Source organism: Schistocerca americana, chromosome 8 (genome assembly GCF_021461395.2).
Source record: "Schistocerca americana isolate TAMUIC-IGC-003095 chromosome 8, iqSchAmer2.1, whole genome shotgun sequence".
In the NCBI taxonomy this organism is placed as follows: domain Eukaryota; kingdom Metazoa; phylum Arthropoda; class Insecta; order Orthoptera; family Acrididae; genus Schistocerca; species Schistocerca americana.
The window spans coordinates 253,794,378-253,846,091 of NC_060126.1; the positions used below are offsets into that span (position 1 = coordinate 253,794,378).

The following is a 51,714-nucleotide window of genomic DNA, read 5'->3' on the forward strand; positions in this document are numbered from 1 at the left end:
TTTCAGTGCAAATGTTCTCTTCACGGTTGAGGCTTCATTCCAACGTGATCAAATTGTAAATTTTCACAATCAACATGTGTGGGCGGACGAGAATCCGCACGCAATTGTGCAATCACGTTATCAACACAGATTTTCTGTGAACGTTTGGGCAGGCATTGTTGGTGATGTCTTGATTGGGCCCCATGTTCTTCCACCTACGCTCAATGGAGCACGTTATCATGATTTCATACGGGATACTCTACCTGTGCTGCTAGAATATGTGCCTTTACAAGTACGACACAACATGTGGTTCATGCACGATGGAGCTCCTGCACATTTCAGTCGAAGTGTTCGTACGCTTCTCAACAACAGATTCGGTGACCGATGGATTGGTAGAGGCGGACCAATTCCATGGCCTCCACGCTCTCCTGACCTGAACCCTCTTGACTTTCATTTATGGGGGCATTTGAAAGCTCTTGTCTACGCAACCCCGGTACCAAATGTAGAGACTCTTTGTGCTCGTATTGTGGACGGCTGTGATACAATACGCTATTCTCCAGGGCTGCATCAGCGCATCAGGGATTCCATGCGACGGAGGGTGGATGCATGTATCCTCGCTAACGGAGGACATTTTGAACATTTCCTGTAACAAAGTGTTTGAAGTCACGCTGGTACGTTCTGTTGCTGTGTGTTTCCATTCCATGATTAATGTGATTTGAAGAGAAGTAATAAAATGAGCTCTAACATGGAAAGGAAGCATTTACGGTCACATGTCCACATAACATATTTTCTTTCTTTGCGTGTGAGGAATGTTTCCTGAAAGTTTGGCCGTACCTTTTTGTAGCACCCCGTATATTTCATCCTCCAAATGAATGATGCCAAGAATATCCTTCACTTCCTTGACTCACGCCGTTCGAACGCTCCCTGCGGCATGGATGAGTGTGATGTCCTTAGGTTAATTAGGTGTAAATAGTTCTAAGTTGTAGGGGACTGATGACCTCAGATGTTAAGTCCCATAGTGCTTAGAGCCATTTGAACCATTTGAACCTTGACTCACTACGTTTTGATATTTTATGCAGACGCTCGTTGAATCTCTACATCAGGAGGAAATGTATATCACTAAAGCTGTTATTCCCGACGAGGAGAAGTTCAACTTGTGACTAGGAAGGGGTTTTCCCATATGAGTATCTGAATAGTATGGCAAAACGCAACAAAACTAGGGTACCTTACATACCTGCGTTGTCCAGCAACCTCACAGGCGTTACCGTATTGGGTGCGGAGTGTGGTGGTGGTGGTAAGTTCCTATGGGATCAAACTGCTGAGATCATCAGTTCTGAGCAGAGTGTGAGGACTCTGTTAATGTCTGGCGGGAATTCAACATCTTCACTTTAGTAGAGTAGGCACAGTTTTATGTGGACACAAAATTGCACTTGCTTGTGGATGTTTTCGAGAAATTCCTGAGTCTATGCATGACCACATATTCTCTAGATCCCACCTTTTATTACATAGTACCTGGGTTGTCCTGTGACGCGGTGCTCAAGAAAACGAAGCACAGCATCGAACTATTGACTGATCCCGACATACTTCTTTTCTTTGAGCGAGGGATCCGTGAGGGACTTTGCCAATGTGTCCATAGGCATGCCAAGGCAAATAACCCACGGTTGGGTGACAGGGTCATTGCATCCCTTGATTCGAGTTACATCGTGTACGTGGTTTAGAGAGATTCCATAGGTGCCTAGGTAGAAAAATCGAAGGGTGGATGGCAGCTGATTCTGATGTATGGTATGTGATGGAGTCAGAGCTCGCTTACCCTACTGGTCTGCTTGATGCGCACACTAATTTGCCGCTGTGTCCATAGCAACGAGTTCCATGAGGAGGCTCCACCCCAAAATTTAAGTTTAATAGTTTTCAGCGGTGTTTCGTGCTGTTTGTGGCTAAATAACAATTTAATAAACTTTTGAAAACGTTCGCTGTGTTTTTTAGAGTTTTCTGTGCATTGAAGTCGTTTAGTAAATCTCGTGCGTTAGTTTTCAGCTGATGTTTCTTATTGCTTCTAGTGAAATATTTCAGTGAAATTTTCATTCAGTGTTTTAACGTCGTTGAGTGTACCAGTGACCGCTTGAATTTTTGGTTTTAGCTAATAATTTTGTGGAGTTTTGTTGGTATTGATATTAGCTGTGGTGTAGTAGTATCAATACAAGCAGTTGCTTTTTTAGTAGACGGAGAATTTCGAGACCGCTATTGTCAGTTCTATAAATAGTTCTACTGGTGTAACTGAACTTAGGTAACGTAGACGTATAGCTTTTTCCAGTAACTGTAAAATTGCACCATGAGTGAGAAGTGTGGGCTCTGTCACAGGTTTGTGAGTAGTGGATTAGAGTGTGGGATTTGTTCAAAGTATTTTCATTGGGTGGAATGCAGTGGAAAAGCCAGTGGCATTCCAGTGAGATCCTCTCTTGGGAATGCTCAATCTGTAGCAGAAATAAGTTGATAAAGGAGCAGAAGTGTAAGATCTGTGCCCTTCAGGTGCAGTTACAATGCGCAAAGGAGGAACTAGATAGCTTTAGGAATGTTAAGGGTGGTGGGGAATGGGAACTGGCAATTGGCAAGAAGGCAGCTAGGAGGAGGAGGTATTCAGACAGTTATAATTTTTATGCAATAGATCTGGCCAACTTTCAGCGTTGAGTGGAGAGGAGCCTCTTGTAGCTGTAGATGTAGGGAACATGCAACAGTCCTCAGTATTTAGGAGCCTAGGTTAGTTGCAAAGTCAAACAGAAAGAAGAAGGTTCTGCTGCTAGGTAGTTCGCACATTAGAGATGTGGGCCAGCAGTTGCAGAAAGTGTTGGGGATTGAGTACCAGGTCACCAGCATTGTGAAGCCTAGTGCAGGGTCGGCTCAGGGGAGTTATGTAAAAATTTCACAAAGGAGGATTAGGTAGTGATAGTGGATGGAGCAGGGAACAGTCTTGATAGGGATGGGGAATATGATGGAGGTGGTGACCTAGTGAAGACAGCTACTATAACTGGTGGCACTAATGTGCATTTCATACAGTTGTTTCAGCGTCATGATCGACTTCATCTTGATGTGGCTGTTAGGCGCGTTAACATGAGGCTGGAGAGGGCGCTGATGCCAGAGGGCATGGATCACATTTCAGTGGTACCAATTGGGTCTATCAGCAGATCAGGTTTCACTAGGCATGGCCTGCACATCAATAGGTACAGGAAGGGCAAGCTGGCAAAGCTGACAGTGTAGTGGGTGGTTGTGGGGTCCCTCATGGAAAAATTCCTGTAGTAATTGGTGTTACAGGTGCACTTCTTTTAGATTGAAGTCAGCTGATAGGTATACCTGCTTAAAGGAAGTCCCTCTAACTAAGGGCTCACCTTCAGAGGATGTCATGTTTCCAACTAGAGGAGGAATTAGCATATTTCATGAATATATAAGAGATATTAGAGATAAAGTTAGTGAACTGCTTAAGATGTTGACTCTGAAGTTGTTGGTATGTTGGAGCACTACTCAAATAATTTGAATATTCAGAGGCTTTCTTTACCAGGATACAGGTTAACTGGCTGTTTTTCAAGGAGTTCCTTGCGAGGTGGGGGAGTGTCCATGTATGTAAAAAACTATTCCTTTTGAGTCCATAGACCTATCACAGCACTGCACTGAACAGACATTTGAATGTTGTGGAGGGGCAGTTTAATTTAATGAAACTAAACTTCTAATTGCTGTTGTTTATAGTTCCCCTAACTCTGACTTCAGAGCATTTTTGCTCAAGCTAGAGAGGGCTCTTGATTCACTTTGTAGGAAGTACAAGAAATTAGTTATATGTGGTGAATTCAATATAAATTTTGTGTATGATGGTGCAAGAAAAAGGGTGTTGGTAGATCTCCTAAATCCACATGATCTGATGCAGACTGTGTTTTTTCAGCTAGGGTGCAAGGGAACTGTAGCACAGCCATAGACAATATTTTTATCCATTCTTCATTACTGGATGGGCATTCTGTTAATAAAAGTGTGAATAGCCTTTCAGACCAAGGTGCACAAATTTTAACACTAAAAGCCTACCGTACTCAAATAAATGTCACATGTAATTACAAACTATGTAGGAATGTTAATCCAACTGCAATAGAGTTTTTTAAACCTTGTCAAGGAGCAAGAGTGGAAGGATGTTTATAGTGCCCATAACATAGATGATAAATATAATGCTTTCCTTAATACATTTCTCATGCTCTTTGAGAGTTGCTAAATGGAGTACCAGCAGTAGTAGTCAGCCCAGGTGGCTGAGTAGTGGGATAAGGATATCATGTAGAACAAAGTGGGAATTATATCAAAATGTTAGAAGTACTCAGAATCAAGCTGCAGTATCCCACAACAAACAATACTGTAAGGTGCTTAAAAATGCTATTAGGAAGCCAAAGAGTATGTGGTATAGAGAATAGCTATTTCACAGGATAAAATTAAAACCATATGGTCATTTGTGAAGAAATTATCTGGTCAGCAGCACAAGGTCGATGATATAAAGTCAGTTTATAGTAAGAATATTTCTGTTATTGATAAATCACATATATGTACAGTATTTAACAATCATTTTCTGAGCATTGCAATTAAATCAAAATTTAGTTTCTACAGGGAATCATATACTTCTTGGAAAATGCCTTTCCGAGACTGATGTCGGAAATACTCCTCTGTGATACTGACAAGGGGGAGGTTGAGTCATTAATTAAATCACTGAAGACTAACGACTCTCATGGTTATGATGAAGTGCCTAGCAGAATATTAAAGTACTGTGCTGCACATGTTGCCCTGTATTTAGCCATATTTGTATATTTTCTTTTAGGAATGGTCAGTTTCCTGAACGATTAAAGTACTCAATAGTACATCCGCTTTATAAAAACGGAGAATGGGATAATGTAGACAATTTTAGACCTATTTCTATGCCATCAGCGTTTGTTAAAGTTACTGAAATGGCTGTGTATGTAAGGATAATTGATCGTTTTATATCAGATGATTTGCTATCAGATGTACAGTTCACCTTTAGAAGTCGTTTAACGACTGAAAATGCTATATTCTCTTTTCTCTGTGAGGTACTGGATGGGTTTAACAAAAGGTTTCGAACGCTAGGCATGTTTTTTGATTTATCTAAGGTGTTTGATTGTGTTGATACAAAATATTTCTCCAGAAGTTGGACCATTACGGAATACGGGGAGTAGCTCACAATTGGTTCACCTTTCACTGTAGTAAAAGACAGCAAAAGGTCATTATTCACAATGTTGAGAAAGGCTGTGATGTGTTGTATGAGTCAGGTACGCTCAAGCGGGAGGTGCCCCAAGGATGAGTGTTGGGGCCACTCCTGTTCCTTATTTATATAAATGATATGCCCTCTAGTATTATGAGTAACTCTAAAATATTGTTTGCTGATGACACTAGCTTGTTAGTAAAGGATGTTGCGTGCAACATTGGCTCGATTTCAAATAGTGCACTTCATGACCTCACTTCATGGTTTGTAGAAAATAAGCTAACTGTAAATCACATGAAGACTCAGTGTTTACGGTTTCTAACACACAATTCAACAAAATCCGACGTTTTAATTTCACAGAATTGGCATATGACTAGTGAAACTGAAAAGTTCAAATTTCTAGGTGTTCATGTAGATAGTAAACTGTCATGGGAAGCCCACTTTCAGGGTCTTGTTCAAAGACTTAATGCTGCCATTATTATTATTCGAACAGTATCTGAAGTGAGTGATAGTTCGACACGAAAATTAGTCTACTCTACTTATTTTCATTCGCTGATGTCATATGATATTATATTCTGTGGTAACTCTTCCCATTATAAAAGGATATTTTTGGCTCAGAAATGGGCGGTTCAGCCAATGAATGGTGTTAAGTCCACGAACCTCTTGTCGACCCCTGCTCATGAGTCTGGGTATTTTGACATTGGCCTCTCAATATAGATATTCCTTACTGTCATTTCTTGTTAACAATATTAGCTTATTCCCAAGAATAATGAGCTTTCACTCAATTAATATTGGGCAGAAGTCAAACGTGCATTAGGCTTGGACTTCGTTAACTCTTGTGCAGAAAAGTGTGCAGTATACTGCTGCATCCATTTTCAATAAGCTACCACTCGAATTCAAAAATCTTAGCAGTAATCCACGCACCTTCAAATCGAAACTGAAGAGTTTCCTTTTGGGTCACTCCTTCTCTTCTATTGAGGAGTTCCTTGAAAAAGTAAGCTGATTCTTGTTGTATTGTCGACTGCATTTACTTAAACTTATGGATTGACTTTTCTCAGGTTAATAAACATTTTATTTTTATCTGTTATTACTTTTATGTTGTAACTTCATGTACTGACACGTCCATGACGTTGGAGATTAGCTCCTCAATTTGGTCCTACAGAACTTGACGTGTAAGTAAAATAAATAAAAACAGATGACAACGCTGGGGAATAAGTGGAGATACATTATTCATTACTATAATCTCCAGCAGTGTCTCAGCTTGAGGATGGAGCTGGTTAGAATCACCCAGGCTATCTCCTTCAACCAATACCACTGGTTGAAGGCGTATATTGATGTGAATACAACACTGAGAGCTTCCGTGACATGTAACTTTGAGAATGATTTTTTTAACTTAATGAATCATTTAATTTTCAATAAAACAATGGAGAATTTGAGTAAACGACGTGAAATTTTGATTAGAAAATTAGGTGAGATGGGTGTTGTAACGTAATAAAATGCAGTTGCAGACGAAATTTTAAAAAGGTCACCATATTCAATATGAACTTTGTTGTTGTGGAGATGGCGAAAACTGCAGAGAGTTTACAAAACCTATTTGTGTCAGTATGTTCATACTATACCTATCTAAACTCCACATATACCGATTCCACTGAGAGTTTACAAAAACTTATTTCTCAGATCCTTATTTACTTTATATGGATACTGGTAGCTTCATCTATTTGGTGAAGAGCTGTGATCCATATGAAGTAATGAGTTATCGAGGTAATGAATTCGATGCTTTCTCATACGTGACCATAATTCTCATGGTACTGTTCCACAGAACTTTACTGGCATTATGAAACATGAGGTGAATGGACTGTTGCTTGTGGAGCTTGTAGGTCTGTGATCAAAAATGTATGTATATCACACATTGGAAGATGCCGCACAGAGGCGGCTAAGGGTGTGAATCATACAAGATTGAGAGCCCTACCAATCGAACATTATTTGGAGTGCCTGTACAGTGGTGTGCAGGTTCTGCACTGCAGCTGCCATATGTGGTATGGCAAACCAGTATTCGATCAAGAGGTCATGAGGTATATAATGTGCTGCAGCCTAAAATCGGCCTGTCGCCTCATGACAATAAAAGGGTCATTCGTGGTAATGAGACTGAAAAATCTCCTGTACTCACATTATTCACTTGTAGCCAGAGAAGGGATGAGGGACTCTGATACAGTAAGAGGTACAGAATGAGAGAGAGTGAGAGTGAGAGAGAGAGAGAGAGAGAGAGCGTCTGCAGAACAGTACGACCCTTTTATCACAGTGAAGGTAATTGCGTGTTGGTATGTGTAGTGTAAATTTTTACTTATTTATTAACACAATATTTGTGTGCACGGAAAAAAGTTTAAAAATGTAAAAAGAAATATGTGACTATCTCTACTGCTAGTCATTTAAATATTTACTTATTTATAAACATTGCATGTACCATTTACACATCCAAATATATCTGTGCACCATGGGTGTCATGTAATTATAAATACTTTTTAAGTTTCTCTTACCGCTAACCATCCAGTCAGATTAGTTTTGAAGTGTAGATGTATATAGATCCACCCATTTCATTGTAAATTATTTCATGTGTTTGGGTAGAATTTCTTTACTATTAGTATTAGAGAAAGAAGTGCCTTTGTGTTAGTTATAGTCCTTTGTACCTGTGATTTGATCCAAAATAGTTCAAACACTACCACTTTGAATCTGTGATGTGAGTCAAAGTATTTCAATCAGTGATACTTTGAATCTAAATGAATTCTGTCTGTAAACTATTTCAAACATGTGAACCAAAAGGATTCTGTAAAAAATTTCACATTATATATATATATATATATCTGAATAAAAATGAATTCCATTCCATATGTTCTTTGTTGTTATTTATCAGATCCCTACCCTCACAAATATATATGAAGGCTATGCAAGATGCAGCAGGTGTTGGTTTGAAACAAGAGGGATGTGACGTTTAAGGTGGAAAAGAACAAAATACATGACATGGTGACGTGAGACTTTGCCTATCGAGCTGCCAGTATTGGGTTATGGGAGCAGATGGCATGTGGCCTTGTAATTTTCCAAAGACGTATAGCAAACATGTCTAAAATCAAATTGCCAGTGCTTGAGGAAACTCACAGTTGCACTATCTGGACTATACTACATGGATCAGGGTGATATCATTAAAAAAAGTACATACATATTATGCGGTTAAAATCCGTTTATTTTTCATCCAACTAAAAAGTAATTTTATATTTTTATAAACTGACAAGACACTATTTTCACACATCTTCTTCTTTGTCTTGAGCCAGTGGAGAGCAGGACACATGTAGAAGTGCAGGTCTGGAATAGCAGCAAGCTTGAAGATTCGAAACATCCATGCAGTCTTCTCCTTCCCCTTCATATAGATTAAAATGCGTACGTTTCATATGTATTCATTACCAGCGATGGCGATGCATGACAGAATCTCTGACCAGAGAGTTATTTATCGTTGCTAGTCTGCGCTTGACCGCTCGAGAGTTCAGTTGCGAGTTGCACTCTGTCAGCAGCAGTAGTAGCGAGTGGACGGTTGTACTGAGCGGGCGTCGGCATGCGTCGGCGGCGTGCTCCCCTTCCATCTCTGGTCACGATTCAGGACGAGGTATATTGTTTTAGAAGGTAATGAAGCAGCATTGCGCTCAGCTAATAACATATGTTAATTGTAATTAATTTGTTCAACAATTGCCCCAATAATATTTGTTTATAAAGTAACTGTTTTTTAAGAAAAAGATTCATTTTAAGTTGGGTAATATTTCCCATGCATTCCCTCCAAGAATCAAAATTAAATATGGGCCAGCATTGCACGGAGCTGTGCCATAAAATAAGAGCAGATATGATGCAGTTTACTGAGGTAAGAATTTTGGTTTTTGTGTTCAGGTTTAATTATTTCACAGGGCCGAAGGTCAGCGCCGCTGCCCTTATAAAATTTATCGGGATTAATTATTACTGTTGAGATGTTACATTCAGTTCATAGATCATTATTTAATTAATATTATTGTGGGTTTAACGGTCAGTTATTATTCTTTAACTTTTATGTGGAGTTTACATTTGAGCCATTGTTATTCTTTAATTTTGCAAGCAGGTTACGCGTGGCTCATTTTTCACTTAACATTGACTTTCATATTCTTGCTGGGAGGTTACAATTTCACTATTATTAATGACTTTTAAAATTTTGCGGGGAGGTTGCACTTGGCGACATCCGGTCCAGGATCGTATTTCTTTGAGAATCTTCTGAGAAGTTGTTAGATATCTGCTCATATTTACTAAAATATAATTAGCATTTGGCGCAATGCTTTTACTAATTTTGTGACTTACTTCCACAGATCATCGGCAATTCGTTGCTCTTTGTTGTATTTATATTTGTTGGATTTTGCAGTCTTTGTCTCATTTGAGAATAATTGTGACTAGTGTAAAAATGCTGCGAAAGACTGTTAATAGTGCATCGCAAGGTATAATGAGTGAAATGGTCGACTTAGACAACTTGACCGATAGTAATTGTGACACGCAATGTAATGATGACAATCCTCCATTTAGTGACAATCAGTGTGTACTGACCACCAATGTTGATTTTGATCTTATTGATGAACAGATAAATTCAATTGCGTTGTTTATTAATTTAACGACAATTGATGACGCGGGGCGTTCTGTTGTAATGAGCGCTGCCCAGCTCAACACAACCGGTTTGCAAAACTTAAGTAATGAACAGACAAATTTGTCTAATGAAAACGAACAGTGTAATCGGAATGCGTCGTATGTATTCAATTCCGATTTAGTGACCAACAGTATACATCCAATTAGCAAACATTTTCAAGAATCACAGATTGACCAAATGGTCACACAAAACGTGACAATTGCAGGTACACCACCAAACAGCACAGAGAATAGAAATGCTAATTTTGACTTGGAACAAATTATGGCAAGATTGCTACAACAACAAAGTGAAAGTCTCAAACTTCAAATTAATGAAATTAATGAAAAACAAGATAATAATTTCAAACAACTTAATGAAAATAACGAAAATCTCAAACAACAGCTTAATGAAAAACTAGACAACACTTCCAAACAGTTGAATGGAGATGACCAATGATTAATTATGAACATTATTCTGTAATACTATGTTATTGACTACCTCCTGTTTTATGCTTTGTAACTGGGAAATGAATGCTACTGATTACTGTATTGAGATGACCAATGATTAATTATGAACATTATTCTGTAATACTATGTTATTGACTACCTCCTGTTTTATGCTTTGTAACTGGGAAATGAATGCTACTGATTACTGTATTGAGATGACAAATGATTAATTATGAACATTATTCTGTAATACTATGTTATTGACTACCTCCTGTTATATGTAATGACTTCTGATGATTTGTAATTAGGGAATGAGTGCCAATGTTCTCTGTAAAACACCATATGAATACTATTAAGTAATGACTTCTGATGATTTGTAATTAGGAAATAAGTGCTAATGTTCTCTGTAAAACACCACATGATTATAATTATGTAATGACTTCTGATGATTTATAATTAGGCAATGAGTGCCAATGTTCTCTGTAAAGCAATTTATGAACATTATATTGTAATACTACATACACGGTACAGAAATGTTCAATAACTGGGCAATGAATGCCGCAAACTACTAATGTAATTCTCAGTTAAGACTAGTATGTGACTTAATGTCCTTCACCTTCTGGCCTAACTACCCTGAATTACTGCAATATCCGTTTGTCCTGTATATCCTCTTGATCATGGAGCACTATATTTGGTTTTTGCACTAATTCTACGTTGGTGTACCTTACAAGGACGTGGTGTTGACACGACATGCTGTCCACCACCTTGAGCGATGGAGATGTTATTATGGTCCCACTGTTTGGTGTACCTAATGCACTGCCAAAATGATAACATGGAATATTACTACGACATTTCAGTGTCTTGGCTACGCTGATAAATACATCTGGGAAAAGAACTTCAGATTTTTTCACTTGGTGTTGTGCTTCTCTAGAAAGATATGGACCTTCAGTGCAGCTGTGTGCAACCTAAATTGCTACAACCATGATGCAATCCTTCCCTTTCCTATCCTAATTCTTGTAACATAGTGAAAATCAATTTTTTTGCTAATATGATTTGCATTCATGACCAATACATTTTTTTTTGATTTGCTGATATGTTCTGAGCTACAGACTGTGTGCACTTCTGCCATTTGTTAATATGTTTTGTACTGAACTTCAGTGCCTGTGCACTTTTGTCATTTCTCAATATGATTTGTACTCGTTGCCTATACATTTGTGATTTCCTGATATGTTCACTACTTCAGTGTGTGTGCACTTTTGTCATTTCTCAATTTGATTTGTACTCGTTGCCTATACATTTGTGATTTCCTGATATGTTCACTACTTCAGTGCCTGTGCACTTTTGTCATTTCTCAATATGATTTGTACTCGTTGCCTATACATTTGTGATTTCCTGATATGTTCACTACTTCAGTGAGTGTGCACTTTTGTCATTTATCAATATGATTTGTATATACATTTTTTGTGATTTGCTGATATGTTCTGTACTCATTGTATATGTATTTTTTGTCATTGTGTGATATGTTGTGTACTCGGTACATGTGCACTACATTTACTTCATGTTCTACACCTATATACTTATATTTTGTGATTGTAAAGTAATTAGTTAAGAAAAAATTTGTTGCTCTTGGCAAGTCCAAATGACTCACTATCGCTGCCAAATTTTTGCCCCCCCCCCCCCAGTGGAGGGTTATGAAACGCGTACGTTTCATATGTATTCATTACCAGCGATGGCGATGCATGACAGAATCTCTGACCAGAGAGTTATTTATCATTGCTAGTCTGCGCTTGACCGCGCAAGAGTTCAGTTGCGAGTTGCACTCTGTCGGCAGTAGTTGTAGTGAGTGGACAGTTGTACTGAGCGAGCGTCAGCATGCGTCGGCGGCGTGCTCTTCTTCCATCTCTGGTCACGATTCAGGACGAGGTATATTGTTTTAGAAGGTAATGAAGCAGCATTGCGCTCAGCTAATAACATATGTTAATTGTAATTAATTTGTTCAACAATTGCCCCAATAATATTTTTTTTATAATGTAACTGTTTTTAAGAAAAAGATTCATTTCAAGTTGGGTAATATTTCCCATGCATTCCCTCCAAGAATCAAAATTAAATATGGGCCAGCATTGCACGGAGCTGTGCCATAAAATAAGAGCAGATATGATGCAGTTTACTGAGGTAAGAATTTTGGTTTTTGTGTTCAGGTTTAATTATTTCACAGGGCCGAAGGTCAGTGCCGCTGCCCTTATAAAATTTATCGGGTTTAATTATTGCTGTTGAGATGTTACATTCAGTTCATAGATCATTATTTAATTAATATTATTGTGGGTTTAACGGTCAATTATTATTCTTTAACTTTTGTGTGGAGTTTACATTTGAGCCATTGTTATTCTTTAATTTTGCAAGCAGGTTACGCTTGGCTCATTTTTCACTCAACATTGACTTTCATATTCTTGCTGGGAGGTTACAATTTCACTATTATTAATGACTTTTAAAATTTTGCTGGGAGGTTACAAGATGATGGTATCCGTGCGGTGGTATAATGGAAGCGAGTCTCTGTTGTACCTGCATCTTCTGTGCTTGCTACGAATGCAACATCTTTAAATATGAACTGTCTACGCTCATCATCATAGAAACCCTGATCGCCTGCAGTGACGGTCATACGTTGAGATGCTACTGTGGATTGCTGAGGGTATGGCGCAGCACCTGTTCATTTATATAGCGCATTGCAAAACACTGGTGAGTGGACAGTAGTTAATCACACAGTCATGTAGAACTGCAGCATATGAGGCAGTGTTTTCTAGGAAATTTGCTGAAGATTCACATTCAATTTGTATAGGTCAGGATTTAATTATCTCAATCTGTTTTGAGAAGTCTATTACTGTTATTGGCGCCATCTCTTGGGCTTCCATTGACTGAGTAGACATCCTTCCTCTGCACAGTATGAAGCATGGAGCTGCATATATTTTTCGTATATTAGACTGTATACATTTTCGTCTCACTGCAGGTGTAAATTGTCATATGGGTAGAATTCGGAGTTCAGGTAGACTATGGCATTAGTTAACTTGCAGTTATCAAATTTGGTGGAATCATTTGCTGTATTTCCTCTCAGCATCCTAGGATGCTGAACCTGATCATCTCCAGTTGTGTGGAGGTTTCAACAGACCACGTCTGTTTGCTTGCTGTCAGTAGTAATGGGTACTCGAAAACCTCCCATGAACAGAGGAATAACGGTAGAAATAAACCCGCATTCAGAATTTTTAAAGCTTCAAATGCTGCTCATCTGATGCTGTTATGTGTGGCATTTTCCATACTATTTTATTGATGGTGATCTCATCCTTGTCTTGAGCTCCTTGAATGTATGAGTTGTTATCAATTGCACTCCATACCAGAATAAGATTGTATTTGGCATTCAGAACAATTCATAACATGTACTCAAAGTTTTAAAGGTACACATGCAGTAAACTTCTTGTACTCTTCCATTGTTCTAACCACTGTTCGTCAATGAGCAATCCAGAATTTTCTAAAGCGTTCAAATCCGAGGGAGAAGCAGAGACATTTATGTTAAGAGCTGATGTTGTGCCAACGTTGTGTGCACGATCAATCTCGACTCCATGAATTTCATGTCTTATCTCATGAAAGAGGAAAACTAAAGCATTATGTGTGTGATTCGACAGCACTGTAGTAGTACCATCCCTTTTCGTAAATGATCCATCAAGATATATGAAAGTCTTGCATTCTAGGGTTAAAGTGTCTTGGTGTTGGATGACAACCCTAATTTCATCGTTCTTGTTAAATGTGGTTGGTGCATAAGGTTTACGCATAAGTATTTCTGGCATATAATAGTCTTGTCATACTGGTTATACTGAACGACGTCATTGCGCGGCTTCAGACATACTGATTTGAGAACTCATAGATTGCACCTGTTATCACCTCGCTGTTCTGGTGTGAAGTGTCATGCTCAGTTTTGTGCACTTTGGTTTTTACCTTACACCCACCTTGTCAATACAGGGAAGCTGTGATCCTGGCTGGTTGAAGTTTGCCGCTGATGCTTCCGGTCTGGCAAGTTAAAGGTCGTCGCTTCTGCTTCCACGCATTTAAGGTCATTGCTGGTTATGCTTTAGATGTAGCCGTACAATGATTTCCTCACCACAAAAGTATACAAGTTGATTATCCTGGTCCATAATAGGCAGCTCCAAATAGTCCACTGCCTGAACTGTTACTGGGAGGTAATTTGCGTTAGTAGGGGTCTCAGCGATCTTATACCTTGTTCCCACTTACGGGAAGAATCCATAAATTGTATGAATCAATCTGTTGTTGAGATAAGTGTTTGTTGCAATGTTGCACTCGACACGGATTGAACCGACAGGAAGCATATCGACTCACTGGTAGGATCTACAGAATTTATTAGGATTCTTCTGCAAAACCTATCCTTTTGTGAAACCCAGTAGCCGTCCTATTGATCCTTTCTCGTTAAAGTCAATCGTTGGACTTGTTGTTTTTATTTCAGATTGCGCACAATTTCTTTTCCACCAGTAATCTCCAGATGAAGTTTGTTGTTAACCTCTGAGATATTCGGAATGCTGTTATAAGTCTATAGTCCAATCAGTGCAATACCCCATGTCCCGTTGCTTAACTCAGTTCTTGGGGAGGGGGGGGGGAGGAGGTAAATTCGCACATACTGAACCTCAACTGAGAAGTGGGAACTTGGTGCATCTCCTTATATATATGCTGCTTTATAAACATTAGGAGGAACACGATGCAAAGGTGGCCGCATAATTAGGTATCAAAGTCTTGGCTGTGATGAAATTAGCCGGCCGAAGTGGCCGTGCGGTTAAAGGCGCTGCAGTCTGGAACCGCAAGACCGCTACGGTCGCAGGTTCGAATCCTGCCTCGGACATGGATGTTTGTGATGTCCTTAGGTTAGTTAGGTTTAACTAGTTCTAAGTTCTAGGGGACTAATGACCTCAGCAGTTGAGTCCCATAGTGCTCAGAGCCATTTTTTGTGATGAAATTGTAGAACACAAGCCTTCAAGTCTTCTGTCGGTGAAGTATCGTTGTAACTCTTTCGGCGGCTGTAAGCCGCTCCCCTCCCCCACCTCCCCCCCCCCCCCCCCCCCCCCCGCAAATTCACAATTTCTGATTCTCCAGATTTCCACATAGTCTAATTCAATGTATTCCCTGTAACCTCCCCACAGAAATTAAAGAAAATTATTATATTTTAAATGTTAATCTGAATACAGCCAAGTGTAACCTCCCCACAAAAATGGTGGAAAATAATTAAATTTGAATGGACATCGTGCTGTAAAACGTAACCTCCCAGCAGAAATAAAGAAAATTCTATGATAATGAAAACGAGCCAAATGTTTGCTCCCCACAAAAATTATAGAGTAATAATGACCCAAATGTTGTTGACCTCCCACAAAACATCGTTAAATTGAAATAAAAGTGACTGTAACTTCGCTACAAAAATATTGAAAAATAATCGCCCAATGTAAACTCGACACAAAAATTGCGAAATGAACATTGATCATTAAACCCACAATAATAGGGCAGCATCGCTGACCTTAGGCCCTGTGCAATAATTAATCTGATAAATTGATTCTGGGAGGAAAAGCATAGGAAATATTGTTTCATTTGGAATGATTTTTTTTTTAAAAAAAAAAAAAACGATTGCTTTGAAAACAGAATTATTATTGGGGCATTTCTTGAACAAATTAATTACAATTAACATACATTACATTATCAGATTGCACAATGCTGCTTCATTACCTCATTTTACAATATACCTCGTCCCGAACCGTGACCAGAGACCCATGTCGACGACCGCCGACTCCTCACACACAACTCCGACTGAGTACAACTCGCAACTACAACTCGCGACTCCCTACACGCAACTGAACATTCGCGCGGTCAAGCGCAGACTACCAATGATAAACAACTCTCTGGTCAGAGATTCTGTCATGCCTCGCCATCGCTGGTACTGAGTACGTACGCGTTTCATCCCCACAAACACACCACAGAATCTTGGAATGCTGATTTTTTTCCTGAAAAACTTGAGCAGATTTGTGTTTGTAAGTGGTGTATCTGGCAGGATAGCAAATGGGCTTTTTTTATTTATGAAGAGACCTAGGATTCAGGTATACGTCTTTACCAATGGCAGCTGCTTCCATCAAGTTGTTTTTGTCTCCTTGCTTCCTCTGGCTGCTCCAGAGAGTTCTGTGCATTCTTCATTGTTCTGGCAGTAGCCAGTAAACCCATCGCTGAGAGATCTGCAAGGGCAGGAATGAGGAAGGGGATAATTCAACCTGATGTCTTGGATATTGGCAGAACCCTGGGTGCTTTAAACGGATGTTTATGCCTCAGGGCACTTTTAGCTGGATACATCGCTGTCAGTATGCAGTTTCTGAAACATCCCTCCTTCTTCTTCAAAGTTTTCTTCTTCTTCTTCTTCAGTGCACAACATGCTGCATTTATAACTTGCTAGAAATTCACACCCAAATCCAACTTAATTTCACCATACATGGTTTTTAGCAGGTTACCTTCCATTGGGAAGTAGTCTTCAAAGAACTGTGACAGAAGCCCGAACAAAAGAGGACGGACATATTAAAACATGCATTGATACGATGAAATGGTGCGTTGATAATAACTAGGCACTAGCGGAAATCTAGATTTGCCGAAAAAAATCTGCAAGAAAAGGGCGATTGAATGCTGTGCTCTATCATTTGATACATGGTTTTATCAGCAACAAACGCTGCAACACGCTCTTCTACACCAGTATCCTTTCACGCATGTAATGCCTTGGCTTTATCAACTAAATTTCGATTTGCAGTGTGATGTCCTTGGAGGTCTTTATGGTTTGTGCATGCAATGTCGTGTTCCAAACATGCCTCGTCAAGCAGATTAATTACATTATCATCACAAGCCAAACGTTTTTGAAATTTTGTTCCACGTCCTTAGTAATTAAACCCCAGAATGTGCAATTCGAGAGGAAGTTTGTTGAGAATACCACCACCTCCTATAATGCTTATCCTTTCATGTATGTTATGCTATTGTGCTGGTTGTGCTCTGTGCGCATAATTATGTAGCAAATAGTCAGCGTCAATCGTGCTGTTTTGTGTTGCAGGAAAATCAAGCCATTTTGACTAGCGCTCTAGCTCCTCGATGTCCATGAGAAACACTTGTTGTTCTGAGCTCTTCTGCATTTTTTCAGCGTAGAAGCATCCAGAAATTTCAGTTCCACTACTATCCTTTTAGATGTAAGTTCTGGGATTTGTCCTCTGCACTTTGGAAACTGTGAATATCACACTTGAACAGTTTGGGAGGTATGATTTCTCAAATTCTGTCTTGTGTTTTGAGATTTGTATCAAACCACCCACATTAAATTTCTGCTTATGTGGATAGAGCATTTTAATATGATAATACATCGTAGCCTTGAGTCCATCATCACAAACATCTATTGGTCTCATTTTTATGGTGCTGTGTTTGTTTCGACCACACTGTGCGATTGTTTCTGGGAGGATATCTATCCAGTTGTATGAGCCGCGAAGGTAAAAGGACTCCACATTTGATCTTTTATTGTCCTGTTGAGAGGTTCCACGATATCCACCTTCAGGTTGGTGAATGTTGAGTACTGATGTATTCTACACCACTGAGTCACGGTGTTGAAATACCTATTGTATAACTCTCCAACGTAATGGTTTGAAGGTTACAGGGAATTGATTCATCCCTGTCTGCAAAAAACGCTCAAACACCTCCGTGGCATTTCCCCCAATTTTTGGTTTAACAGGTAATGCCCAGTAAATTTGGAGTATGCATCAATAACCATTAAAGTATATTTGAAGCTATTATTCTCATGTGAACATCATACCTAAGATCAGCCTGCTATAAGTCATCCAAACCTTTAATCGTAATGTGGCTACGAGGGTATGTTTTGCGTGCTGGTTTGTGCCGTTCTCGAACTATTGTCTCCATATTTATTCGATTATACCTCTTTCTCTGAGCTCTGAAATTATTGAGACAACTTCATTTGCGTGGGCGTTACTGCCCACTGCAGCTGATGCCATGAGCAGTTGTAGTCGATGTATTATCCCACTGGAGTTGTTGCAATATATATACTGAGGGGGCTGATTGCCGACACTTTTATGCTGAATGTCAATACATCATCACTGCTATACCGACAGGCTAATAATAATGGCTTTATAATGTCTCTGTATTTCCCATTGTCTTGGTTTCCTGCTTTCCTGTGTACACCAGTCAATCGTTAATATTTGACCATACGTCTCCAGATCATTGGGTGAAAATTTTACTTTTTTGAGGGTTTTAGGAGAATGAGGTTCAGTAGACCTAGTGTTCTTTGAAATTCCTTACCCCCTATCTATATTGTTTCTTCATTTAAACTTGTAGGCTGAGTGCCCAACGTGTCTGGTTTTTCACAATTGACACCAAATGCTTTGTCTATCATAGCGTTGCTTTGATGGTTAATGAAAGTGGCATCATCATCATCATCATTGTGTAATTTCGCTCAGAGTTCATCGAGAGATTCAGTAACTGGTTTAAACGATTCTTGCAGTGTCTGTTCTCCATCCAAATGCCCTACCGTTAGCAACCGTAACTTCTGTAAACTATCTTCCGTTCAGTTATGACCTTATACTTAGTTGAAATCTTGCTATATACTAAGCGAGCTGCTTGACAGGTTGCACCTTATACACGTTTCGCTCGACCTTTACAGTTAAGTCGTGTACTTTCTTTTCAATTCCACCAACCTTTACAGCCTTACAGTTACCTACTTTCTTTCTCAGAATGATGCGGGTGAACGTCTCCAGTTCCTTAACCCTAGCATCTAATTCGTTGATCACTCTCAGAAGAGTCTGAGAGAGGGAAAACTTCTACCAGTGAACAAATGCGCCTCCTCCTCCTCCCATCTTTCCCTGCATTCGGCAATAAAATCCTGGAGTTGCCCTGTAACAAGAGAAAAGAAACGGAACTATTGACGAGAATTCTTTTAACACAAAATTCTTTTACGATTTCTTCACTATAACCTTACATTTACAAAAACAAATTATTATTTACTTACATGGTAGTTTGTATCCTTCAATTCTATGTTGCTTGCTCTGGCGTTGATGCTACTATAGGTACGCTTCATAGTTCCTGCAAAAAAAAAAAAAAAAAAAAAAATGCAAATGAACACACAGGCGAACTGATAGTGGCAGAATGAGAGTGAATGCACCACGACAAGTGTTTGTATAACATGTGCCCCCTCCAGCCACCATTTCAACCAGTGAGCCAATAGGAGTGCGGTATTCTTCCCCACCTGCTGATGAATACTGGTTGAGCACACAGGACAAGTTGGTGCTGGTCTGTTGGCCACAGATTTCGCGCGCTTTTGTATGTTCGTTCTGGTGCACTCTGGAAATACCCACGAAATATAGCCTATGCCACAGTGTTATACAGGATTTTCACAAGTAACGATACTTTAGCGATGTGAAAATGCGTGTGTGGTCTGATTTCTTCAGCATTCGAAAATAACTCGAATAAAAGGAAGGAATCTACATTTCGCATGAGAAAATCGAGGTGTGTTGACAAAACAACATCACATTTCGGATGATACGGTAAAAGTAATCAAAGTTTTTTATATTTATATCTCCAGTGTCACCAATTCCAAGAAAATGCGATGTAGTTGTCCAGCTGAAATTTATAGAGACTACATCTCTCTTAAAGTCATGGTCAGATGTTGGTCATCTCCCTTAATACCATTATCAAACGTTGGTCGCCCTAGTTCATAATTCATCCCGTTTACATGGGTTTCCAGAACCGGATTTCGTAAACTGATTTTCTAATACCGCTTCTGGGTGGTCATGCGAAGACGTCAAAATCTATTCTGGAAATCTGCTTCTGGTTGCCGGTTTTAATTACGAAATCGATTTTCGTTCCCATGTAAACGCAATGGGTTTCGGAACGTGCTTGGGCTATCAGGTTTCGTACTGTTTTGAAAAAAGTTCGGTTGATATGGACGGAGTGGCTTTTCGTACAGCAAAGGATAAGTAGAAATATTAGACTGAAGCTTCGTCTAACTGAAGGTAAATAGCGATTGTGCTGACTGAATCATAAACTGTAACAGCTGTTTTGCAGGCGCCATATTTAATTGCGCTGGCAAATCCGCTTCAGATCTTAACACGTAAACACGAGAGCGAAAAACGATTTACGAATTTTATTTTTCGTGTTTCGGAAGACGTGTCGCATGTAAACGTAGTGACTGTCACTGTACCAACAAACGATAGTACTTTGTGATGTGTCGACAGAAGTGCCGACACAGTGTGATTTGAGGGGACCGCAATGCACGCTATAAACACACGAAGGATGACGTGAGGTCTGAAACAGGATACGTAATGAATGCTATAAAGAAAAGTACGTAGCTTTTGGAATACTTAACTTTAATCCATCCTTGTTGTATACATCGTTCTTGATGAGACATGCTTTATACGATAAGTATCAATTGCTATGTAAGGCTAATGGCGCCTTGCTAGGTCGTAGCCATGGACTTAGCTGAAGGCTATTCTAACTATCTGCTCGGCAAAGGAGCGAGGCTTCGTCAGTGTAGTCGCTAGCAAAGTCGTCCGTACAACTGGGGCGAGTGCTAGTCCGTCTCTCGAGACCTGCCGTGTGGTGGCGCTCGGTCTGCGATCCCTGACAGTGGCGACACGCGGGTCCTACATGTACTAATGGACCGCGGCCGATTTAAAGCCACCACCTAGCAAGTGTGGTGTCTGGCGGTGACACCACACTTTGTTCGTCAGGTCAAAGTGTGCGGCTTCTAATCTGTAACTGGTGCCTGAGATCTCTTTGCTTTAAACACTTTAATGATGCAAGAAATTAATGAAATGACTGAGTGAGTCGTTAAAGAAGTAGCGTAGTGCTGTTTAATTATTAAAATCGCTGCTGTGCTTTTTTTAGTGACTCGCATGACTAAATTAGTAATTTCGTTTTATAAGACTTCTTCAGTTTCTTAGATTTATTCAGTTTGATTTTCACGTTTATAAACAAAATTATACAGTGATGACCCAAAACATTGTTATCACCAGCTTAACAGCCTGTTTGTCCGTCTTTGGAACGAAATTCATCACTGATTCAGGGATACGACAGTTGGTGGGTAGGTTTGTGGAGGTAGGTGGCATTAGATATCTACGCACAGGTAATGTAATTCGCATAAGTAACGGGTCGCTGATTTGCGTAAGCGGAAATAGCGACCCAGACGGATTCCATAGGATTTACATGAGGCGAATTTGGTCACGGAGACATCAATGTGAGTTCATTATAATGCTCCTCAAACCACTGGAGCGCGATTCTGGCTCAGAGGCACGGACAATTATACTGCTGAAAGAAGACAATTGTCGGGAAAATGACCGAGCATGATAGATGCAAGTGGCTCACAGCTGGAAGCGTGTCTTCGATTACTACCACAGGTCCCATGCAAGCGCAGGAGAATTTCTCCTGTGGCTTAATATTGCTCCCACCATGCTGCATCCGTGGCCCGCTGCACGTTTCGAGTTGCCGTTCACTTCGATGACGACGTTTGTGGAGACGACTGTCGACCTAGTTGGCAAAAATGTGAATCACCCGAAGAGCCGACAAGTTTCCATTGATCGACGGACGAATTTTGATGGTCCCGTGCCCACTGCAAACGTAATTGTTGATGTCGTTGCGTCAACATGCGAACCCGTAGGGGTAGTCTGCTGCGGAGCTCCATGTTCAAAATGTACGATGGACGGTGTGCCCCGAAACACTTGTGCATGCAGCAGCATTGTGCTCTTTCGACAATGATGCCACAGATCACCGTGTATCCTATTTTACACAGCAGACAAGCCTCCGAACCCCACGGTCAGTGAAGAATCATGAACATCAGACCATTTAGCGCCTAGTGGTAGTTTCCCTGTCCTTTTACCTCTTTCCATAGATGCTTACGACAGTAGCACGTGAATATTCGAGTAGTTTCTCGCGGTTTCGAGATACTCGTTCACAGGCGGTGCGTAATAATGACCTGCCCTTTCTGAAAGTCGGTTATCTCAATGGATTTACCTATTTGCAGCCCGTATCTTCGCTAGGGTAATTCCACGTCCGTGTCTGCTCGATTTACATAATTTCACTATCGCGTCACGTGCCCACAACACCACCAGCTGGCGCCCAATATCGCAGTGGACAGTGCTCATAATGTTTTGGCTTATCGGTTGTAAGGTGGCTGTAATTTCGCACCTTACAAGCACTCATCCACATACTTTGCCATGATCTACAACCACATTAGGTATTATTTGATAGTAGTACATCGTATATATGGATATTTAAAGGAGACTGACATTGTCACGTACGCCTTGTAAATAATTGTTAACACTTATTGCATGAAAGGTGACGGAGTGTCTTTACTATCATACTAGTAGAGGTTGGAAAGACAGTGGAAATGAAACGGCAGACGGAACTCTATCCCTGGGTGGATGGCTCACACAGGTTTGTTGGTCCTGCTTAAACACAGGAAGCAGGAGACGGACGTCGTAGCACCTAAGCGCTGGAGCACAAAAGAGTCGCGACCGGCCGGTTTTGTAGCACAACCGGAAGGATTACACTTCGGAAACTACGGAAATCTTGGACGCAGGCGAGAGGAACGAACATGGAGGTAGAATAAGGGGAGATGGCGCTACAGACTTACGCAGTACGTTGTTTTGAAGCCAGTGGGTGGGGCCTGCGGCCATCTTGGGTCCCCCAAAACATTAGCAGACGACTGTTTACAATTGCTTCTTCTTCGTTATTTCTGTCGTGTGCACGCGATATTTATGTTATATAGTAAATGTTACATTGTTTTAGTGAACAACACAGCATAAAGAATGCAACTTCAAACGTTTTTCTGGTCTTAAATGCGTATTCGATAAAGTAATACGACACGAAAATATCACGCTTCTGCCCTCAGTACTGGACTTCCGTGCCGCGCGGGATTAGCCGAGCGACCTAAGGCGCTGCAGTCGTAAACTGTGCGGCTGTTCCCGGTGGAGGTTGGAGGCTTCCCTCGGGTATGGGTGTGTGTGTTTGTCCTTAGGACAATTTAGGTTAAGTAGTTTGTAAGCTTAGGGACTGATGACCTTAGCAGTTAAGTCCAATAAGATTCCACACACATTTTAACATTTTTGTAATTCCTTTTTGTTTATACACTTCGAATAACTGAGAAGAGAAATATGTGCTATGAAAAGCATGCTTTCGTAATCCATTTCTGTTCACTTTCATTGTTTTTGTGTCGATAATTGATAAAGCCAGAACTCCAAAAGCAATGATTGATAGTTTAGAGGCACCGATTTGTATTCGTTGCATTTTCAAGTCAAATGCAAATTTTAAATGTTCAAGTTAGCAAGAAATTTACCTTATTTCCTTTGGTGTCCCATAGATGTATGCAGGGATGATATCAACAAGCCAGCTGTCATGTCAACAAAGTGATAGAGTCGTTAAATTACGAAGACTGAATTTAAGATTGTCAGGCCTATTGTAGTTCACACATCTGCTTTGTTTTTAAATTGTACCTACCAAGCAACATTCATTGTTGCAAATAACAGCAATTTACGGGGTAACACGTCAACATAGTGATTAACGTAATGATCTAAATAGCCTGGACCTAGATAGGGAACTTTGCTTTAACAAATATGTAACCCTTTAAGTAGTTATGATTTAACCACTGTAACAGGTGTTCCACACATTTGACTGAAGATTTAATTAACTACATGTAGTTACATTACTTTTATATTAAATTATTGCATTTTAAAACATTAGTCCCCATTTCCAGGATATTTCTTGCCAGGACTTTTCAGTTACTTGGGAATGACCAAACAATGAAAACCAAGTGTATTGCTCACATGTAGAGAGCTCTTCGCGTTGGATTGATAGGATATCTAAAGTCAAATCACAGAAATAACCGTAAAACTTTACAGTGCATCAGAATTTCAAGTATATATAAGAAAATAGCGCTTAAATAAGTCCACTTACGAATGAAATGTGATTTGTTTAAACTTTAGACTACAATCAGAACGATTAGTACACCCGTAAGCGACGCAAGCCGACAATTTTTATAAAAACACTTCACGACTACACGGAATCAAACCATCAGAAGCGAATGTTTTGGGGTAGCTAACATGGCGGATCTTCGTTTGGGTCGGCTTCAAGTTTGTGACGTCATGACAACTTCTCTTATTTTTATCTCCATGGGAACGAAAAAGCGGCACCTCGGAAACCACGCAGGCTGGGTTATTTGCAAGGATTCTTTCTCAGAAGCGCACCATTGTGCGAGTACAGGTTTTTCCTCGCAAACTTTCCGCACTGGACGACAAAAGACTAAAATACGGCTGGTCGGCGTTCGGAAGAATCTGTGGAGAGGGAAAATATTCCGTGGTTTCGGGGAGATGATCCGTTTTCGGAATTACGATGGTGGGGAGCTGAGCCTTGCTGGGAGGCCGGCAGTGGAGAGATGACGTCTTCTGTTGAGAGCGCCCGTGTGTGACGGTCGCACAGTATCAGCTTTGTTGATACAGACGGACTTGCTGTCTTTGTCCTCAGGAGAGTTTATTGTTAGATCAGTTGGGCACTGTACTGTTGCGAACCTATACTATTCTGGACTTCACCTCCGGGTTGGAAGTCGTCGTTGAGTATGCAGCGTTCAGTAATTGAGAGCACTTCCTCTGCCTATATTTACGTTGAGACGTTATCTAAACTCTGTCCTCGTGGCTGGGAGTTCGCGTTTCTCTTCTGTAGAACACAGAGAGGAGAAGACAGTATTAGAGTATATTAGTCAGAGGACCGCCTTCTGCCGTCCTAGTGTTTGAGTTTATTTGTGGGCAGAGTTCTTCCAACGTCGCAGACGAGTACGAGAACCATCACTTCAGTTGCTTCGGCTTATTAGGGCTATAAAGCTAAACATCTATGATCATGTTAGTTTATTTGCACTGACGTTCCACATCACCGTAGATCATCTTTGAAAGTAGTGTCTTCTAGTGTTTGGTACGTAGACGATATCAGTCATTTCGCGTTATTGATATTAGATCGCGCAACCATAATAAGGGGCAGAGTTGAGCAACTGATTAGTAATTTTACTTAGGGAATGTAAACTTTGTAATATAAGGGCTTTTTTAATCTAGAATAAATATATAAGCAGGAACAAGGTTTATCATTTAGTAGGATGAGTTGCCTTCATCATTCATTTATGTTTCGATTGTAATTTATAGAATTAAGAGATCCTATGATCTGCTTCAGAGGGTAGTCAGACAGGGCCAAATCTTCATTTTAGCGTTTATTATTCTTCGTTGCACACATTCATTTTAAACATGCCTGGAGTAGCGTCTTGGACGGTGTAAACTGCTGTAGAATGTCCTTACTGGAATATTGTTAAAATAATATTGAATGTAAGACAATTGTCATTTATTGTTTCGTCTCAGTAGCACATTTTTAGTCAGATTATATATTTCGATTACTGTAGATCATCTTCAGATCTAAGCCAAAGTAAAACTAAATATGTGCCATCTAGTACTTTACAATAAGTAGAAAAAAAATTGTACATAAATATAGAATTTACCTAAGTAGTTTCTCAGCAACCCGTCTCGTCTACTCAGAACTGCAAATCACAGTACTGAGTTTTGTAACTGCGGTCAGTGTTTTCAAAAGGTATATGTGGGAGGCAGGGAAGAGGGGGAGTGGAAGGGGAAATTGAGTGAGGCTGGTTGCGACGGGGAAAGGAAACAGGGAGGGGGTGGTGGGGATGTCATGAGTTTAATAAGAGATGTGCAAAAATCATAGAACGTATAATTATGTAAAAGTTCTCATTGAAACACTAATAGTGTAGAACAATGGGTATGTAAAAAGTAAACAGCATAAAATAATGAAATTATAAGATGGAGCTAGAGGGATTGAGAGCAGCCAAAGGACGCAAGGGAGGGGAGGGTGAGGAAGGGGTAATAGTGGTGGGGATCCTATGAGTTTTACAAGAGAGAGTCTTATATTAAAATCCATAAAGTCAATTATGTAAAAAACGTTCCGTTAAAATACCAGAATGGATGTGTAAAACTGTAACAGGCGGATTAAACAGTAGATTGTAAAAGTGAAAATAAAGTAGTGAAAAGTGAATCAGTATCTTGCGGGCCGGTCAACTGCGCGGTTATCAGCGCCCGTACAAATTCCCAATATTTGCACAGTTTAGTCTCACCACTCTCAAGAATGATGACGAAATGATGACAACACAATCACGGAGTCCGCGCGCAGAGAAAATCTCCAACCCGGCCCTGGAATCGAAACCGGGACCCCGTGATCTAGAGGCAGCAATGCTAGCCTTTGTTTTCTTGTATTTTGTTCGGAATTGTTCGTTGCGTTTGGTCTGGGCGGACGTCACAAGACATCCGTTCAAGTTGATCGTTGATTCCTTTACTCCGTTTTCTATTACAGAGGACGAGCAGCCCTCTGACCGAACACGCTGAGTTACCGTGCCGGCAACGTTAGACTACGAGCTGCGGACGTAAAAATCGCCGAACTGAAGTTATGAAGTATCATTAAGTACCATGGATTTAAAAAAAAAATGTTGTGCCGTAGCAAGACAGCCACGCCACGGAAGTAGCCGAAAGGCACGCGTTTAGTTCACGCAGGCAAGAGATAGGTCTGTAACAGGATACGTAATGAATGCTATAAAGAAAAGTACGTAGCTTCTGGAATACTTAACTTTAATCCATCCTTGTTGTATACATCGCTCTTGACGATACAAGTGAGACTCTTTAGATACAAGCTATGTAAGGCTAATGGCGCCTTGCTAGGTCGTAGCCATGGACTTAGCTGAAGGCTATTCTATCTGCTCGGCAAAGGAGCGAGGCTTCGTCAGTGTAGTCGCTAGCTACGTCGTCCGTACAACTGGGGCGAGTGCTAGTCAGTCTCTCGAGACCTGCCTTGTGGTGGCGCTCGGTCTGCGATCCCTGACAGTGGCGACACGCGGGTCCGACATGTACTAATGGACCGCGGCCGATTTAAAGCTACCACCTAGCAAGTGTGGTGTCTGGCGGTGACACCACAAAAAACATTGAGAATATAAAACCATAAAAATATAAAATAAATTATAAAAGTGAAATTATGTGCAGTAACTAAGGTTGCAGATAATAGGATGTGACAGTTACGGTTAATTGCATTTGCTTCTGCTTGATGACGTTGAACGACGCGCTGATGTCCCTTAGGTTCCCTGTGCAGACCTTCCAAATGCATATCAATAGTTCCAACAGCATGCTCCGATGTTAGAAGATGCTCACCAAACGCTGTTTTATTACTGTGGATTGAAGTGTACCCTTTGAAGTGTGTTTCAAACGTTCTGCCTATCTGACGTATGTGAACTCTTAGACAGTTTCCACACTTTAGTTTACATACACCTGCTGCAGTGAATTTCGAGGCTTTCCTCTCCATGCGGCGTCTCAGTCTGAAGTGAATGTCACTAGTCTTAAACCCTACATGCAAATTGGTGTTGCGAAATTGTCGAACTATACTTCCTGAAACTCGTACTTTTAACTTAAGGGCATGTACACGACTTTCCTGTCTTCCTATTCGCCTGTTAGTCTGCTGACTGATTTTACGCTATTGTTGTCTTTTCATTTTCTGCAGTAACTTTTAGTTACTGTTGAGACTAAATAACCGTTGCTTACTGCAGCTTAATGGAATTATTAATAACCTATTAATCACGGATCGAAAATGTTTTACGCGTATCTTGATTCTTTCAGGGTGCCAGGACTTAGACTCAATAGTAATGTCTGCACAGGTCGATTTTCTGAACATGCTAAAACGGTGTTTACACGCCTCTCTTGTAACTGTAATGTTGAGATTGTTGAGGGCTCCTTTATTGTCGAGTTCAACTGTAAACCTAATTTTTGCGTGAATAGTAGTCATTCTCTCTGCTATGTCATTAATATCGCTTTGATCTTCTTTAACTAACAAACTAGCATGATCAGCATAGTAATACTAATAGTAAAGAACTTGGCTGGCTACTGCAGGGCTGTTAGCGACAAATTTATCTATAAACCTGCTTTCATTATTACAGTTACTTTTTAACTGAAACTGTTTTTTAACGCATTGGTGATTTTGACGGGAAGGCCTTTCTGTTTATGAGTGGGAAGCTTTGCTACATTACTAGCGCTTTTGATCTCTGCTGTAATTTTCTTTATGTCTTTCTGTCCTAATGTTGGTTTGGGATTATGGTTCGCACCTTTTGATATAAGAGGTATCTCTTCAGCTGTAAGAGGAATATCCGTAAGATTAACAAGCTTGTCGAAGAACTCGTATATTTTAGGTGCAGTATTGTCTCCTTCCACCTGTCATACATAATATTTTCTTATGATACCTTGCAGCTATTTTTGTTGTTTCATTGTCGACTCTATTGTCAATAAGTGCGCGTAGGCCGTCAAATTGTACAAGAGATAATGTTCCGGCTATCTGTAAGTGCAATAAGTGTAACTCTTCATTTAGTGCGTCCTCGTTCTTGTAGGCCTCCCTGGTTGCTGCTTTTATCCACATATTATTTTTCTTCTTTTTTGCGCAAGCTGTTACTTTTGTATTATAGATTTTAGATTTTGCATGCCTTTGGATTACATTTTGATATAAGCATTTCTTGCTAATTTTAATTTTACAACAGTTTTTCATTAATTTTAGTTTCATGTTCAGTAAAGTAAAAGTCTCTCTCAGCCTGACCGGGCATCATTTTCGCTACAGCCTACATAATCGTCTTGACAGATACAGATAGAGATATTTAAGATAATTTTCATTTATTTTCCGTCTCCCCTACCTCCAACATAGACCCTGTTTAAAACATTGACCGCAATTGCAAAACGCAGTACCCTGATTTGTGGTTCTGAGTGGACAAGACGGGTTGCTGAGATAAGTATTTAGGTAAATTCTTCATTTTTGTACAGTTCTTTTCTTTTCTCTTTACTGCAAAATAGTAGGAGCGTTCAAAAAGTAATGCAACACTTTTTTCTGAAAGTAAATTGGTTTTATTCAGGGCTGCAGTGCCGTTTTTTCCAAAGAAAATTTTGCACTGGCTGTATGAATGATTTTTATGAAATCTGCGACCGATTTCGTACCACTTATCGGTGAATCCTCAGGCAATCTGTACAAAATATTGGCCACCTAGTATGGTATTAAACTTTAAAAAAAATAGACATAAGGAATTGTTTATCAATGTTCAGCACCCCCCACTCTTCACACCTTGTACACGTCATCCGGCCTCTGGCGATTCTCGCGCCACTGCGTGAGCGCTTTCCGGGTTTCGGCCAGTCAGGCCGTGTCCGTTGCCGCGCGGATCCTCTCAACTTGCACGGTATGTTCTGATATGTTTACATGGCCATAATTCCGCTGTTTGTTCATGCCAATGTTCCGCTCTTCTTCGTTCGTGTTTAGGGGAGTTTTATCAGCATCGTATTTTATTTCTATTTTCTAGGTCATTGCCGCTCCCATCATTAAAAAAATTTGTAAAAAAGATTTTTAAATTTTAGCCACCGTTTTCTCCAGATGACAGTATATTGTACGTGAATGGTGGGGAGTGGCTACAGGGCAATGTTCAACAATACTATGTTATAAATCGTGTATGTGAGCACTTTCTTGTTTCAATCAAAAAAACTGGCTATTGAAAAGTTTAATTTACACCTCAGAATTGGGGGATCGAATAGTTTACATGAGCTCTAATTATATTATTTTTTGTACAGATTGCCTGAGGATGCACCGATAGGTGGTGCGAAACCTGTCGCAGCTTTAATAAAAATCATTCATACAGCCAGTGCGGAATTTTCTTTGGAAAAAATGTCGAAAGCTTGGCTGTGGTTGCCCGCCCTACAAAACATGTTCAGTGTTGTTATTGAGGTCTTCAGTCCGAAGATTGGTTTCATGGAGCTCTGCATGTTACTCTGTCCTGTGCAAGTCTCTTCATCTCCCAATAACCACTACAACCTACATCCTTCTCAATCTGCTTACTATATTCATCTCTGGTCTCTCCCTACGATTGTTACCACCACACTTCCATCCAGTACTAAATCCGCGATCTCTTGATTTCTCAGAACGTGTCCTACCAACCGATCCCTTCCTCTAGTCAGGCCGTGCCACAACTTTCTTTTCTCATCAATTCTATTAAGTACCTCCTCATTAGTTACGTGACCTGACCACCTAATGTTCGCATTTCAAAGCTTCTATTCTCTTCTTGTCTTAACCGTTTATCGTCCACGTTCCACTTCCATACATGGCTACACTCCAGACAAATACCTTCACAAAAGATTTCCTCATACTTAAATCTGTATTCGACCTTAACATATTTCTCTTCTTCAGAAACGCTTTTATTGGCATTGCCCGTCTACATTTCATATTCTTTCTACTTCGGTCATCATCAGTTATTTTGCTGCCTAAATAGCAAAACTCATCTGCTACTTTAATATCTAATTTCCTAATCTACTTCCCTCAACATCACCTGATTTAATTCGACTACATTCCATTATCCTTGTATTTCTTTTGTTGATGTTCCTCTTATATCCTCCTTTCAAGACACTACCTATTCCATTTAAACGCTCTTGCAAGCCTTTTGTTGTTTCTGAGAGCATTATAATGTCATTGGCAAACATCAAAGTTTTTGTTTCTCTGAACTTTAATTCCTATTCCAAATTTTTCTTTGATTTCCTTTCCTGTTTACCCCATATTATTCCCCACTCTTTTGACTACAAGGTCCTACTTTTCCACATAATCTCCGTTCAAAGTGACGGCCTTACACCACCTTACTGGGAGGGCCTGTATGCCTGCATGGTACTGAAACAGAGGAGACAGACTAAATGCCGAAATACTAAATGTCTTTTTCCAAAGCTGTTTCACAGAGGAAGACTGCACTGTACTTCCTTCTCTAAATTGTCACACAGATGACAAAACGGTATACATAGAAATAGATGACAGAGGGATAGAGAAGCAATTAAAATTGCTCAAAAGAGGAAAAGTCGCTGGACCTGATGGGATACCAGTTCGATTTTACACAGAGTACGTGAAGGAACTTGCCCCTCTTCTTGCAGCGTTGTACCGTAGGTATCTAGAAGAGCGTAGCGTTCCAAAGGATTGGAAAAGGGCACAGGTCATCCCCGTTTTCAAGAAGGGACGTCGAACAGATGTGCAGAACTATAGACCTATATCTCTAACGTCGATCAGTTGTACAATTTTGGAACACGTATTATGTTCGAGTATAATGTCTTTTCTGGAGATTAGAAATCTACTCTTTAGAAATCAGCATGGGTTTCGAAAAAGACGATCGTGTGAAACCCAGCTCGCACTATTCGTCCACGAGACTCAGAGGGCCATAGACACGGGTTGCCAGGTAGATGCCGTGTTTCTTGACTTCCGCAAGTCGTTCGATACAGTTCCCCACACTCGTTTAATGAACAAAGTAAGAGTATATGGACAATCAGACCAATTGTCTGATTGGATTGAGGATTTCCTAGGTAACAGAACGCAGCATGTCATTCTCAATGGAGAGAAGTCTTCCAAAGTAAGAGTCATTTCAGGTGTGCTGCAGGGGAGTGTCGTGGGATCGTTGCTGTTCACAATATACAGAAATGACATTGTGGATAACATTGGAAGTTCACTGAGGCTTTTTACGGATGAGATGCTGAGGTATATCGAGAGGTTGTAACGATGGAAAATTGTACTGAAATGCAGGAGGATCTGCAACGAATTGACGCATGGTGCAGAGAATGGCTATTGAATCTCAATGTAGACAAGTGTAATGTGCTGCGAATACATAGAAAGAAAGATCCTTTATCATTTAGCTACAACATAGCAGGTCAGCAACTGGCAGCAGTTAATTCCATAAATTATCTGGGAGTAGGCATTAGGAGTGATTTAAAATAGAATGAGCATATAAAGTTGATCGTCGGTAAAGCAGATGCCAGACTGAGATTCATTGGAAGAATCCTAAGGAAATGCAATCCGAAAACAAAGAAAGTAGGTTACAGTACACTTGTTCGCCCACTGCTTGAATATTGCTCACTAGTGTGGGATCCGTACCAGATAGGGTTGATAGAGGAGATAGAGAAGATCCAACGGAGAGCAGTGCGCTTCGTTACAGGATCATTTAGTAATCGCGAAAGCGTTACGGAGATGATAAACTCCAGTGGAAGACTCTGCAGGAGAGACGCTCAGCAACTCGGTACGGGCTTTTGTTGAAGTTTCGAGAACATACCTTCACCGAGGAGTCAAGCAGTATATTGCTTCCTACTAGGTATATTTCGCGAAGAGACCATGAGGATAAAATCAGAGAGATTAGAGCCCACACAGAGGCATACCGACAATCTTTATTTCCACGAACAATACGAGACTGGGATAGAAGGGAGAACCGATAGAGTTACTCAAAGTACCCTCCGCCACACACCGTCAGGTGGCTTGCGCAGTATGGATGTAGATGTGGATGGTTCCACTCTTACGGTCGACGTCGGATCCAATGTCTTGCTGCATCAATAGCCTCCCCATCATCCATGTACTGTTTCGCGCGGAGTGCATCCTTCATTGGGCCAGACAGACTGAAGTCGGAAGGTGAGAGGTCCGAATGGATGAGGAAGAACAGCTCAATGAAGTTTTGTGAGCTCCTCTCGTGTGTGCAACTTGTATGAGGCCTTGCATTGTCATGGAGAAGGAGGTTTGCATTTTTGTGGCGACGAACACGCTGAAGTCGTTTCTTCAGTTCACTGAGTGTAGCGCAGACGTGTGCGGACGGTGGGCACGCGGGAGGTTGGACAAATTTGAGCCACCTTGCTGCGATGATAACAGACGCTTCCCCCTACAAACTCAGCGTGCTTTTTTCACTGCCAGGTCTCCGTAGACATTCCGCAAAGCGCTGGTTTTCCTCCAAAAGAAATTCAGTGACAGGTCTGTACTCGGTACGCACCTCCGTTACAGACGACATTTTGAAGCTTACGTACAGTGTCGCCATCTGTCGGAACGTCACTAAACTATAGAGGGTCAAACGGGAATAATCCATGATATCCCACAACCCCCCCCCTCCCCCCCCCTGAACCATGGACCTTGCCGTTGGTGGGGAGGCTTGCGTGCCTCAGCGATACAGATAGCCGTACCGTAGGTGCAGCCACAACGGCGGGGTATCTGTTGAGAGGCCAGACAAACGTGTGGTTCCTGAAGAGGTGCAGCAGCCTTTTTAGTAGTTGCAAGGGCAACAGTCTGGATGATTGACTGATCTAGCCTTGTAACAATAACCAAAACGGCCTTGCTGTGCTGGTACTGCGAACGGCTGAAAGCAAGGGGAAACTACATCTGTAATTTTTCCCGAGGGCATGCAGCTATACTGTATGGTTAAATGGTGATGGCGTCCTCTTGGGTAAAATATTCCGGAGGTAAAATAGTCCCCCATTCGGATCTCCGGGCGGGGACTACTCAAGAGGATGTCGTTATCAGGAGAAAGAAAACTGGCGTTCTACGGATCGGAGCGTGGAATGTCAGATCCCTTAATCGGGCAGGTAGGTTAGAAAATTTAAAAAGGGAAATGGATAGGTTGAAGTTAGATATAGTGGGAATTAGTGAAGTTCGGTGGCAGGAGGAACAAGACTTCTGGTCAGGTGACTACAGGGTTATAAACACAAAATCAAATAGGGGTAATGCAGGAGTAGGTTTAATAATGAATAAAAAAATAGGAGTACAGGTTAGCTACCACAAACAGCATAGTGAACGCATTATTGTAGCCAAGATAGATACGAAGCCCACACCTACTACAGTAGTACAAGTTTATATGCCAACTAGCTCTGCAGATGACGAAGAAATTGAAGAAATGTATGATGAAATAAAAGAAATTATTCAGATTGTGAAGGGAGACGAAAATTTAATAGTCATGGGTGACTGGAATTCGAGTGTAGGAAAAGGGAGAGGAAACATAGTAAGTGAATATGGATTGGGGCTAAGAAATGAAAGAGGAAGCCGCTTGGTAGAATTTTGCACAGAGCACAACATAATCATAGCTAACACATGGTTTAAGAATCATGAAAGAAGGTTGTATACATGGAAGAACTCTGGAGATACTAAAAGGTATCAGATAGATTATATACTGGTAAGACAGAGATTTAGGAACCAGGTTTTAAATTGTATGACATTTCCAGGGGCAGATGTGGACTCTGACCACAATCTATTGGTTATGACCTGTAGATTAAAACTGAAGAAACTGCAAAAAGGTGGGAATTTAAGGAGATGGGACCTGGATAAACTGAAAGAACCAGAGATTGTACAGAGTTTCAGGGAGAGCATAAGGGAACAATTGACAGGAATGAGGGAAAGAAATACAGTAGAAGAAGAATGGGTAGCTTTGAGGGATGAAGTAGCGAAGGCAGCAGAGGATCAAGTAGGTAAAAAGACGAAGGCTAGTAGAAATCCTTGGGTAACAGAAGAAATATTGAATTTAATTGATGAAAGGAGAAAATATAAAAATGCAGTAAATGAAGCAGGCAAAAAGGAATACAAACGTCTCAAAAATGAGATCTACAGGAAGTGCAAAATGGCTAAGCAGGGATGGCTAGAGGACAAATGTAAGGATGTAGAGGCCTATCTCACTAGGGGTAAGATAGATACTGCCTACAGGAAAATTAAAGAGACCTTTGGAGATAAGAGAACGACTTGTATGAATATCAAGAGCTCAGATGGAAACCCAGTTCTAAGCAAAGAAGGGAAAGCAGAAAGGTGGAAGGAGTATATAGAGGATCTATACAAGAGCGATGTACTTGAGGACAATATTATGGAAATGGAAGAGGATATAGATGAAGATGAAATGGGAGATATGATACTGCGTGAAGAGTTTGACAGTGCACTGAAAGACCTGAGTCGAAACAAGGCCCCCGGAGTAGACAACGTTCCATTGGAACTACTGACGGCCTTGGGAGAGCCAGTCCTGACAAAACTCTACCATCTGGTGAGCAAGATGTATGAAACAGGCGAAATACCCTCAGACTTCAAGAAGAATATAATAATTCCAATCCCAAAGAAAGCAGGTGTTGACAGAGGTGAAAATTACCGAACAATCAGTTTAATAAGTCACAGCTGCAAAATACTAACACGAATTCTTTACAGACGAATGGAAAAACTAGTAGAAGCCAACCTCGGGGAAGATCAGTTTGGATTCCGTAGAAACACTGGAACACGTGAGGCAATACTGACCTTACGACTTATCTTAAAAGAAAGATTAAGGAAAATCAAGCCTACATTTCTAGCACTTGTAGACTTAGAGAAAGCTTTTGACAATGTTGACTGGAATACTCTCTTTCAAATTCTAAAGGTGGCAGGGGTAAAATACAGGGAGCGAAAGGCTATTTACAATTTGTACAGAAACCAGATGGCAGTTATAAGAGTCGAGGGACATGAAAGGGAAGCAGTGGTTGGGAAAGGAGTAAGACAGGGTTGTAGCTTCTCCCCAATGTTGTTCAATCTGTATATTGAGCAAGCAGTAAAGGAAACAAAAGAAAAATTCGGAGTAGGTATTAAAATCCATGGAGAAGAAATAAAAACTTTGAGGTTCGCCGATGACATTGTAATTCCGTCAGAGACAGCAAAGGACTTGGAAGAGCAGTTGAATGGAATGGACAGTGTCTTGAAAGGAGGATATAAGATGAACATCAACAAAAGCAAAACAAGGATAATGGAATGTAGTCTAATTAAGTCGGGTGATGCTGAGGGAATTAGATTAGGAAGTGAGACACTTAAAGTAATAAAGGAGTTTTGCTATTTGGAGAGCAAAATAACTGATGATGGTCAAAGTAGAGAGGATATAAAATATAAACTGGCAATGGCAAGGAAAGCGTTTCTGAAGAAGAGAAATTTGTTAACATCGAGTATAGATTTAAGTGTCAGGAAGTCATTTCTGAAAGTATTTGTATGGAGTGTAGCCATGTATGGAAGTGAAACATGGACGATAAATAGTTTGGACAAGAAGAGAATAGAAGCTTTCGAAATGTGGTGCTACAGAAGAATGCTGAAGATTAGACGGGTAGATCACATAACTAATGAGGAAGTATTGAATAGGATTGGGGAGAAGAGAAGTTTGTGATGCAACTTGACCAAAAGAAGGGATCGGTTGGTAGGACATGTTCTGAGGCATCAAGGGATCACCAATTTAGTATTGGAGGGCAGCGTGGAGGGTAAAAATCGTAGAGGGAGACCAAGAGATGAATACACTAAGCAGATTCAGAAGGATGTAGGTTGCAGTAGGTACTGGGAGATGAAAAACCTTGCACAGGATAGAGTAGCATGGAGAGCTGCATCAAACCAGTCTCAGGACTGAAGACCACAACAACAACAACATCCCACAACAAGTTCCGCATATTTTCAACCAAAATTAGCCGACAAAAAAAATGTGTTTCAGTACTATTTGAACGTCTCTCGTATTATATAGTACATATTTAATGTAACTTGTTTTAAAGTTTATCTTTAAAGGTTATCGAGAGTGATGGAAACATGTAATTTCATTAAAAATGTGCAACTGAGATGGAATAATAAAAGAGAGTTATCTTAAATATGAATACAGTTGCTGAACTGCTCAAGACAATAATGTCGGTTATAGTCAATATTGAGTCTATATGAGCATGAGGTTGACATACCGTATTATGTACTCATATTAACTACCTGTTTTTCGACTAAAATAACACGTGTTCTCGAATTTAGTTGTGGTAGTAGTAGCTTTATTCATCCGTAGATCTCTTTTTTACAAGAACATAGGACATGCCGAAGTATTTACAACTTAAGACCACTTTAATATAAGCTAATTTGTATACACATACATTTACAGACTTCTAGTTAGAGACAATCATTAGATTTAATCCTGGTATACAATACATTATTTTACAAATAACTTATTAAATAATGTAATGCCACACTGTTCACTCATATCTCACTGTCAGTCACTGCACACACTAGGCACACGTTGTTTCGTAACACACACGCACACACACACGCACACACACACACACACACACACACACTGGTGATCTCTGGGCCATTTTCTGTACTACAACTTCCCATTTGCTATCCTAAAAAACTGAGTCAGCATCCCTCTATAATGAGTGAGATGTTGAGCTCAGAAAGAGGAAGAGGTGTTAGTGTTGTGCTATGCACAGCTTGGGGATAAGTATTTCTAGAAAGGTAAACACCCCACCCGTTGCTTGTCCGATTTTTGCGTGTGTTCGCCCCTGACAAACAACTTACAGAGAAATTGGAACTGTACGCAAAAATGTATAACGCTAGATTTAAATGTGGCCCTGTCACCCCTAATTAATCTGCGGTGGTAGCGTTGACGATAAATCACACCTATTTTTACTTCCAAACATGAACGATCACGAACACTTAGGGTGTTCAATGACATCAAACACATACACAAAAATAAAATAAAGCAAAAGGGTGAATTCAGGATCAACTACTCAAAGTAAAGGCTCTACTGAATCACAATAATTTTATTGTAACCTTCGGATCAATGCTGAATAAAACACAATGCACAATTTACAAATTATCCTCCTAACTGGCATTGGCAGTAACTGTGTTAAAATCGGTCCAAAACGCGATCTCTTATGACATATATACGAAGAACCACTACAAAAATGGTTCTGAGCGATATGCGACTTAACTTCGAAGGTCATCAGTCGCCTAGAACTTGGAACTAATTAAACGTAACTAACCTAAGCACATCACACACATCCATGCCCGAGGCAGGATTCGAACCTGCGACCGTAGCGGTCGCTCGGCTCCAGACTGTAGCGCCTAGAACCGTACGGCCACTCCGGCCGGCGAAGAACCATTACACTTCAAAGTACTGTGAAACCTCTGTGGAAAAACCAGTTGCTATTGATCCAACTATTTAACGTTAGTCCTAACACAGGCCGAAGCGGGAGCGATCTCACCGTAATATTCCTGTTGTAGCGGGGGTCTCCGACGGCGCCGGCGCGGCCGTGCGATCGGCGTGTGGCGTCTCGGAAAGTACAATCTTACAGTATTCGAACACCAAACTGCTGTCCGTAAACTTCTCTAATTGCGACAATGTTTCCGTCAGCAATGAGCTGGCGCGGCTATTGTCCCCTCAGAACGAAAGACCAAGAGGGGAGACGACTTGGCTAACGTCCTCTCAGTACGAGAGCCCAGAACAGAAGACCTCTACCGAGAGTCCAGCAAGATCGCTCTTCACCTTTCTTTTCTCACCTCAACTTTACCAAGCGAATCACATCAGTAGAAGCTCTCAAAATACCCAGTTTGCCAGTGCCGACCAATGTACGGCCTGGGAATAGAACTCTTTTCCACAATTCTTTTATTTCCACAAAGTTTCACAAGTAAACTCCGCCCTCGCCGGCTGGGAAGCACCACAGCTGTGGGCAATAACACGTTTACTGGAAGTTTTCTCCCAAGAGGTCACTCGAGATTTTCCCGGCAGGATTCCCGTCGTAGCGAACACAGCTTCTTGCATTGAAAGTTTGTTAATCGGAACTCCTGGCGTGCCCCACTTCAGTTACTCGAAGGCGTAAAATTAGAGGGATATAGGCGAGAGCACGCACTGGAAAGCCCGTCCAGCTATCCACTGCTCTGTTTTGGTAAACACTTGAACACCTGCAGCCGCATGTTCTTCAGAGGTTGGCGACCGTTGTAGCCTCTCTAAACGGATTACAAAAATCCCCCAGTTCACCGTTCATATCGTTAGGCTGTGGTCTTCGGCAACTAGGCAGGGACGTAGCCGAGTCCTGTCTCGCGTACTGCCTTTCCGCAAAATCTTATAATTACAAAATCGCGGAACTCTCGCGTGCCGATGTGTTTCCACATAGATTTCCTACACCGTAATTTAGAGTAAGACTCCAACAAAACCTAAAATGTTACGTTAAATGGAGTCATGTAAGGTGCAAGACCGTTGCCACCTTACAAAGGAAAAAAACAAGGAAGAAAAACATAATGTGAAGGTGTTATATGGAATGCTGGATGTTTTATAATCATTATTATTACTATTTATTTGTATAACATTTTTTATCAAACCCTTACTCTTTTTTATCTAAGTAATCCTTCAATGTATAAAATGTATTACATAGCAGGTACATTTTAGCTTCCTTTTTAAATAAGTGTATTTTTTTCAATGTCTTTAATCTTGTTTGGTGATTTATTGTACAGTTTTAATCCTTGGTAGAAAATGCTGTTTTGAGTTTTATGTTTATTTTTTCTTGGTAAATGTAAGTTGAATCTAGCTCTTGTTCCATGGTCATGTACAGAGCTGTTTGTGCAGTAATTACCAATGTTATTTTTGATGTATACAACAAGTGTTTTGAACAGATCTTTACTATGAGCTTAATTACTATTTTTGGTTATTATTCTTATGACTCTTTTCTGGAATTTGACAATTGTGTTCATATTTTGTGCATTTGTTCTACAAAACAGAATGCCATAGCTAAGAATTGAGTGTACATATGAATAGTATGTAACTAAAAGACACTGCATGTTACACACTGATGATAGGACTCTAAGGGCATAACATGCTGATGATATTCTGTTTGCAAGTACCTTTGTGTGTTCACACCACTGCAACTGAGAATCAATATTCATTCCTAGAAATTTTGCATTTGTCACACAGAGGTGCCATCTACATTTAATTTCACATTGTCGTTTTCCCTCAAACTGAAATTCATGTCATTAGTTTTCTTTATGTTCAATGTCGCTTTATTGCTTATTGACCAATCGTGTACTTCCTTGAGAGGTTCATTTGGTTTCTCGGCAAGGAGTTTTAAAACAAGGTTCCGAGAACACATGAACAGCTGTGAAGACAGTCCATCAGTATTCAGTACATATTTGAGACAATAAAATGACAAAACGATATTCATATCACATTGCATGTCAATTTTACATTTGCTTTCTCTGCGAGGAGTTCTCTTTCAAAACACGCTGGTCAAATATGACGCTTCCCCCTCCTCTTCCCTGGCCTTCAGTGTACCGCGAATAGACAAAGAATCGGTGTACGCCAGTGTTTAAAAGCTGCACATTCAGAAGGTCATAACTGCTTACAATCAAATTTATGGCCCAAATTTTCGCTCGGATGATGATGGTGGTTTATGGGGCGCTCAACATCATGGTTATCAGCGGCCGTACAAGTTCCAAATCTTTCCATTTCCAGTCTGGCACTTCTCGAATGATGATGCGTACATCACAAACAATCAGTCCCTGGGCGGAGAAAATCCCTGACACGGCCGGGAATCGAACCTGGGACTCCGTGATACAGAGGCAGCAACGCTAGCCAGTAGACCACAAGCTGCGGACTTTTCACACGGCATCGATAGCTGGGGCTGATATCTTGCTAGAGTCCCTTTTCCTCTTTGAAATCTGAGGTCAAGTTGGTAGATTTCTCTTTTCAGGGACAAGCACTGAAGAAGAAATGTTTTTCCCTTAGACACGGAGCACGAATTCGGGTTGGGGAAGGATGGCGAATGAAAAGTCCCAAGCGACTGAAAAAAGCGCAGGTGACTCGTGTATCAAAAAAAGTGTAAAAGCGCGGGAGACTCCTGTATCAAAAAAAGTGTTAAAGAACGGACCGCAAAATTACAGTTCAGTCTCCCTAACATAGGTTTACTGCAGAATTCTAGAAAGTATTCTGGTTTCGAATGTAATAAATTTCTTGAAGACCGTAAAGTTTATGTCCACGAATAAGCCGAGTTCTAGAAAGCATCGCTCGTGCGAAACCCAGCTTGTCCTTTTCTCACATGATATACTGCAAACTACGGATGAAGGGCAACAGGCAGGTGTCCATATTTATAGACTTCAGAAAAGCATTTGAAACAGTAGGCCACTGGAGACTGTTAACGAAGGTACGAGCATGTGGAATAGATTCCAAAATATGTGAGTTGCTCGAAGGCTTCTTGTGTAATAGAAGCCAGTACGTTGTCCTCGACGGTGTGTGTTCATCAGAGACAAGGATATTGTGATGTGTTGGCAGAAGAGCCAACACCGTGTTGCTAGAGGAGGCCGAAATGCACGCGTTTAAGCTCACGCAAACTGGCGTGAGGTCTGGAACAGGACAATGTAATTAATATAGCCAATAAGGTACGTTGCTGCTGGAATACTTAACTTTAATCCATAATTGGTGTACATCGCTCTTGATGATACATTAATAACAATCTCAATATAAACTGGTAATGGCGCCTTGGTAGGTCGTAGCAAATGACGTAGCTGAAGGCTATGCTAACTATCGTCTCGGCAAATGAGAGCGTAGTTTGTCAGTATAGCATCGCTAGCAAAGTCGTCTGTACAACTGGGGCGAGTGTTAGGAAGTCTCTCTAGACCTGCCGTGTGGCGGCGCTCGGTCTGCAATCACTGACAGTGGCGACACGCGGGTCCGACGTATACTAACGGACCGCGGCCGATTTAAAGGCTACCACCTAGCAAGTGTGGTGTCTGGCGGTGACACCACAGACATCATCAAGAGTGCTACAGGGAATGATAGGGCTCCTGTAGTTTCTGCATCCACATATGAACTGTCGGGCAGGGTGAGCAGCAGTCTGCGGCCGTTACCTAATGATGCTGTGGTGTACAAGAAGTTGTCGAAGATGGGTGACTGTAGGATGATACAAGATCATCTAGACAAAATTTATAGTTGGTCTGATGAATGACAGCTGATCTAAACGTAGAAAAATGTAAGTTTATGTGGATGAGTAGCAAAAACAAACCTGTAATGTTTGGATACAGCATTAGTAGTGATCTGCTTGACGTAGCTGAGTGGTTTAAACATCTGGGTGTAACATTGCAAAGCAATACGAAATAGAATGAACATGTGAGGACTAGCATAAAGGACGCTCCTGTGATCCATTCTGGAATACTATTCGAGTGTTTGGGATCCGCACCAGGACGGATTAACGGAAGACATCGAAGCTAGATTTATTACCGGTAGTTTACAGCACACAAGTGTTACAGAGATGCTCCGGGAACTGAAATGGGAGTCCCTGGAGGGAAAGCGATGTTCTTTTTGAGAAAATTTAGAGATTCGGCATTTGAAACTGACAGCAGAATAATTTTACTGGCTTCAACATTTCGCGGAAGGACCACGTAGATAAGATACGAGAAGTTAGGGTTCTTGCGGAGGCATATAGATAGTCGATTTTCCCTCGATTTATCTGCGAGTGGAACAGGAAAGAAAACGACTAGTATGGTACAGGGTATTCTCCGCCACGTACTGTACGTATGAAGATGTAGACGTAGTAACTGCTGTATTCTTTTTCCAGGGAACCATCCTGGCATTTTCTTCCAGAGATTTAAGAAAACGACAGAAAATCTAACTTTAACTGGTCTGTGTGTCAGAATCGCCATCCTGCCGAAACGGGTACACTGCCACACCACTGTGGTACCCTGGTAGGCTACAGCACTAGAGAAATGGTCAAAGACTTATAACTGTTTTTTATTCCGGCCACCTTGCACCCTCCATACAGTTGATAAACGACGTTTTTTATTTATGTATAAAGACAATGCTGCTTGATTTTTATTTTGTGTTTAAAATTTATCGGAGCGATATCAACCACATTCATATATCATCAGTGATGATGTTGTTCAGTTCTGAGACTGGTTTGATGCAGCTCTCCATGCTACTCTATCCTGTGCAAGCTTCTTCATCTTCCAGTACCTACTGCAACCTACAACCTTCTGAATCTGCTTAGTGTATTCGTCTCTTGGTCTCCCTCTACGATTTTTACCCTCCACGCTGCCCTCCAATACTAAATTTGTGATCCCTTGATGCCTCAGAACATGTCCTACAAACCGGTCCCTCCTTCTAGTCAAGTTGTGCCACAAACTCCTCTTCTCCCCAATTCTATTCAGTACCTCCTCATTAGTTATGTGATCTACCCATCTAATCTTCAGCATTCTTCTGTAGCACCACATTTCGAAAGCTTCTATTCTCTTCTTGTCTAAACTAGTTATCGTCCATGTTTCACTTCCATACATGGCTACACTCCATAGAAATACTTTCAGAAACGACTTCCTGACACTTAAATCTATACTCGATGTTAATAAATTTCTCTTCTTCAGAAACGCTTTCCTTGCTATTGCCAGTCTACATTTTATATCCTCTCTACTTCGACCATCAGTTATTTTGCTCCCCAAATAGCAAAACTCCTTTACTACTTTGTGTCTCATTTCCTAATCTAATTCCCTCAGCATCACCCGACTTAATTAGACTACATTCCATTATCCTCGTTTTGCTTTTGTTGATGTTCATCTTATACCCTCCTTTCAAGACGCTGTCCATTCCGTTCAATTGCTCTTCCAAGTCCTTTGCTGTCTCTGACAGAATTACAATGTCATTGGCGAACCTCAAAGTTTTTATTTCTTCTCCATGCATTTTAATACCTACTCCGAATTTTTCTTTTGTTTCCTTTACAGCTTGCTCAATATACAGATTGAATAACATCAGGGAGAGGCTACAGCCCTGTCTCACTCCCTTCCCAACCACTGCTTCTCTTTCATGCCCCTCAACTCTTATAACTGCCATCTGCTTTCTGTAAAAATTGTAAATAGCCTTTCGCTCCCTGTATTTTACCCCTACCATCTTCAGAATTTGAAAGAGAGTATTTCAGTCAACATTGTCCAAAACTTTCTCTAAGTGTACAAATGCTAGAAACGGAGGTTTGCCTCTCCTTAATCTTTCTTCTAAGATAAGTCGTAGGGTCAGTATTGGCTCACGTGTTCCAACATTTCCATGGAATCCAAACTGATCTTCCCCGAGGTCGGCTTCTACCAGTTTTTCCATTCATCTGTAAAGAATTCGTGTTAGTATTTTGCAACTGTGACTTATTAAACTGACAGTTCGGTAATTTTCACATCTGTCAACACCTGCTTTCTTTGGGATTGGAATTATTATATTCTTCTTGAAGTGAGAGGGAATTTCGCCTGGTGATGCATAATATATATAAAAATAATACTTAGTATATGCTACAAACTGTATGCTATGGGCGTTGAAATTTATAATTTTGTGTTAACCTGTTTATTACGTACTTATAAGAGGGTGTGCTGAAAAGTAATGTCTCCTGATTTTTTATGCGATAACTCTTATAGCCTTTTAAATAAAACAAACGTTATCAATACACCTTGATTCTTCGTGTCTACATATTTATTTCTCAACAAAGCCACCTGGGCGACGAACACATTTCTTCCCATGAGAGATCAGTTTGTTGACACCGTTGCTGCAGAATGCTTGGCTTTATTGACGAAGCCACAACTTCACCTCTGCTTGTATCGCTTCATCACTAGCAAAGTGAAGTCCTCTGAAGGCATCAAAGTGTTTTAGATGTCGCAGCGCCGCTGTATGGTCTGGCATTGTCATTCTGAAGGAGAAAGTAGTTAGTTAGTTAGTTACCTGTTCCATACATAATTTGAACTATTCTTTTACCTAAATGATGCGAAATTAGTCACTTTACAGGATATGTGTACATGATCAGTGTTAACATTAATCATTAGTTTTAGTCCAACACACACAACTACACTTACTTTGTTTTCTTTCGTTTTGTTAAGAGTAGAAATTCGTCAATGGAGTCCAGCGATATGATTTTAAATTAGACTTAAAACTCACTGGGTATGTATATGTGATTAGTGTTTACATTAATAAACGCATCATTATTTCTGTCCTACTCACGCAACTACATTGAAAAACAAGGGTTTGTTTTCTGGCTACCAGTTTTTAAGTGCAAATTTGTGAACAGAGCAGAAGGAATTATGCATGCGAAATGGTTTTTACACACATCAAAAAAAGTTTTGCATCATTTCGGTACCGAGAGTTCCGGAGCCTGTACCGAAAATTGGAACAGAGATCAACATAAACATCATTCCATACAACGAAATTTTCAGAGCGGTGCTGTACACACCGGTACCTCTGATACCCAGTAGCACGTCCTCTTGCATTGATAGATGCCTGTATTTGTCGTGGCATACTATCCACAAGTTCATCAAGGCACTGTGGGTCTAGATTGTCCCACCCCTCAACGGCGATTCGCCGTAGATCCCTGAGTGGTTGGTGGGTCACGTCGTCCATAAACAACCATCTATCCCAGGCATGTTCGATAAGGTTAATGTCTGGTGTACAGGTGCTAGCAGATTGAGTACGGGAGTCCTTTATTTTCAATAAATGAAAAGGGAATTTTTTTTAAATGCGTGAGCTATGGATGGCAATGGATCTTCACAAAACCGTGCACGGCCCTGGGTTGGCGACACATCAGATTTTTCCAGTATGTGCCGCTATCCCACGGTTTGTTGACGTGCACGACGAACAAACAACCTTTCTGCCGACGGGGTGACGCTTAGGGAAGCGTCGCTTGCCTAGGCAGAGCTCCTACAGCAGCCAATCAGAAAGGTCCAGGAGATCACGTGTGAGCGCCCACCGCGCCGAGCTGCGCGGACGAGGCGTGTGGATCGCCCTATTTACTGACAGGCCCTCGACGAGATCAGACGCGTTGGCCGGTTGCCTCCGTGCACTTTTTGAGCCCCGGCTCAATCTGTTTGCGCCTTAGGGCCACTAAACTCACATAATGTACCCTGGCTAGGTCAGTCAGCAAATGCTTTCTCAATAAACGGGAGGCAGTTTGCCGACCGGAGTTGAAAAATTAACACTTGTTCTTTTTTAGACCCCACTTCCACCTCAGCCACATCCTGACATGCACACTGGAGAACATGCTAGCCACTCTAGTCGAGAGATGTCGTTATCCTGAAGGAACTCATTCACAGGATGTGCACAAAGGGGGCGCGAACTGTCGTCCATTAAAGACGAATGCCTCGGCAATATGCTGCCGATATGGTTGCACTATCGCTCGGAGGATGGCATTCACGTATCGTACTCCTGTTACCGCGCCTTCCATGACCACCAGCGGCGTACGTCGGCCCCACATAATGGCACCCCAAAACAGCAGCGGACCTCCACCTTGCTGCACTCGCTGGACAGTGTGTCTAAAGGTGCGTCCACACTACTGGTGTGGCTCGTGCACTTGTGAGACTTGCGAGCCTTACGAGTAATGTGGACGGAGGTAGGCTTCGAGGGCTCGCCGCGGAACAGGCTTGCGAGCCGCCCGAGCTTACGGCTTGTCTGGCTCCGGACGTTGTCGGTACATCAAAGAGATGCGCGGCGAGCTGCGCGAGTGGTGTGGACGGCAACAAAGCACTTACCAGTTGGCTCGCTGCACTCGTACACTTTGGTCTTGGTATTATTCTTGTTCGGTGTTGTGGACATCGGTTTCTCTTTGAGTGGACCGACGATTTTGTCATTAAATTCATAATTACTTATGAACAATACCCTGTGCTGTGGGATGCAACAAACTCCCAATATAAAATAAAATTTAAAAAAAAGTGAAGCGTGGGATTCCATCGCGACAGACCTCGGCGTGGATGTGGCCTAATTAAAAAAAAAAAAAAAAAGAACAGCTTATTAGCCACTTACAGGAAAGTCCGTCAGAAGAAGACTGAGCTTGGGAAGTCTGGCGCTGGGTTTGAGGAAGTGAACGCTCCAAACTGGTTCACATTCAAAGCATTTGAATTTCTGCACCGCAAATATCAGCCGCAGAAGATAATCAATACAGATGTAAGTAAAATGTATTTATTTTTGGAAATGTATAAACAAACTATTAACAAATGGGGTTCAGTCCCTTTTTAGTTCTGTCTCCACTGATTTGTCTAAAACTAGAGACGAGTTTGACGCCTATGGAGAGTACATAGCGAACGTTCTACGGTCCATGGATAACAGAACACGTGCTTATGTTAAAAAAGAATTTTCCGACATAATTTTCAGAGCAGAAAGCGGCTGTTTCGAACATTCAGGACCGAGTTCAACCAACAGCGACTACAGTTGCTCGTCGCATTTACCGATTCCTTCAACTCAACAAGTTCATGCCCATGAGCAGATGCAAAGCAACTTCCAACAGGCATCTACTTCTACTTCTGACAACACCGAACAAGGCTCTCCACATTTTCTGGATCTGCTTGATTTATAATTAAAAATAATAATATTTGCGTTTATCTGTTTCTCATTCTTTAAATCTAAATGTTTTTATTTCTTTTGCTTATTACCTGGTGAATAAAAGTGCATTAATAACAGATGTTCAGATGTGTGTGAAAGCTTATGGGACTTAACTGCTAAGGTGCCTAAGCTTACACACTACTTAACCTAAATTATCCTAAGGACACACACACCCATGCCCGAGGGAGGACTCGAACCTCCGCCGGGATCAGCCACATAGTGCATGACTGCAGCGCCTTAGACCGCTCGGCTAATCCCGCGCGGCTGCATTAATAACAAAATTTGTATAATTTATTAACTTACCTTTACAAACTCCTTCAAGCTGCCAGTAAGAGCTGCACATACTTCAGGAACAATGTTTGATATCACTTGCTTGGAGACTTTAAATAAAAAACTGAGGCTGGTGTAGGAATCGCCAGTTGCTAGGTATTTGAGCGTAAGTGCCAACCGCTCAGCAACTGGTATAGCTTTCCGAAATTTGCTGTCAGCCTTTGATATTTTCGGTCCTACCAACTTTATCAGATATTCAAAATGTGATGCGGACATACGACAAAATGTCCTGAAATGTATGTTTTCAACATCCAAGTCATCCATCAAATCACTCCCACTATATCTTCTTCTGCTTCTGAAAACTGTGGTCATCCACCACCTGCGTTTTCTTGGGACTTCGTAGCGTTTTCTTCTATCCTTTTCCTCAGCTAAAAGGCGCATCACAAGGAAGCTGGCACTTGCTATAACCACTTCGTCCATTTTTAAATTAGGAAACTGGCACTTGTCACGCCTGCTAAAGTGCGCGTCATTTATGTTGGCGGCCGAGTTTAGTTCGTTCTGCGCATCTGACGTCACAAAACACAGTCAGCCAATGAACAGCGAACGACGTTGCCAGATCTCGACTGCAGTGCAGAGCATGGACGAGTGTCTTCAGTTTTAGAAACGTTCAGTCATAAATAAAGTAATAGAACAAAAGCAATGTCTTGGTAGCAGACTTTCTTTTATACTGCTTTTTCGCAATAAACAACAGCGGTAATTGTTTATTTCCTATTGTACTTCGACGAAGCGTGAGTAATTCATAGTTATACCAACAGTGTTTGCCAGTATTTTGCGTGACGTGTTAGAGTCCTCATGGCATCCTCTAGGTGGACGAGCTGCAATAGCGTATCGGTTAAGGTGTTTGGCTTCTATGTAGAAGGTTATGAGTTCAAACCTTGTGTGGTGCTTAATATTTTCATTATTTAAAAACAATGTCGAAGTGCCTTACTTCACGAATTATATTCGTTTGAATGCAATTTTTTGAAATTTCTAGTGCTTTGTCTCTTCACTAACCCTTTTGCTGCTGCAGACACGTGCTCCCCGCATTCCGCGCTGTGGGCGATTTTGTCATCATTGCACTGCTCGTCTGTGCAGACGCATGGTGTTCCCACTGCTTTGACACGCTTATCATTCGATTTCACAAAAACTATTTGGCCCAAAAATTAGATTTTTACACGTCTTTTTGACTGATACCTTCCCCCCATAAATGACTTAATTTTGTTTCGATGTTCAACGCAGTTATTATGCAGCATTAAATGTAGTAAACCATTGCACGAAATTTTGAAGAGTTTGCAGAGGTAGAAGTCCATAGCGTATACTTTCCGTATGGTCGATTTTAGTTGCCACAATGTTGAGAATGAAATGTGGACAAGATACTTAAATTTCATATAAAATTTACTGTATAACAATATCTCATTTAATTTAAGTACCACATAGGTGTCGTATGTAATATTGAGAAATATTCCGCCTTTTGTGACTGTAATAAAAGTTTGATTTACACCGGACGCGTTTGGCTTTATTTTAAAGCACTTCAATCAATGAAAGGTATGGCACATACACAATGGTACTCATGTTCTCTTTCTTGTTTTTGGTCCACAGTCGCAGTTTTACCAATGGTACTGAAATATATTCCTCTTCTGCAACTGTAATAAGCGACTTATTTAGACCAGACGCGTTTTTCTCTTTTGAAGCATCTTCAGTGGACAGTATTTTGTCTCCTCCATTGCCAAGTCACCTTTCGTAGTTTTGTGCTGCGGTAACACAATATTCAACGTTTGTGTTGGCTGATCAGTGTTTTAGCAAATAAATGATGTTTGTGTGTGCCACACACAAAAATTATATTTGACATAGCTCAGAGCACTTCACTGATAGACGGTATATTGAAGTCCTAATGTTTTTGTAAGTCCACAGTTTTGTTTAATGTATATTGTTTACTTCCTTTTGATTGATTGAAGTGCTTTAAAATAAAGCCAAACGTGCTCAGTGTAAATAAAACTTTTGTTACAGTCGCGAAAGACGGAATATTTCTCAATATTACATACGACACCTATGTGGTACTTAAATGAGATATTGTTATACAGTAAATTTTGTATGAAATTTAGGTATCTTGTCCACATTTCATTCTCAACATTGTGGCAACTAAAATCGACCATACGGAAAGTATACTCTATGGACTTTTACCTCTGCAAACTCTTCAAAATTTCGTGCAATGGTTTACTATATTTAGTGCTGCATAATAACTGCGTTGAACATCGAAACAAAATGTAGTCATTTATGGGGGGAAGGTATCAGTCGAGAAGATGTGTAAAAATCTAATTTTTGGGGCAAATAGTTTTTGTGGAATCGATTGATAAGAGTGTGAAAGCAGTCGGAACACGATGTGTCTGCACAGGCGAGCAGTGCAGTGACAAAATCGCGCACAGCGCTGAATGCAGGGAGCACGTCTTTGTAGCTGCGAAAGGGTTAATGCGGCCGTGGTGGCTTTACTTCATGAACTGCGCGCTCCCCCCTAAACGTAAGCTTGCGAAATATGCTATACTATGGCGCTGCTTCTATTGGCGCGTGAGTCGTGTGCAACTGGCAACGCAGCAATCTCCCGCGTCTGGGCGGGCATGCGCGAGCCGTCAAGATAAAAGAATTGAACTATAGTACGGTGTGGATCCTCACGAGCTAAAGCCTGGCAAGCAACTGGAGTAGTGTGGATGAAGATATAAGCAGCACGAGCGCAAGTCAGAGAGGTATGACAAGTATGACAAGTATGATGAGCACAAGTCTGGCGAGCACGAGTACTGTGGACGCACCTTAGAGTTCTGCCTGACCGGGTTGCCTTCAACCACATCCCCGACGATTGTTTGGTTGAAACCAAAGACAGTGAAGTGAAAATCATGCAAATCCTGAGAGATCCATTCGGCATGTTGGGCCCGACTGTACCGTGCTGCATGGTGTCGTGGTTGGCAAAGTTGGATCTCGCCATGGGCGTCTGGAGTAAAGTTGCGCATCGTGCAGCCTATTTCGAACAGTTTGAGTCGTGAAACGACGTCCTGTGACTGCACGAAAAGCATTATTACATGGTGGCGTTGCTGTCAGGGTGCCTCCGAGCCATAATCCGTAGGTAGCGGCCATCCACTGCAATAGTAGCACTTGGGCGGCCTAAGCGAGGCATGTCGTCGACAGTTCCTCTCTCTTTATCTCCTCCATGTCCGAACAACATCGCTTTGATTCACTCCGCGACACCTAGACACTTCCCTTGTTTACAGCCCTTCCTGGCACAAAGTAACAATGCGGAAGCGATCTAACCGCGGCATTGACTGTCTAGGCATAGTTGAACTGCAGACAACACGAGCCGTGTACCTCCTTCCTGGTGGAATGACGAACAGATCTGGCTTCGGACGCCGTCCGTCTAATAGGCACTGCTCGTGCATGGTTGTTTAATCTTTGGGTGGGTTTAGTGACTTCTCTGAACAGTCAAAGGGGCCGTGTCTGTGATACAATATCCACAGTCGTCTGCAGCTCGTGGTCGTGCGGTAGCGTTCTCGCTTCCCACGCCCGGGTTCCCGGGTTCGATTCCCGGCGGCGTCAGGGATTTTTTCTGCCTCGTGATGATGGGGTGTTTTGTGCTGTCCTTAGGTTAGTTAGGTTTAAGTAGTTCTAAGTTCTAGGGGACTGATGACCATAGATGTTAAGTCCCATAGTGCTCAGAGCCATTTGAACCATTTTTTTTATCCACAGTCAACGTCTATCTTCAGGAGTTCTGGGAACCGGAGTGATGGAAAACTTTTTTTGATGCGTGTAGTTAGATTTAAATCTGCCACGAGTCAGACTCTTATTATTGGGCCAATGGTCAAAAATTTTTTGTTCCTGCGTACTGAACTGCTTTCTGAGCCACTGAAAGCTTTAACAATGATTAATAATTTTTCCTTCTAGTGGTATAGGTATGGACATCACTGTTCTCCCCAAACTCTGATGGAATCTCGTTACCGAATAGTGCACTGTGACCGCGCATTTAAAATGCCCAGCTTCTTCT

General features: G+C 41.1%; 1 pseudogene; it reads left to right on the forward strand.

Moving 5' to 3' along the window:
* The first annotated feature begins 7,703 nt into the window (after positions 1–7,703).
* LOC124545742 lies at positions 7,704–47,355 on the forward strand (annotated as a pseudogene).
* Positions 47,356–51,714: the final 4,359 nt, after the last annotated feature.